Raw genomic sequence first — 72,089 nt, 5'->3', positions numbered from 1 at the left:
TGCCATTCCAGAGCCAAGTTCCAAAGTGTCATGGCTAGGCTGCACAGGGGGTATGAATGTGTTCCTCCTTGCTTATGTACCACATTACTGTGGTGTTGTCTGTCCTTATAAATAATTGTCCTGGATGCAAGAGGTCCTTGAAAGCTGTAATTGCATTTATCACTGCTAGCATTTCTTTTTGATTGATATGAAGGTGCTTTTCCTTTCAGGACCATTTGCCCTGAATGCACCTGTCTGTCATGTGCGCCCCCCATGCGTAATCTGAGGCGTCTGTTGTGATGACTTGCTTTGCTTGAGGCTTGCAGAATGGGAGGCCTTTGTTTGTTTGGCATGCTTGGGCCCACCATAGAAATTCCTTTTGCAAACAGGGAATTATTGGTATTATTGTTTCCAAGCTGTGACTGTGTTGAGACCATAGGTTTTTTAGGTACCACTGAAGTTTCCTCATATGCAACTTTGCACATGGGATTAAAAGGATGCAAGATGCCATGAAGCCCAGAGCCTGCAGGATTTTCCTTGCAGTAAGCCTGGTACAATTTGCTAGTGTTTTGAAGTACTGAGTTAGTTGCCCTTGTATTTCTGGCGTAAGATAGGCCATCTGGGTGTTTGTGTCCAAGTTGGCACCCAGGAAAGTTATTTTCTGAGTTGGTGTTAGTCTGGATTTCTCTTGTGTATCCCAGAGAATTCAGTAACTGTGTTGCATAAGCCAGATGTTCCAGTAGTGTGTGCTTGCTGTCCGCTTGGATCAGGCAGTCGTCCAAATAAGGGTAAATTTGCATCCCTTGAAGTCTGCAGTATGCAATTACTGATGCCAGGCATTTCGTGAATACTCTGGGCGCAGTAGATAAGCTAAAGGGGAATGCAGAGAATTGATAGTGGATTGAACCTGCAAGAAATCTGAGGTATCTTCTGCAGCTTTGTCTGATTGGGACATGCAGATATGCAGGTATGCCTCCTTGAGGTCCAATGCTACCAGCCAAAACCCCTTGCCCAGCATGGGAAGAAGCTGCTGTAATGTGAGCATCTTGAATTTTGGTACGAGTAGAAATGTATTTAGGATGGATAAATCCAAAATGGGTCTCCAGTCGGTTCTTTTTCTTGGCACCAGGAATAGTCTGGAATAAAAACCTTGACCTTGTTCGTAAGTAGGAACCTCTTGAATGGCTTTCATTTCCACGAGTTTTGAAATTTGTATTTGCGCCTCTGCCCTTTGATTGTGTGGCAGGTTTGGCATGCCTCTCATTTTTGGAAGAGTGTGAAAATGAAATCTGTAGCCTCGGTTTATAATATCCAGGATCCATTTGTCTGTTGTGATAATATGCCAATTTCTTGTAAATAGTGCCAGCTTTCCTCCCAGGGGAGCTGCCAGCTGGGAGATGCTGGGCTGAAAAAGAAGGAAGTCATTGGGTTTGCTTTCTGTATTGTTGTGCACTGTCTTCGCCACCTCTTGGGGTTGGAGTTTGCCATTGTCTGCCTAAATATGATCCTTGAGCCTGTCCTCTGCCCCTTGTGCGCCTGTATCTACCTCTTTGGGGCTTGTCAGTGGCTGGAAAGGACCAGTTTTTTGATGGCCAATTTCTGCTAAAACGTGGTGGTTGTACCTGTAGAAAGGCCTTGACAGTTTACATAGATTTAGCTTTTTCTTCCATTTTTCGTAGTATCTCCTCAGCATTAGTGCCAAACAACACATCCTTTTGTAAGGGAGCATCTAGTAGTTTAGCTTTAACATGATCAGGCAAGCTTTGTTCCCTAAGCCAGGCATGTCTACGAATAACTGATCCTGTAATAGCAGCTCTACTTGAGGCCTCTAAGGCATCATAGCCACATTGCAAGGTGTGTTTACCCACTTCTTCTGCACTATGCATCATATCCGGCAATTCCTTCAAATCTGGTTGTTCAGGCTGAGACATTTTGTTTCTTAATTGTGATAACAGAAACTGCTGATATTTAAGCATATGGAACTGACAATTTAAGGCTCTCATGGCTAGGGTGGCCGAGGTGTATACCTTTTTACCCCACCTTTCTAAGGATCTAGATTCTCATTCAGAAGGAAGTGGGTTCTTGGCAGTAGAGGCCTTCATTCCCTTGGGGCCTTGAGAAATGGTTTCAGGGTCAGCATTATGGCTTTTGTAAAGAAATTGGTGAGAATTAGGAACTCTGTAGTACCTATCAGGCTTGACTGGTGGAGGAGGCAGGAATCCAGATTAAGACAAGCCTCCGAGTAAACATCATCAAGTATGTCCAGGACCGGAGGTATAGCCAGAGGTCTATGTTGAGGTAACAAAAGAAATTCCCTAAGCCTTTTCTTGGAATCAGAAAAGTCTTGGCCTTCCCAATGGAAGTGCTCCCTCAAGGTGTGCAAGGTTTCCCCAAAGGAGAAATCCTCAGGGGGAGATACAGAAGGAATGGACTGTTCTGCATCTGAATCTTCATAAGGGGAGTACGAGTGTTCCTCTACATCAGAATGTTCTGAGATAATGGAGCCCTGTTCAGAGGAGGGGGAATCTTCCTCCACTCTGGGTCTCTTGTCTGGAGGGGGCTGGGAGCCCCTGATAAGAGTAATTAAATCCTCAGCCATTTTAAGCATCTGCTTTTTAGGCATGGGGCCTGAGGATGGGCCCTGTGCAACGGGCCTCTTGGGATGCATGGCTGATTTGGACTTAGTAAAGGCCTTAATGGAAAAGAAAGAAGAGGGTCTAAATACACCCTGGGTGGAAGAGGACCTATCCCCGGTAGGAGTTTCAACACTAACAATGGCTTCGGAGGTTGTAGTCTGAGTAAGGGCCGAGGTACCTGCGGTCTCGGGTACAGAAGACACCGCCAAGGAAGTGTCGTCGGTAGTCAGGGACTGCATAGGCGTCTCGCTGAGAACCGGACCACGTGTAGCCGATTTTGGCGTTGTGTCGGTGGAGACTGCGGGCCTCGCATGTCGGTCTTTGTCCTTGCATTTTTTGGACAAAACGGTAGTCGGAGTATCCAACGACATTTTATAATCAAAGGCTTTACCAAAATAATGTTGGGCGAACTCCGCCCAACGCTTAATAGTGCGTTTGTTGAAAGTCACGCAAAAGCGACAGCCCGAGACGTTGTGGTCTGGGCCTAAACAAGGTATGCAGAGGGAATGGAAATCCTTATGCGGTATTTGCTTCCCACAAGAAATACAATTGTTAACTTTGTCTGACATCGGTCTGAGGCAAGAAAAGTTTCAACGGGTACTTAGCTTTAAAGAAGACTTGGTTTCCAATTTTCATAATTCAGGAGCTGGCCGACCGGCACTTGCGAACTGCTTCTGCTTCGGGCACCGTGCGGCAAAAAAGACTGAAGAATATGGCATCGGCTGTAACTTATATACCCCTGTCGCACTGACGTCAGGGAAGAAGGCAACAACAACCGACGCCGGACCAAGACTTTGGAATTCGGCCAATCGAGGACCCGCCTGACGGCAGAGAACCCATATGTGATTACTGCAGCTGTATGCACGATGAACATCATCCACAGTGCAAGGTGTGTTTAGTTACTTGACTTGCAGAATGCATTAACTCTTGTAAATCTTTAGATTCTGCCCAAGCAGGAAAAAAAGACATTTTTTTTTAAGGAGCTCAAAGGTATGTTGCTGAAATTTCAGCATATGTAACTGAAAGTTTAGTGCCCTGACAGCAAGAGTAGCTGAGGTGTATAATTTTTTACCCCATCTGTCCAATGTTCGGGAATCCCTGTCTGATGGGGTGGAATTCTTAGCAGAGGCTGCTTTAATCCCTTTTGACCCTTGAGAAATGACCTTTTTAAAAGGATATTTGTGTGAGTCAGGGACTCTCTATAGTACCGGTCTGGTTTTCTGGGAGCAGGAGGAAGGGAGTCAGGAGTCAAGCTGGATTAGAGGAAAACATCCTCCACAACATCCAGGACTGGGGGGATGGCCAAGGAAATACAAAGTCTCTGGTATTCAGGCCAGCAGAGGGCTACCCTGACAGGGATAACCCAAATGTGATGACTGCAACAGTAAAACACAAAGAACATTTGATGTGGTGATGTCTGCGAAGCTAGTCTCCTGGGGCACTTCACTAACATTGCAGGTGAAGGCAAGACTGACAAACATTCAGATGTCATCTCCTGTCTGTGTGGCATCCTCCCCTTCTTGGGAGAAGCTGAATGTTATAGCAGAGGAAAAATTAGCTAATGAAAGGCTATACGTATTCATTATAACCAAAAGCACCTCTTTCCTCCTCTGACTACATTTACTGAAAAGGCTCAACAAAGATAACATTCTTGACAGCCTGCAGAAACTTAACATGGAAAATAAACGGTTTGGTCTCTCACTCTGATGCAGACATTCATCAGTGGCAACAACCTCGGCTATATCATCAGCATTTCCAAATGTACAGGAGCAAATAAAATTATTCAAAGGCAACATCAAAGACTGTACTTTACAAATAAAATGTTCAGCCCACAGTTGTGAAAATCAGAAATCTTCTTCAGTATCTGACCTACCAGCTAAGACTGGAATTTGGACAGAATGATCAAACAGCTAAGCATCTTCAGACCAGCAAAAGGAAAATAAAACTTTTCTTGTCAAACCCACCCAATTTTCTTTTCCTTATTTAACATAACAAAGGCCAACTGCTGCTGTCTAAAAGCTATGCTGGACAATGGAAATTGCACAGCTGAGCACGGCATGACAACTGGTCACCTTTAGAGACAGTCAGCAATTTCAGAGACAGATGGATCAATGTCTATGTGCTTCTAGGTTGCACAAACTTCATCCCTAAGAGTTTGTTCCTAAGAAGGGGAGCCAGAGCTCCCTCTTTCAAAGGTACTCAGTCAGCTTTTCTGAGAAACAAAAGATGGGCTACTTCCATGTCCATAAAAGAACTGTCTAGAATTCACCAGTTCAAGAGACCCCCCCCCCAAAAAAAATGGGTCATCTGGAGAGGTGCTAGTGGTTACAAAAGAATTATCCCCATTTTTTTCAAAGGCAGGGACCTTAGCCCTTTCACATTTTTCAGCTCTGGAGAACTCCATTCCAAGTAGCAGGAGGAATGTCTACCACCATCTAATGCGAGTGACCTGCAAGCACTTCTTCATTATGCTCAAAGAAGAGGCGATGGTCACATGTTCAAGGATAGGCAGGCAAAAAATGCACAGAGAACAGCAATTACTGAGGTGGGCTCTTGGAATGGAGTGTCCAGACTTCGGTTTGGAGTGTGAAATCACCAGCTGAAATGTGATCTGCGAGCTTTACAGGATAAGTACCAGTAAACTTGAGTCTGTTGAAAAGCATGGACAGAATACCTTGCAAATCATCAATGCCATCAATCTCAAGGCTCTCAGATATGAAAGCTGCTACTGACAGACTTAAATTTATGAGATGAGGTTTGTAATGGAAGGATCCTGTCCATGTGAGGACTAGCCCTGCGTGGGTTGGGAGGGTGGCCTAATGGTTAAGGTGTTTGCCTTACAAACACAAGGTGCAGGGTTTGAGTCTCACAAGGGATAACTGGCTAGGCTTAAAATGTCTCACAAGGGCAGTTAGCCTAGTACTGACCTATGAATCTATGACAATATGCCTGCTGCAAAACCTACATATGTTAGTACTTGAGAAAGCTCCAAGTGGGCAGGCAGTTATCACTATAATTCTCAAGAACTGAAAAAGGACTCCAAAGGTAAAGCCATGTCCCATGACACAGCAGCTAGGGGCCAGTTGTTCAGCAGGTACAGAAACACTTTTACACCTTGCAGTCTCAGGTTCACTGCAACCACATACATGCATTTCATTAAAAGCAAAAACTGGGGAAAGAGACAACACTGAATTACACAGTCCTGATATATTAATGGCTGGCTCCTAACCAAAAGCATACTAACTTTCTGAATTCCTTGATAATCCTGATGTGGTGGTCAAGTGCCTTGAAGGTCTAAGAAGCACATCTAGTCCCCTTCTGAGACAAAGATGGACTGCACTATGACCACCTAAAATATGATTTTTAGGATATATTTGTTTGTTTAGCGGTGGTGGTGCTGCGGTAGTGTTGTCGCCTCACAGTAAGATGCTGTCCGGTTCGATTCTCAGCTAGAGTGTCTTCTGCGTGGAGATATGTGTGAATGGGCGTGCCTTCATCAAAGGTTGTGTGTTTTTGCTGGTAACTCGACACATAAAAATCAACTACCAATCATTAGCGGACCGGAGTTCCGCAGTGGCGACCCCTAACCGGGAAAAGCCGAAAGACACAAACAAGGATATATTTGTTTAGGCCACTCAAACATAACATTAGCCTGAGGTTTTCTTTCTTCTTAGGTAATAAAAGAACCTGGAGTAATCCTTTCTGGAGTGGTGGGACCTCCTGGATGGCTCATTTCTAAATGAGGGTTAATACCAGTTTTTTGCCAGTCTTTTGATGAGGCAGGACATCTTGACAAGAGGAGAGAATGGAGCCAGGGCAGTGTTGGAAGGGAATTATGCAGCCTCTAAATATTGCTGTCCTGATCCAACTGTTCTGCATGATAGCCAGTCACATCTACTAACGGAGGAACAGACAATCTATTATTGCCCTAAGAGTGGGAGGGTTTGGCAAGGCCTCAGGGTTTCTGCTGTTTTTCTCCAGAGGGAGGGCAGCAGCTCTCCTGTTAAGCCATTATTCCTGTCTCTAGGCTGGTGACCACTCTGAAAAGTTACCACAATACCTTTGGTTCCTTCAAGCCCTTAGGATATTTTGATGTCACTGGCCATGTCTAACCCAGAGTTGACAGACTCTAGTGCATCCCAGAAAAAAGTGAATTATGGAGTCTAAACCTTTACTCCAACCGATGAAAGGTTCTTGCCTTTTATTCCATATCTACAGGTACATCTTAACACATGATCCAAAAACAGCAAACCTGGCAAAGGAGGCAGTGGTACAGATCACATTGGTACCCTCAGCAAAATCTGCCAAGAGGAGCCAGATGTGGCAGCATAATGAAATGCTGGTACCAGATGCTCTAGCCAAGCCCTCAGCTGATAGGATAACCTGTTAGGCTGACTATATGGAAGAAAGTTGCCAGTTGTGACTACAGTTTGTTTTAGTTGTCCATCAAATCAAATCTAAAAAGTGACGCATCTTATCTGATAGCACCCACTAGAATCTTACCGTATGTAAAAGGTTATTTACAACCCTTGCATAAAAAAATGAGGGATGCACAAACACTTCCAATATCATAACCAATGACATTTTACATGAGGGAATTACACCAGAGCTCTGAGAATCTCAGCCTTTTTAAGAGAAACTACAGTCATGATGGACTCATGTTTTAGCATCCCAGCCCAATACAACCAGCCATAGGGGAGGCTGAGCAATCACATCAGGCTTCCTCAACAGAAGTGCCTCAACAATTTTTAGGGTACTCCCCAGCAGTACTAGCTGCCAGTTCAACTATTCTGTCTATGGGTGGAACCACCCAGGAATTTGATACAGGCATCCAGAATGCCTCCAACAGTGTCTTTTGAGGAAAGGTCGTTGGGTCTGGGTGCTACCCACTCTGTCTTGTCATTTCAAGAAGTCAATGGTGAATATTCCACCCTCTTCATCTTTGATATCTTGAGTTTGCAGACTCTAAACAGAGTCAACATGCTTCAAATTGCAAATAATTTACTGCCATTTCTTGGAGGTGACTGGACAGAGGATTATGAGGAAATTAGTTTGCATACAAAAAAATACCACAGCAAAACCCTACCATAGTAAAACACTGTACAAGGCCTCTTGCCTCTCTGACCTGCTGACTAACAAGATGGATGGTTACAGGCTCATGCAATGAAGCATCCAAGTTGAGTCCAATTTCCAAAAGGATACAAGTACTGTCTGCAGTGATGGTGTCCAAATACATAGACACATCACTTAAGGCTGAGTGCAACAGTCTACCAATGATTGGAGTTCGCAGAGGCAGACACTGACAGGCTTTGCACTGAGTTCAAACTTAATGGTTCAGCCTCTAACACTGAGGCAGAAAACTCCAACGACTTCTGGTCTGACATGGAAGGTGTTAATTTAAAAGGCCTGAAGACTGACCCTGTCAACATCAGCATCAACAACAATAAAAGTGACATCAAGTTTAACCCCTGAGCACCCAACCTCTAACCTAGAGACAAAAAGATCCAAGCAACATCAGAAACACTGACATCAAGGCCACTGACACAAAAGGTCAGTCAGGATCCATCGGTTAAAGTTGAGCTTTGCATCTACGGGACTCTCTGACATTACTGGGAATGCTGCTAGAAAGGGGCCTTGTGAGAAAAATCAGGAAGAACGTGAAAAGAATGCAGTGACTGGACAGCTGCCATTATCTCCCAAAAAGTAGTGTGGGGAATACCAGCAGCAAACATTTTTGCTGGGCTTTAATAAAGGCCAGCGAGCATCAGCAGGATTCAAATCAGAAAAGATTTTATTGTATATACATGTAGGAATGAAAAATCACCCTACACACACATCAAGTTTAGAGGAGACTGGCCTTCTTCAGTGACATACAAAAAATACAAATGAAAATCAAAGTATCAAAATGCAGCCATATAAATACAGATGGGCTATCCATTTTAACCAATCACAGCACCACATAAATAATCATTATTATAATTGATCATTGAGGCCAGGTGGAAACAAAGCCCCAAGTTTTATAATCCTCTAGGCCTTTCCGGCTTAGAATTTGTGAGCATTTGAGTGACATTAAAAATAAACGTATTAACAATGCATTATATAAACATTGCCTAAAACATGCCTCAGCTTCTTTTAAATTTGCCACTATTGATTGTATCAAGGGTAGATGTTTGAATAAACAGCACTGGCTTGAATTACTAAGCTCCAAGGAAAGGAAATGGATTATAAAACTTGGGGCTTTGTTTCCACCTGGCCTCAATGATCAATTGTAATAATGATTATTTATGTGGTGCTGTGATTGGTTAAAATGGATAGCCCATCTGTATTTATATGGCTGCATTTTGATACTTTTTTTTCATTTGTATTTTGTTTCAAGAAGGCCCTGAAGAAGGCTCCGAAAACCGTAACCGATGTAGGTGTATTCACATGTATATTTCATATACACATTGATAAATCTTTTCTGATTTGAATCCTGCTGATGCTTTTTTTTTTTTTTTTTGATTTTGACTGTTTGGCCGTGCGAGGGTCTCCCGGGCATCTGTTTTTTGGTTGGACTACTTTAATAAAGGCCGTCACAAACATGTCAGAGTCAACTTATGGAGGAGAAACAGAAAAAAACTAGACCTTGCTGACAGTGCTCCTGAGCCCATGCAACAAGATACCATTCTGCCAAACAGACAGAGAGAGAGAAGTTAAGCAAGTAGTCCTGACCACTTTAACAGGCAACATTTCAGAAACAACTTTAACAAGCAATTTAGAAAAGCCTTCAAAACAGAATTCAGAATGCACACAATCTTCCTATACCTTTTTGGCTGATGGCCTGGAAAGGTTTGCTTGTGTTTACCAACAGTACTATTTTTCCCTTATGCTCAGAAAGATTTCCCCATAGCTCTCAGCTTTCCCCGATACTGCAGAACATCCAAGAATTTGCCTCACATTTCTGTCCCACCTCTCGTAAAACATCTGATTTTCTGGTTCCTCACTGAAGACTGGTCATTCAGTAATGCCAGGCCTTACAGTTTCATATTCTTACTGTTTGGAAAATACATGTTGATGCAAAATCAGTTTCCCTATTAACTTTTAAAATGAATTAGGAGTAGTGCATAAAATGGAATCTGATTTGGTGCCTGTTTACCTTTTTTTTTTTTGGCTTTGTCCCCAGTTCTTGAGTAAAGCACTTGAGAGCTATAAATACCTTTCAACAAACATTGACCCAGCTCTCAAGATTGAGGTAGATGACTACTAAACAGGTCCTTGAAGATGAAACTCTGTCAAGGACAGATTCAAGTCCTTGCTTTAACTTACTTCTAAGTATTTGGGGTGAAATGCTTGCAAATCTCACAAACCGCATCAAAATGCTCCTCTCCTAAACAGCAACACACACATTAAATGATGCCATACTTGTATTTCTTAAACTCTGCTATTTATACAGAACCAACCAAGAAACAACTGCAAACCAATAAAGTAAATTAATAACAGTATTAACGATGAAGCAAATAACTTCATACAGCAACAAAAATGTTTGAGGAAAACAAAAGGGCAAAGTGACAAAAACTAGTTTTGTACCTACCATAAATGTAGATGTCCGATAGGTATGCATCTGCAGTCCTTACATATGGGTTGTCCTGCCTCAGGCAGCCTTTCGGTCGGCCGGATTCCAAATTCTGGGTCCGGCGTCGGCTGAAGTCGCCCTTTCCCCAACGTCAGAGCGCCTGGGGTATAAAAGCGTCAGCCGACGCCATCTTCCTCAGTTTTTCTTGCCCCAGATGCCAGGTGCCCTCTAAGGAAGGCTAAATTTGGAGAAATGCAATAAAATCCAAACATGCACAGAAATATAAAACAAATACACCATAACAGATAACCCCAGCTAGCTATGAGAGGGATAAGTACCCAAGGAATACCACAGAGGGGAAGGAGGGAGGGTAAACCTGACTGCAGATGCATACCTATCGGACATCTACATTTATGGTAGGTACAAAACTGTATTATGTCCTTCAAGGATGCATCTGCAGTCCTTACATATGGGCAGAATACCATAGCCAATGTGGGGGTGGTAGGTCTAAGAACAGGATGGTGTAGCTAAAATGCCCAGCAGGACTGCTGTAGCAAAGCCTGCTCTGGATCTGGAATATAAGGGTAAGTTGTAATGCTTGGAAAATGTATGCACGGAGCTCCATGTAGCAGCTTCTAAAATGTCCTTGGTAGCCACCCCTCTTAAGAAGGCTGTGGAGGTGGCTGTGGCTCTGGTGGAATGAGGTCTAATGTTAGCTGGCACAGTTTTGCCATGAAAGGAGTAACAAAATCGAATGCAATTCCCTATCCATTTTGAAATTGTCTGTTTGGAAATTGCCTTTCCTTGTGCACCAGCAGCATATGCTACAAACAGCTGGTCAGTTTTTCTGTTAGTTTTAGTTCTGTCCAAGTAGTAGCGCAACTGTCTGTGAATGTCCAGGGTATGCAGAAGTTTCTCCCCTTTGTTTTGTGGATTTGGAAAGAAGGTAGGCAGGCAAATAGCTTGGTTCAATGAGACCCTGGATACCACCTTTGGCATGAATGAAGGATTGGTTCTCAATGAGACTCTGTCCTGATGAAAAATAAGAAATGGTTCTACTGCCATGAGGGCCTGCAACTCAGATACTCTTCTTGCTGAGGTTATGGCCAGAAGGAAGGCAGTTTTCCAAGACAGGAACTGTAGTTCTGAAGATGCTGCTGGTTCAAAGGGAGGCAGTGTTAGTTTTTCCAACACGAAGTTAAGGTCCCATGTAGGCACTGGTGATTTCCTTGGAGGATTGATGTTTTTAATTCCTCTTAGAAACTGTCTTAGGAGAGGATGAGAGAAAACAGGTGGATCAGTATTGTATTCTGCTAAAATTGCTGAAGCATGAATTTTTATGGAAGAGTAAGACAGGCCATTGTGGAGCATTTCTGCCAAGTATTCCAGGATATGTGCCATGTTCATCACTGTCGCATCTAGGCCCTTTGTGGTGCTCCAAGTGCGAAATCTTTTCCATTTTGCTGAATATGCCTTTCTTGTGGAAGGCCGTCGAGCTTCCATGATGATATCCTTCACTCTCTTGGATAGCTTATCCTGGGGAGGAGTCAAGGTATTCTCCAGGCTGTTAGCTGCAAGGTTTTCAGGTTGGAATGCAGAGTTTTGTAATTGTGCTGTGTCAGAAGAAGTGGCCATTGAGGAAGAGGCCACGGTTTCGTGCGAGACATGCTCTTTAACAGTGGGTACCAGTGCTGTCTTGGCCAGTCTGGCGCTATCAGAATCACTTTTGGCTGCTCTGTCCTGATCTTCAGTAAGACCTTGGTCATTAATGGGAGAGGTGGAAATGCATACACTGTTAGAGTTCTCCAGCTGAAAGAGAGGGCGTCCACTTTCCATGCTTGTGGGTGGTATGTCCTTGAGCAGAATTTCTTCAGCTGATGATTGTGGTGGGAGGCAAAAAGATCTATGTCCAGCCTCCCCCATGATTGTGTTTTCTGAAGGAAGATGTCTGGGTGCTGCATCCATTCGTGTGCATCCATGATATTTCTGCTTAGGCTGTCCGCCAGTATGTTGTCTTTTCCTGGCACAAACTGGGATTGCAGCTCTATATTGAATTTCAGGGAAAGTTCCCAAAGATTCATTGCCAGTCTGCAAAGAGGGTAGGAATGGGTACCTCCTTGCTTGTTTATGTACCACATAACTGTGGTATTGTCTGTCTTTATTAGCAGGTGGCCTTGATACAGAAAGAGTCTGAAGGCCTCGATTGCATGTATCACTGCCAGCATTTCTTTTTGGTTTATGTGCATGCGTAGCTCTTTTTGTGACCATAATCCTTGAATGCATCTGCCCTCCATGTGCGCTCCCCATCCATGGTCTGAAGCGTTCGTTGTAATGGTTTGGCTGGGTATTGGTTTGCTGAAGGGCAGACCCCTGTTTGACTGGCTTGCTTGAGCCCACCACAGAAATTCCTTTTGAAGGCATGGAATGAGTGGTATCATAGTTTCTAAGCTGTGACTGTGCTGAGTCCATAAACTCCTTAGGTACCATTGTAGTTTCCTCATATGCAGCCTTGCTTGTGGAATCAGAAGAATGCAGGATGCCATGTAACCCAGGGCCTGCAGGATTTTCCTTACAGTCAGCTGAGTTTGTCTTGTCAGATTTTTGAAGTAATCCGGTAGTTGTCTTTGTTTTTCTTCCGTGAGAAAAGCCATTTGGGTGGTTGTATCTAGATCTGCACCCAGAAAAGTTATTCTTTGGGATGGAATAAGTCTTGATTTGTGAATGTTGACTGTATATCCCAAGGCCTGAAGTAGGCGGATGGCATAATTCAACTGTTTTACCAAAGTTTGTTGGCTGTCCACTTGTATAAGGCAGTCGTCCAGATATGGGTATATTTGAATCCCCTGAAGTCTGCAGTGTGCAATTACTGATGCCAGGCATTTCGTGAATACTCTGGGTGCAGTAGATAAGCCAAAGGGCAATGCTGAGAATTGATAATGCTCTGAACCTGCAAGAAATCTGAGGTGTCTTCTGCAACTTTGTCTGATAGGGACATGCAGGTATGCCTCCTTGAGGTCTAGAGTTACCAGCCAAGACCCCTTGCCCAGCATGGGAAGGAGTTGCTGTAGAGTCAGCATTTTGAATTTTGGCACAATGAGATAAGTATTCAGTGCGGACAAGTCGAGAATAGGCCTCCATTGTTTTTCTTTTCTTGGAACAAGGAATAGTCTGGAATAAAATCCTTGGCCTTGTTCTGAAAGAGAAACCTTTTCTATAGCTTTCATTTGAATTAAGTTGGAGATTTGTTTCAAAGCCTCTGCCCTTTGATTCGGTGGCAGGTCTGGCATGCCTTTTCTTTTTGGTAATGTGTGAAAATGGAACCTGTATCCTTTGTCTATTATTTGCAGTGTCCATTTGTCCCTTGTAATACTGTGCCAATTTTTTGAGAATAAAGAAAGCTTTCTGCCCAAAGGTGCTTCCAATTGAGCCCTGATTGGCGGGGTCAAAGTAAAGTCATTGAGTCTGTCCTTGTGCAGCAGTTGTAGTTCCTGCACTACCTCTCTGGTTAGGAGGCTGCCATTGACGTCCCCCTGTAGGAGCCTCTAGCTTGCCCTCTAACTCTGGCACGCCTGTTCTTGCCCCTTTGAAATCTCTCTGTGTCTGGAAAGGACCAATTCTTGGAAGGCCAATTTCTGCTGAATCTTGGTGGTTGGACTTGGAGAAAATCTTTGACTGTTTGTACAGATTTTGCCTTTTCCTCAAATTTCTTTAAGACCTCCTGAGCAGTGGAGCCAAATAACTTTTGCTTTTCCAGTGGAGCATCCAGAAGCTTTGCTTTAACATGGTCTGGCAGAGATTGTTCCTTCAGCCAAGCATGCCTCGATAACTGCACCTGTCATAGCTGACCTACATGAAGCTTCCAATGCATCATAACCACACTGCAAGAAATGGTTGCTAACCTGTTAAGAGTTATGTACCAGATCCTGAAGTGATTTGCGATCTAGGGGTTCAGGTGAAGACAGTTTTTTATGCAATTCATCTCACAAATACTCTTGGTACTGTATCATATGAAATTGACAATTTAATGCCCTCATAGAAAGAGTAGCAGAGGTATACACTTTTTTACCCCATCTCTCTAAAGCCCTGGACTCCCTTTCAGAGGGCCGTGGATTTTTAGTAGTGGCAGCTGCAACCCCTTTAGGGCCCTGGGAAATAGTTTCTGGATCAGCAGAGTGGGCCTTGTAAAGGAAAAGATGAGAGTCCGGGACCCTGTAGTACCTATCGGGTTTGACAGGAGCCGGAGGAAGAGTGTCAGGGGTTATGCTAGACTCAGAGTACACATCATCAATGACATTTAAAACAGAAGGAATAGCCAAAGGTCTATGCTGAGGTAAATGCAAAAAAGTCCTTAATCTCTTCCTGGAATCAGAGAAATCCTGGCCCTGCCATTTGAAATGCTCTCTCATGGAGTGAGGGGTCTCCCCAAAGGACAGCTCTTCAGGAGGGGAGGCCGAGGGGATAGATTCCTCTGCATCAGAATCCTGGAAGGCCGAAAAAGCCTCCTCCTGGTAATCCGAGAGAGCAGAGCCATCAGAGGCCTCATCTGAGGAGTGGGGATCAGAGGGCTCAACCCTGGGCCTTTTGTCTAGAGGATATTGAGAGCCCCTGTCCGGATGTGGCTGAGAGCCCCTAATTAAGGAAATATGGTCCTCAGCTAAACTTAGAATCTGTGAACCTGTAGTGGGTCCCTGAGGAATAGCCCTGGGAGGCACAGCTTTTGGATGTTTAGCAGCTTTAGCCCTGGTGAATGCCTTTATGGACATGGATGCAGGAGGCCTGGCTGCACCACGTGCTGGTGTAGTTTTGTCTAGAGGAATGGTGTCGGAAGTTTCCAGGACACCAGTTTCTGAAGGAAATTCTATAACCGACTCAGTAGGGGCCTCCGGGGCCGGGGTTGTCGGTTGAGTGGTTTTGGCGGTCGGAAGTACTAAGGACTCTGTTTCAGCCGAGACAGAGACACTCGCGGTAGGCCTAGCCGTGGTTTCAGCCGAAACCACGGTCCGCGTTTGTCGGTCCTTGTCCTTCCGTTTCTTGGTTAAATGGGGAGTCGGAGTCTCCGACGGCATATTATAAGAGAAACTAGCCCCAAAAAATTCCTCTGCAAACTTCGCCCGACGCCTAAGAGTGCGTCGATTGAAGGAAGCACAGGCTGAACAGGCCGAGACGTCGTGGTCTGGGCCTAGGCAGGGGAGGCAGTAAGACTGGAAATCCTTATGAGGTATTTGTTTCCCACAAGTTAAGCAATTATTAACTTTATCTGACATCGGCTGAGGCAAGAAAGAGTCCCCAACGGGGTACCTAGCTTTTGAAGTCTTCGGTAGCTGAATTAAAGGAGCTGGCCGACCGGCACTTGCGAACTGCTTCTGCTTCGGGCACCACGCGGCAAGAAAGACTTAGGAAGATGGCGTTGACTGACACTTTTATACCCCAGGCGCTCTGACGTCGGGGAAAGGGCGACTTCAGCCGACGCCAGACCCAGACTTTGGAATCCGGCCGACCGAAGGGCTGCCTGAGGCAGGACAACCCATATGTAAGGACTGCAGATGCATCCTTGAAGGACATCAACTTTAGGTACTGGGAAGGGAATGCAGACGTCAGTTAAGTGTCCAAAAGAGAAAAATGTAATTATCTGACCTGAAACATTAATAAGACAGAAGGAAAAACAAAAATTAATGAATTAATGCAATTAAGTGAACTAATGTGAAAAAAAACTATAATAATGCTACATTCGAAAATCAGCCTGGGGTTGTTTCTCAAATGTGGCTAGCTTCAAAGCACAGCACATGAGATTTTGGGGAAGAAAGTCGGTTTGCAAAGCACTGTGAGCAAAAGGGACATGGAGAGATTCAGCAGTGTGAGAAAATTTCAGATGCTGAACTTTATAATAGCATCAGTCCAGCTGTTGAAGAGGATACACCTCCTCATTAAAGATCCTTATCTCTAGTCTCTCAATGTATTATTGGAGTGAAGGCCTGACAAATTTCACAACTTTGAACATTACACACCATCTGTTTATGTTTGTTTACCAGGGTAGTGCACTGATCTCAATGGACCAATTTTTCAAGCACAGCCCAGGTGAATAGGATCACATAAGAAATGAACAAAACATTCACAGATACAGGGATATCCTAAAAACATGCGTACACACACACACACACACACACACACACACACACACACACACGGGTCTACTTCAGTTTATCGAAGTTTCACGCAACCAAAATGAGATGAAAACATTGGAAATGCATATGAACGTACGTTTACAAAGACAAAAGTCATAAGCACGAAAAACCAGCTGTGGATGTCACACAACACTCTGAGCTTCAGAATGGAGATTGCAGTACAGTGAGGACTGGGAAATTTGCTCTTTTCCCTACTGTAGTGCAGTCTCGGAGTCGGTATATACAATTTGCAGGGAGTGTGCAAGGGGGCTTGCCTCCCTGCAAAAACATACAAAAGTTAGATTTTTGTTTTGAAATGATGTGTTTAAATGTAGTAGCTGTTTTTTCATTCTTATGACTTTCGGCATCATCAACATTTGTTCATGTGAGATTGCGATGTTTTCGGCCACTTTTAAATTTCAGTTATATGAAAATTTGATAGACTAAAGAAGATATATACATACACATACATACAGGTGGAGATCCATGGGACCCTTCCCCCTTTGAAGTCAATGTCCTCTATCAGTGACTCCAAGGGGGAGTCTATGTGCTTAGTCTCACACAGACGCTTCCGGGGACATCATCCGCGAGATACTTGGGGAAGGACTCTGAAGACATGGGAACCCTTTGGTGAGGGGAAGGCTGGAGGCTCTTTGGAGGGGCTGACCATGGATCGGATGGATAGGAGCAAATTTATGATCCACAAGAGATTGGGTAGGGCCTGGCAGAAGAGGGACTGTGTCTCAAGGCATAGCACAGTTGTGGACACTTACCATAAATGTAGATGTTCAAGTGTATTCCCTGTTGCAGTCATTACATTTGGGTTATCTGCCTGCAGGTAGCCCTCAGCCGGCCTGAATATCAAAGTCTTGGATCCCTGCGTCGGATGCCGTCTCTTCTTCCATGACGTCAGGTCGTCAGGGGTATAAAACATGCAGCCGATGCCATTACATCAGTTTTTCTTGCCCCAGATGTCAGGTGCCCCCATAATGGGAAGCAATTATATGTTAGGTTACACCTCCAAAAGCAAATACACCAGAAAGCTGAAATACACTAAACAAGAAGAAAAGTATAGCTAAGAGAAGTCAGGGGGCTGGAGAGAGGGTAACCAGGACTACAACACTGAATACACTTGAACATCTACATTTATGGTAAGTGTACACAACTGTACTATGTTCTTCGTGTTTCACTGTTGTAGTCATTACATTTGGGTTGACTCCCAAAGCTAAGGAAGGGAGGAGGAAGTTAGAGAGCATTAGGAACAGCTATTAAGCCCTGCAAGACTGCAGTGGCAAAACCAGCTCTGGATTTAGAAAAAATAGGCATGTGGTAATGCTTGGTGAAGGTATGTACAGAGCTCCAGGTAGCAGCTTCTAGGATGTCCCTGGTAGGGACACCTCTAAGAAAGGCTGTAGAGGTAGATGTAGCCCTGGTGGAATGTGATCTTATCCCCTGTGGGGTAAGTTTTCCATGCTACTTATAGCAGAAATGAATGCAATGGGCTATCCACTTAGAAATGGTTTGCTTTGAAATGGCCTTCCCCTCTGACCCTGCAACAAAGCCAACTAGCAGCTGTTCAGATTTTCTGAGACGCTTAGTCCTGTCCAAATAAAATCTAAGCTGTCTGTGCACATCCAAAGAGTGCAGTATTCGTTCTCCTTTGTTCTGTGGATTAGGGAAAAAAGTAGGCAAATGAATGGACTGATTAAGGGCCACACTAGACACCACCTTGGGCATAAAGGAAGGATTGGTCCTGAGGGACACCCTATCTGCATGGAAGATGATGAAGGCCTCCACTGCCATGAGGGCCTGTAATTCAGACACTCTTCTTGCTGAAGTGATGGCTAGAAGGAAAGCTGTTTTCCAAGAAAGGAATTTCAACTCTGCAGTTGCAGCTGGCTCAAAAGGAGGTAGAGTGAGCTTTTCCAATACAAAGTTAAGGTCCCAGGCTGGAGTAGGGGCTCTCCTGGGTGGTCTTAAATTTTTGGCCCCTCTCAGGAATTGCTTTAGCAGGGGGTGAGAGAAGAGGAGTGGTTCAGTATTACAATGTGCTGAAATGGCCGAGGCATGAATTTTAACTGACGAGAAGGAAAGGCCCTTGTAGAGCATCTCTGTTAAGTACTGAAGAATATGCCGTAAGCTGGACACTGTTGTGCCTATCCCCTGAGTCTGGCTCCAGGAACAGCATCTTTTCCACTTTTCAGCACTGGATTTTCTAGTACTAGACCTCCTTGCCTCCAGAATGACATCTAGTACCTGCTTACTGAGGGATGCTATTGGAGAGCTCAAGGAATTAGCCAGGCTGCAAGGTTCAGGGTTTGAAGGTGAAAGTGCAGAATCTGGCCCTCCTGCTGGGAAAGCAGGGAAGAGGTCTAAGGCAGGCGCCATGGTTTCAGCAATGACATACTGCGCAAGAGGGGGTACCATTGCTGGCACGGCCAGTCTGGTGCAATCAGTATTGTCCTTGGTTTGTCCTGTTTGATCTTTAGCAGAACTTTCGAGAGGAGAGGCAGAGGGGGAAAGGCATAAACTGAGAGGCTTTCCTAGGTGAAAGACAGGGCATCCACATTCCAAGCTTGACTGTGGGACATCCTTGTGCAGAATTTGTCCAATTGGTAGTTCTGAAGGGAGTCAAACAGGTCTATCTCTGGATTTCCCCACTTGTTGCTCAAAATGTTGAATATCTTTGGTTCCAGTTTCCACTCGTGTGGGTCTATGATATTTCTGCTTAGGTCATCTGCCAGGGAATTTAGCTTGCCTGGCAGGAATTGAGCTTGTAGGTGCACTTGGTAGCTCAAGGCTGTGTTTCACAGAGCCATGGCTAGTCTGCAGAGAGGGTACGAGTGGGTTCCCCCCCTACTTTTTATGTTCCACATAACAGTGGTGTTGTCGGTCTTTACCAATAATTGTCCTGGAAGAATGTGGTCCTTGAAGGCTGTCAAGGAATTCTGTACAGCTAACATTTCTTTTTGATTGATATGCATGTGCATCTGACTCGGGTTCCATTTGCCATGAATGCACTGCCCTGCCAAGTGAGCCCCCCATGCATAGTCTGATGAGTCTGTTAGGGTTTGGGCAGCGGGGGGTAGAGTGAATGGGAGCACCTTGTTGTGGTAGCAGGCCTCTGCCCACCAAAGGAACTCTAAATTTATACATGGAATGATAGGAATCATTGATTCCAGGTCGCGAGAATGTTGACACCATAGGCTTTTTAGATACCATTGTAGTTTCCTCATATGCAGTCTTGCATATGGAATTAGTAGAATGCAAGAGGCCATGAACCCCAGGGCTTGCAGGATTTTCCTTGCAGATAGCTGGGTCTTTGTGGCCAGTAGTTTGAAGTAGGCTGTCACACTTGTTTCTCTGGCGTGAGGTAAGCCATCTGGGAAGTTGCGTTCAAGGTTGCTCCCAGGAATACAATTTGTTGGCAGGGTACTAGATGAGATTTCTTTTTGTTTATGGTGTACCCCAGCGAGGTTAGAAGTTTCTTTACAAAAAAGCCAGATGTTTTAGTAGCATGTCCTGGCTTTCTGCTTGAATTAGACAATCGTCCAGATATGGGTATATCTGAATATTTATTTGCCTGCAAAATGCAATGACCAGAGCTAGGCACTTTGTAAATACCCTGGGCGCAGTAGATAAGCCAAAGGGAAGTGCAGAAAACTGCATGGAGCCTGCTCTGAAGCGTATGTATTTCCTGCAAGATTCCCTTATTGAAATGTGCAAGTAAGCTTCCTTTAAGTCTAAGGTTGCCAACCAGGCATCTTTGCCTAGCATAGGAAGCAGCTGCTGAAGTGTTAACATCTTGAATTTTGGGATTACCAAAAAGGTGTTTAGAATAGAGAGGTCTAGGATAGGACGCCAGGAGCTGTCTTTTCTGGGTACCAGGAAAAGTCTTGAGTAAAAACCTTGTCCCCTTTCTTCTGCTGGGACAGGTTGAATAGCCCAGATACGTAGGAGAGAGAGAACTTGCTGTTGAGCCTCTGCCCACTGATTTGGAGGTAGGTTTGACCAACATTTTGGGGTTGGTAAGGTGTGGAAGTGGAATCTGTATCCTTGGAAAACTATATTTAAAACCCATTTACCCTGGGTAATGAGTTCCCAGTTTTTTGCATGCCAGGCGACCATTTCCCCCTAAGGGAGCAGGCAGTTGAGCAGGGCTTGGAAGGTTTAAGGTTACGTCATTGTGATATTTTTTCCATGGGGGGGTGTCTTACTGCTTCCAGGTTTGGAAGTGGGAACCCCCCACTGCTTAGGCTTGTGAGTACCTTGAGACTGTAGCCTAGGTTGTCTGCTGTTCCTGGGTTTGGACTGAGAGGGCCTGGAAGAGACAGGAAAGACCAATTCTTAGAAGGCCAATGCCTACTAAATCTGGGAGGCTGTACTTGCAGGAAATGTTTAACAGTTTGCATAGATTTACCTTTTTCCAGCATCTTTTTAAGGACTTCTGCTTTGTTGCTAAAGAGGCGGTCTTGGTTTAAGGAAGCATCCAGTAATTCAGCTTTAACATGATCTGGCAAACTTTGTTCCTTAAGCCAAGTATGCCTTCTAAGAATAGACCCAGTGACAGCAACCCTGCAAGATGCTTCTAAAGAGTCAAAACCACATTGCAAAGTATGTTTACCAACCTGTTCAACAGAATGCATTAAATCTTGTAATTCTTCATTTTCAGCACAGTCAGGAATCAACATCATTTTCTGTTTAAGTAGTCCCATATAGTCCCATAATATGATGCTGATACTTTAACACATGAAACTGGCAGTTTAAGGCCCTAATGGACAAAGTAGCAGAAGTGTATACCTTCTTACCCCATCTGTCCAAGGCCCTGGAATCTCTATCAGAGGGGGTAGGGTTTTTGGCAGTAGTAGCCTTAATGCCTTTAGGTACTTGGGAAATGGTATCTGGGTCCGCAGTAGGATTTTTGAAGAGGAACTTGAGAGTCATGTACTCTGTAATACTGGTCAGGTTTCCTGGGAGCTGGAGGTAAAGTGTCTGGGGCCAGGCTAGAGTCCAAGTAGGCATCATCTACAATGTTCAGGACAGGAGGGATAGCTAAAGGCCTGTGTTAAGGGAGGAGTAAGAATTCCCCAAGCCTCGTTTTGGAGTCACAGTAATCCTGGCTTTCCCAGCGGAAATGCTTCCTAAGAGTGTGCAAAGTTTCACCAAAAGAAAAATCTTCTGGAGGGGAAGCAGAGGAAATGGAGTCCTCTGCATCAGAATCCTCATAGGTAGATAAGGGTAAATCCTGGTAATCGGAAGAAAAAAATGTCAGAATCCTGATCAAAAGAATCAGAAGGAAAATCAGTTTGAGATCACTTACAGGGTGAAGGCTAGCTTCCCCTAATTAAAGTAATAAAGTATCCAGCCATTCTTATCATTTGTTTTTTAGGCATAGGGGCTTGACCATGCGGTTTGGACGTTGGTTTTCTAGGCATGGGTCGAGTTTCAGGCCTTGAAGAAGATGGCGTCAGTCTGACATGTAAGTCAGTAGGGCCTGAATACACCCTCAGAAGCCGGTGCCTGCACAGCGGCTCCGGACCCATCCACGGTAGAGACATCAGCAGGTTCCATGGTTAAAGAAGCATCTCATGGCATACCGGACTCCGAATGGGTCTCAGTAGAGGCCTGGGAATCTGAAGCAACGGGTATCAGGGGCTGCAAAAGCGCCTGAGTACTGGCGAACTGGCGACTAGCTTAATGGAAGCGTCGTTGGCAGCCTTGGATCTATACGGTCTGTCTCTGTCTTTATCTTTACGTTTTTTCGGAATGTCGGTAGTCAGATGGCTTAACGAAGCCATTTCTGGATAGTTAAACCGAGTACCAAAATAATTTGCTGCAAAAATAAACCGACTACGAATAGTTCGTGGGTTGAATAAGGCACAAAACCGACAGTGAGGGACGTTGTGGTCTGGGCCTAAGCAAGGAATGCAGTACGAATGAAAATCTTTATGAGGTATTTGCTTTCCACAGGTAATACAATTGTTAACTTTTACTGACATTGGTTTAGAACAAAAAAAAGGATCCCCAACGAGGTAATTAGCTTTTTTGAAGACTTTGGTTCTGAAACTCAAAAACGAAAATTTCAGGAGTCGGCTGACCAGCACTTGCGAAATGCTTCTGCTTCGGGCACCACGCGGCAAGAAAGACTGATGTAATGGCGTTGGCTGCATGTTTTATACCCCTGACGTCATGGAAGAAGAGACAGCATCCGATGCAGGGATCCAAGACTTTGACATTCAGGCCGGCTGAGGGTTACCTGCAGGCAGATAACCCAAATATAATGACTGCAACAGAACATCGAGAAAGCCCTCTCTGCCATCTGGAATGCACAGGATGCCCGGAGAACCTGCCTCACCTGCCCCAGAGGTCAAAGCCCCTCAGGGAGAAAGAGACGAGGCCATCCTGGATCCATTATCAACAGAAGGCACCGGACCCCAGCTGTTGAAGGCCAAGGACCCCAGAGGAAGGGATGGATCAAAGAAGATTGGAGCCAACACAAGCCCCAAGGACCCAGCCCAGACACCTTGAATCCAGAACCCACTATGCTCTGACAGAATTGGGTCCAAGCCAATCTGCAACACTGTTAGAGTTGGGGAAAGAGATATCCCATGATCCAAAATTGGTCCACTCCAGAATACTAGACCCTGCAGCTAAAAAGCCGAGGACTGGATTGGAGGAAGACATTGGGGTATTGGGGTCGGAGTTCTCATGGGTCCAGCAAGGGTAGGAGAAGGTAAAATCCCCATCTGGATCTGGGCTTTGAGGAAACCTATCATCATCCGATCCATATCAGAGTGGGAGAGCAGAGAGGATCGAGAAGACAGGGAAGAATGAGTTGACTGAAATGGTCACATGCTCTGCTGGGGGAGGTCTGAGCTGGTGAGGGGGACTTGTTATGGTGAGGTCTGAGCCAGTGAGGAGGACGTGCTCCGGTGAAGAGTCCGCTCCAGAGAAGAGGAGTTGTAGATTCTTATGATTTCAGACGGCACCGATTGACTCTCCTGGATCCGAGGGGCCTCTTGGATCTGGAGAGAAGTAAGGGCAGGAGCGATCTGATGTCAACCGATCCAAAAGCTTCCTGCACTTTTCTGAAGTAGAAAACTATGTCCCCAGGGAAGCAGAGGGGGCACGCTTCTTTTGAATAGGAGTCTGGACTCCAGAAGAAGGAATAAACCCTCTTAAAATAAGCTTATTCCTTCTACTGGAGAGGCCTGAAGGCCGAGCAGATGTTGCATGGCATCTCGGACTCGAGCAATAAACACACCTCTTGTCGGCATCCGATTGGGGAATCTTATGCCCACAACAGGCACACCTCTTAAAGCCAGAGGGTTTTTCTGTCTTGTTTGCCATGCTGGAGAAATGCACTCACACAAGTGCTACTTGCACATTCAATCACAACCAACTACTAAACTTACAACTAGAAAAATATAGGGAAAGCTTTTTTTTTTTTTTTAGAGAAAAAGAGAAGACTGTAAAGAGAGAAAGAAAAACGTAAATGCAGGAAGATCCCTAACGCCAGTGAAAACTACAGGAAAAACTGTCTAACAGGAGGGGAGGTTATATCTACAAGTACACTAACTACTAAAAGGGAGAGTTCTAAACTTAAAGGAAAATTTACAAAAAGAGATAAGAAAATTCCACTTAACTGGCAAGAGACTCGTAATTGTGTCTGTGCTGGAAGGTGGCAAATGAGAATTGAGGGTTTAAAGAGGAGTGAGACATCATGGGAGAGAGAGGAGTTTGAGGCTCAAACCATATGTCTGGAAGAAATGGCAGAGTTGGATCTAAGGACGGATCCAAAGACCCATTTGTGATGCCTAATGAAATGGACAACATTAGATCTGGAATTATGCTTGGCAGAGCATTATGTATACGATATAGCAGTAATGACAGATGGCTTACACAATGGTGACAGCAGTATATACAGAAAGGTATGAAGATATTAGAAGAGGCACTTGAGAAGAGTTGCAAAAAAAGATACCAGCAAGTAGACGGAAGAGGAGTAAAAAGGAGTAGTGTGAGAGGGATGCAAAGAGAAGAGGGAAGTTGGATGAGTGAGAGGCGTAAAGTAAGGTGATCATAAGATGAGATAAGGAAGGATGAAATAGGGATAAAGAGGTATGTAAGAGAGCTGCAGGGTTCATTTAATGTAACCTGAGTGAGTGTAGCTGCACTCTGCTTGAGTTAAGAGGCTTTTCTTGAGCTGTTCTCTGAAGTCTGAGTACTTTTGGACATCTCAGAAAGGAATGAAGTCCCACAGTTTAGATGCTAGAATGAAGAATGCATGGTCAGAACAATAAAGTTTAGTTTTTGGAGTTAGTAGGATGGGTTGAAAATTAAGAGATACACCTGAGATTATATTTAGGGGGGTTTGGTGAAAAGTTTGAGTGACAGAGGACAATGTCTCAAGAAAAACGGCTTTGCGAGCTAGGGATCCTAGTAGGAGGTTGGCTCTCAAATCTATTGTGACCCATTTAGCTTTGGTGAGAGTTAGGCAGTGGTGTTCAGTACTGCGAGAGTTAGTAATGAACTGGCAGTTTTTATTGGAGATGGTGTGTAATGTACTGGCATTTTTCTTTGAGGTTACAGCTATAATGGGTTGTCCACATTCAAGTTGAGCTAAGAGTATTCCTTTACATATGGCAGCTTTGGCTGGCTTGGATAGAAGAGGCCATAACAGCAGTGTTGATCTTTTTGCATATTTGTTAAATTTGTAGCTGAAATTTAACAGACTGGTTTTAATTAAGCATAATTTTGTATTATGCTACTAACACAGCCACAAGCAAAATGAGCATTAGTGACATTTGTCTTTGGGTGGAATCTTGCTTTCACATTTGCATTTCATAACAGCATGCCTCATTTCCAAAACAAAAGTCACGTAAACAATAGCAAACTGGAAGGGAAACCAGCTAATATAGCAGCCACATAAAACCAAAAAAAATGCAAGAACAAGATAAGGGCTATGGAGGGAAAAAGATAAAATAAGAACTGTTCAAGGTATACAATAATTAGCTAAATGACTTAAAAACAGTGCTAAAAGGTACAAGGAGTAAAACAATACTGAAAATGGCAATTTATCAAATATACCTACTGCAACATTATCAAAATATTGAAGCTGCATGTGCTTTCTCATGGTTGCTTGCTTGCAAGCAGCATGAAAAATGAAAGACCCAAAAAGCAGCATTATGAGTAAAGAGAAGAGACTTGAAAGCCTGGAAAAAGTAGTGGTAAAGTAATGTACCTCTTTTATCTTAATTGTATAACTGCGTTAGATAGCATAATAAAGAACTGAGAAAGTTTATATTGGGTAAATGGCTTTGTTTAAAAGTGAATGAAGTGAGGTTTTAAGGTACATAAACTGTATCCATTTAAATGTTTTCCAGTACTTTTCCACTAGACAAGCTGCACTGATATTACATGTTTTAGTGTTGGCCCAGAAAAAATGTTTTTCAAGGTAAAATAGAGTAATGCCCAACAGACTAGTACAGCAACATCTGGTGGTATCTACAAAGCTGGACAAATCCAGTCTATACAAAGTACTGAGTTATGTGTCAAAAGGTGAACAGTTAAATTTCATGAGACTTTTCACATGAAAAAAATGTGGTCTTTGACTTCTGCTCGTTTTATCTTGGTATACAACAATATACAAGTAACCACAGTACAAGTATCCACTGCATTCCTTTTCTCTCCTCTCCTTTACTAATCTAGTTAACCAACACAGAAATGAGAACAATTATGTATCCACTATCTTTTTAAACCTATCCAAAGCTTTTGACATGGTCTCACACCCAATACTATTAGATTCTCTAGCCTCACTATCCTTTGCACTTACTACCATCTCCTGGTTCAAAAACTAGCTGTCAGATAGACAGCAATCTGTCGAATGGCAAGGTATGCTATCTTCCCTACTTTCAACTACCATACACAGGGCGCAATTTTGGGCCCACTTCTTTTCTCTATTTTTACAATCTACACACTTCCACCCAGCATGCCTCACTTATACAGTACGCAGATGACTTGACGCTTATCTGCTCAGCCGAATCTCTTACCACTTTACAAAAGCTTACCCAAGAATCCTTTAGCGCTGTTGAAAGATGGATTACCAACATCCAACTTATTCTAAAGCCCAAAAAGACTAAACCGCTCCTGTTTACCCCTAATAAATGTAAACCCTCCCTCCTCTCCTTCTCTGTTAGTTCTAAAATTGACACTGTCATCTCTGCAACTTCTCATACTAAACTACTCGGTGTAGAAACAGACAAAAATCTTTTCTTCGATGTACATATTTGCTCAAACCATCAAAAAGGTATACAAAAAGATCGGAACTCTCTATAGACACAAAGAATTCCTCAAACTCACCTACTGTCTAGTCTTATGTATGCAGCACCAGTCCTAACCTTTACTAGAAAAGCTGATCTTGACAAACTTGAGTCATGTTACTATAAAACTGCCAGGTTTGCTAATAACTCTGCTTTTAGAACACATCACTGTCAGGAACTGAGAGACTTGCAATGGCTAGAACTTCCACAGTTAGTCAACTACCATCAACTAGTCATTGCGTTTAACAAAACTCCTGCATTAAGTCAGCTACTCTTACTACTCCACCCATTGCCCTCTTCACTCTGCTGACAAAACTCTTCTTACTATCTCTAGGGCTAATAACACTGCAGGGAAAGCTCTTTTCTCTCACACCACAGCTAAAACCTGGAACAATCTTCCCACCTCTATTACATCCTCCTCAAATACCCTGCAGTTCAAAAACTCACTCAAATCATCTTACTAAGAACTGGAAATGTCCATGTATTACACAAATATCTCTGCTCTACACTACTCTCCTTAGCTTCCTTCTAATTTTACCTACTGTAGTTAAGCCAGTTAGTAAGCTAAAACTCAAACTCTAGATTTCCTTGACAATGTATATGTCTGAAAGAATCATTTTTTCTTTTTTTGATATTTTGTATGTCAGTGTGCTAGGTTTCTTGTATGTTTGTAAAACTTTAATATTGCATATGTTAATTAATTTGTGGTGCTTTTCTTCCCAGGCCTCCGCTGTAAACAGCCTTGTCCAGTCGGACTATCCCGGTTAACAAATGTAAAATAAAATAAAAAAATAAATAAATGTAGAGCTCAAATCCTACCTCCCCATTACATATATGTGATATAATTACTTTTTGCCTGTAAAGCCTCAAAAGGGATCTCAGTCTGATTTATGTTGAGCTGCCTAATGCCTGATGGCATTTAGTCTTGCTGTTAAAATGGATGGACCCTCCCCATACCAGATCCAATGTTAAATGGTAAGTACTAACAATTAATGAATCAAGAGTGTATTAGAGGTAATCATTTTTGACAGTAACAAGGAGTATGCACAAATATTTACACAACTATTCATACACAGATAAAAACATAACACAGACATTTCGGGCATTAGCTTTTCATATGCCACCAGTCTTCATCTATATGGCGTTATGAAATCAGTTCTTCTCCTTCAGTTTCATTTCTATTTTGTTAATAACAGCGCAAGGCTACTGCTTTGCAAATTAGTCTTTATTACTTGCTTTCACAATTTTACTCCAAGCACAACTACAGATTTTACAGCACCAGCTACTCCAACTCCTACACGTGCCACTACAATGCAAGACAACATGAAAGTGCAGTTGTGTACACTTACCATAAATTTAGATGTTTGAGTGCATTCACTGTTGCAGTCATCACATTTGGGTTACCCTGCCAGGGTAGCCCTCAGTCAGCCCATATACCAAAGGCTTAGTATTTCTGCATTGGTTGCTGTCGCTCCAGGACTGACATCAAGTCATCAGTGGTATAAAATCAGGCAGTCAACACCATTACATCAGTTTTTCTTGCCCTGTCAGGAGCCCCCAATAGGGAGCTAGGTTATGGTGGAAGAACACCACCAGTAGAAAAGTAAATATCAAAAATTCCTTGTAAGGAGAGAGAGTGAGAGAGAGAGAGAGAAGACAAGGGGGATGAAGAAAGGGCAACCAGGACTGCAACAGTGAATACACACGAACATCTACATTTATGGTAAGTGTACACAACTGTACTATGTTCTTCGTGTTTCATTGTTGCAGTCATCACATTTGGGTTGATTCGAAAAGCTGAAGAAAAGGGTGGAGGCAGTCAAGAAGACTGAGAGCTGGCTAGGATGCTCTGCAAGACTGTGGTGGCAAAGCCTGCCCTGGATTTGGAAAAGACAGGCAGGTGGTAATGCTTGAAGGTATGAACAGATCTCCATGTTGCAGCCTCCTGGATGTCCCTGGTGGGGACCACGCTGAGAAAAGCTGCAGAGGTGAAGGTTGCTCTGGTGGAATGTGTCCTGACCCCCTTGGGGGGAGGTTTCCCATGCTGTTTGCAGCAGAAATGGATGCAGTGTGCTATCCACTTGGAAATTGTTTGTTAGGATATGGCCTTGCCCTCTGCTCCTGCAGCGAAGCTGACTAGCAATTGATCATTTTTTCTAAAAGATTTAGTCCTGTCTAGGTAGAATCTGAGCTGTTTGTGCACATCTAGAGAGTTCAGAACATTTTCCCCCTGGTTTTGTGGGTTAGAGGTGGGCAAATGAATGGGCTGGTTCAGAGCCACACTGGACACCACTTCAGCATGAAGGATGGGTTAATTATGAGGGCGACCCTGTCAGCATGGAAAGTGATGAAGGGCTCTACAGCTATAAGTGTTTGCAGCTCTGATACTCTTCTAGCTGAAGTGATGGCCAGAAGCAAGGCTGTCTTCTGAGAGAATTTTCAACTCTGCTGAAGCTGCAGGTTCAAAGGGGGGCAGGGTGGGCTTTTCCAACACAAAGTTAAGGTCCCAAGCTGGGGTAGGAGCTCTTCTGGGTGGCCATAAGTTGTTAGCCTCTCTTAGGAAATGTTTGATGATAGGGTGTGAGAAGAGAGGTGGCTCTGTGCTGTAATGAGCAGAGATGGCAGAGGCATGAATTTTAACAGAAGAGAAGGATAGACCCCTGTGTAGTAGGGTTTGCCAGGTAATCCAGGATGAGAGGTAGGGAGGGCTGTGCTGTTCCAGCTCCCTTAGCCTGGATCCAGGTGCAAAACCTTTTCCACTTGTCAGCATAAGACTTTCTAGTGCTGGGGTATCTGGCCTCACATACAACATCTAGAACTTGTTTGCTTAGACTTGCAGCTTGAGGAGACGTCAGGGAATAAGCCAAGCTGCTAGACTGAGGGGATGCATGAATTCTCCATCCCTCTGGGCCAGGAGTGTTGGGATTTGAGGTAAGTGCCATGGTGGCAGGGGTGACAGGCTGCGCAGCAGTGGGTATCAGTGCTGGCCTGGCCAGTCTGGGGCAATCAGGATTGTCCTCGGTTTTTCCTCCCTTATTTTGAGCAGTACCCTTGAAATGAGTGGTAGAGGGGAAATGCATAGCCTGAGAAGTTTACCCACTGGAAGGATAGAACATCCACTTTCCAGGCCTTGCTGTGGGGTTCCCTTGTGCAGAATTTGCTGAGCTGATGACTGGAGTCGGAGGCAAAGAGGTCGACCTTCGGGGTGCCCCATTTCTGGGTTACAAGGGTGAAGGTTCTTTGGTCTAGCTACCACTCATGTGAGTCCAGCAGGTTTCTGCTTAAATTGTCTGCTAGAGAGTTTAGAGAGCCTGGCAGGAATTGTGCTAACAGGTGTAGCTGCATGGCTGAGGCTGTGTGCCAAAGGGCCACGGTGAGCCTGCACTGAGGATAAGAGTGAGTCCCTCCCTGCTTGTTTATATACCACATCACCGTGGTGTCTGTTTTGATCAGTAGAGGCCCCGGGGAGAGTAGGGGTCTGAAAGCTGTCAGGGTGTGTTGGACAGCTAACATCTCTTTTTGGTTGATGTGCAGATGTATTTGATTTGGGTTCCATTGGCCCTGAATGCAAATGCCGTCCAGGTGTGCACCCCAGGCATAGTCTGATGCGTCTGTGGTGAGGGTCTGGGTGGCGTGGGGTTGTGAGAAGGGAAGTCCCTTGTTGTGGTAGCATGATGCTGCCCACCAAAGAAAATCTTTCCTTAGACAAGGTATCATTGGTATAAGAGTTTCCAGGTCTTGAGAGTGCTGACACCAAAGGCTTTTTAGGTACCATTGTAGTTTCCTCATATGCAGTCTGGCATATGGAATGAGTAGAATGCAAGAGGCCATGAACCCTAGAGCTTGCAGGATTTTCCTTGTGGATAACTGGGTCCTGGTGGCTATTTGAGAGAAGTAGGCTGTCAGGTAGGATTGTTTTTCTAGTGTAAGGAATGCCATCTAGGATGCTGTGTCCGGGCTTGCTCCCAGGAATACGATTGTTTGTGTGGGTACTAGTTAGGATTTCTTTTCGTTAATAGTATACGCCAGGGAGGTCAGTAGGTCCTTTACAAAGGTCAGGTGCTTTAACAGCTTTTTCTGTCTGCCTGAATCAGGCAGTCATCTAAGTATGTGTAAATTTGAATATTTCTTTGTCTGCAAAAAGCAATGGTGGGAGCCAGACATTTTGTAAAAACTCTGGGAGCAGTGGATAAACCAAAGAGAAGCACTGAGAACTGAAAGTGCAGTGATCCTGCCCTGAAACCTAGGTATTTCCTGCATGATTCCCTGACTGGGATGTATAAGTTGCTTCTTTTAGGTCTAGGGTGGCTAACCAAGCACCCTTGGAAAGCATAGGTAGATGCTGATGAAGGGTGAGCATTTTGAATTTTGGTATCACCAGAAAGGTATTAAGAATGGATAGATCGAGGATGGGGCACCATGTGCCCTCTTTTCCGGGTACCAGGAAGAGTCTGGAGTAGAAACCTTGGCCTATCTGTTCTGCAGGAACATGCTCTATTGCCCTCATAGAGAGCAGGGAAAGGACTTGCTTTTTGGCCTCTGCCTACTGGTTTTGGGGAAGATCTGAAAACCCTTTTGGGGTTGTCAGAGTGTGGAAATAAAATTCATATCCCTGGGACACTGTGTTGAGGACCCAGCAGTCGTTGGTAATGGTGGCCCAGTTGCTTGCGTGGAAGGAGAGTTTTCCTTCTAGGGGCAAGAACAGGTGGGCAGAGGAAGGGTTGGAAGTGTGAAGTCATTGTGAGTTCCTACCATAAGGGGGTGGCTTTGCACTCCCTGGTTTTGAAGAGAAGGAACTCCATTGCTTAGATCTCTGCATTTCCTGGGGCTGTTGTCTGGGGGGCCTGCTTCCCCTGAGTCTAGACTGAGCTGACCTGGAGGGGGCAGGAAAGGACTAGTGCTTGGAAGGACAATGCTTACTGAACATCGGTGACTGGACCTGTAAGAAGTCTTTAACTGTCTGCATAGATTTAGCTTTTTCTTCCATCTTTTTTAAGACCTCTTCTGCCTTGTTGCCAAATAAGTTGTCTTTGTGCAAGGGTGCATCCAATAATTTGGATTTGACATGGTCTGGCAAGGTCTGTTTCTTAAGCCATGCATGCCTTCCAAGGACAGAACTGTGACTGCTGCCCTGCAAGATGCTTCTAGTGCGTCAAAACCACACTGTAAAGTGTGCTTAGTTACTTGACTTGCAGAATGCATTAACTCTTGTAATTCTATTTTTTGCACAAGCAGGAAATTAAGATATTTTCTGTTTGAGGAGTTCCATGGTATGTTGCTGATATTTCAGCATACAGAACTGACCATTTAATACTCCAATAGCAAGAGTAGCAGAGGTGTATACTTTTTTACCCCATCTGTCTAATGCTCGGGAATCCCTATCTGAGGTGGTGGGATTCTTAGCTGAAGTTGCTTTGATTCCTTTAGGTCCTTGAGAGATTACCTCGGGGTCAGCAGTAGGATTTCTGAAAATAAATTTGAGAGAGTCAGTGACTCTATAGTACCTGTCAGGTTTCGTGAGAGCAGGAGGGAGGGTGTCAGGGGTCAGACTGGATTCCACAAAAACATCATTCACAACATCCAGGACAGGAGAAATGGCCAGAGGTTTGTGCTGTGGAAGATCTAAGAATCCCAGAGTCTCTTTTTTTGACTGAGGATAGTTCGGACATTCTCATTGGAAATGCTCCATTAAAGTATGTAGGGTTTCCCCAAAGGAAAAGTCCTCGGGTGGAGAGGCTGAAGGGATGGATTCCTCTGCATCAGAATCCTCATAAGCAGAGAGGGGTTGCATACCTTCATATTCAGATGCATCAGAGTCATTGGACTCCTGTTCAGATAAAACTACTGGAGACAAGTCTTTTTCTTTTGGAAGGGGTAGGTAGCCTGGCTTCTCCTGATAAGCATTATAAGGTCTTCCGCCATTTTAAGCATTTGAGACTGAGGCAAGGAAGCAGGTGCCTGGGCTTGGGTCGTCAGTTTTTTGGGTATGGTTCGTACCCTGGGCCTTAGAAATTCAGTTGTTTTAGAAAGAACTGTAGACGCGAAAGAAGTCGTTGGTCTGTGTCGAGTATCGATAGTGCAAAGTACTTCCTCAGAAACTGGTGCCTGCTCAGCAGCTCCGGACCCATCCAAGGTAGAGACATCTCCAGGATACCTAGTCGAAGAAGAATCTTGCGGCATACTGGACTCCGAAAGGGTCTCTGTTTTGGCCTGCAAATCCACAGAAGCAGGCATCAGGGGCTGTAAAAGCTCCTCACTCAGGACCGGAGAACTGACGACTAGCTTAACAGAAACATTGTCGGCAGTCTTGGATTTTTGCGGTCTATCTCTGTATTTATCCTTACGTTTTTTCGGAAGATCTGTTGTCGGATGGCTTACTGAAGCCATATTGGAATTTGAGAACTGAGAGCGAAAATATCTACCTACAATAAGGGCCTGACAACATATAGTTCTGGCGTTGAACAAAGCACAAAAGCAACAGCTGGGGACGTCATGGTCTGGGTCTAAACAAGTGATGCAGTAAGAATGAAAGTCTCGGTGTGGAATTTGCTTTCCACAGGCGAGACAATTGTTAATTTTTTCTGACATCAGTTAGAGCAAGAAAAAAGGATCCCCAATGGGGTACTTGGCTTTAGAAGACTTAAACTTCAATTTGGAAATGAAAAACTCAGGTAGCGGCCGATCGGCACTCGTGCGAACTGCATCTGCTTCAGGCTCTTCGGCAAGAAAGATGGATGTAATGCACTGAGAACCTGACGTCAGTCCTGGAGTGACAGCAACGAACGCAGAAATACTAAGCCTCTGGTATTCGGGCCAACAGAGGGCTAACCTAGCAGGGATAACCCGAATGTGATGACTGCAACAGTGAAACACAAAGAACATTTGCTTAGCCATACTCAAAAGCAAAGTCTACTCCCTAATTCTTAAATGAAAAGCACTGGCATCTTCACACTGATTTGTGAGAGTAATCTCTAGACCCACAGAAAATTAAGGCTTTTCTCTAGAACCCAGCAAGCCATCAATATCCAAAAGCTTTAGACTAACACTCTGTTAATCATCTATGTAAAATTAGAGGAAAAAAATGGAAATCAAGGCACAGATAGAAGCAACTGTGTTTGACCAAAACCAGAAGAAGATGACCCTGCCTCCCATTTGATGGATTACTTTAAACTCTTTTTTTTTTTTTCTTTTCTGAAAGACTGAATTACTAATCAGCAATGGGATCATGAAAGAGAACATCACAAACACACACACAAGTTAAAAGTCAAAATCCTACTAAACCAACTTTCACCTTCTAATGCAAAATCACTAATGACCAAGTTTCAGAATACATTTAAGATCCAATAACAGAAATAATGATAACAGATCTCAAAACACACCCACAAAACAAATGCATTAGGTGGGAAAGGGGTTATATAATTTGACTATTCTCACTACATCACTCTACTAACCTCTGGGTGCAAATAAACACAACAAAACACATTTAAGACATGGAACTGTCGCAATGTTGGCCAGTGGCCACAACTGAACAGAGAAACCATTCTCCACGATCCTGAACAGCCCAAAGCCTAAAGCTGGAAAAGTCTTATGTTACTGACTAGACATAGAAAGACAAATGTTTCAGATGGATGCAACACTCATCAGCTTCCAGTCATGATCTTTTGTTTACACTCTGCAAACTTTAACTGAGAAGGCTGCAGAAAAAGAACCAACAATAAACGTTGGTTCAGATACAGCTGCCTGTTGACCTGGGAAGTGATACCCTACTAATGAAACAGAATGGACAAATTACATTGGTGCTACTGCATTAGAAATTTGGACCACAAAAGCTGAACTAGAACCTGTAATTTAACAGTATGCCAATTTTGTAGAAAATATAGTACTAAGTGAACACTGTGCAGGTGGAGAAGTACAATGAAGTCTGAAAACACAAGCAATGTAAACATTCAGTGGACTTAATACAGCTCGTGTAAACACAAAATGTATTAGGAACGTTACCATTCAGAAGGCAAAGTGATGGATTAGATAAGCTCTCAGGCATCATTTTCAGCTATGGTCTAGAAGCTACTCTCATCTCAGGCTCCTGAAGTTAAAAGATTTTCACCTTTTGTGCATGAAACTTTAATGCTCAACAAAAATCTTAGGAGGAATGTCTTGATTTTGAGTAAAGTGACCTTTTAGACTTATGACTTTGTGTACACTTCCAAGAGACGCATTGCTTTAACTTTAAGGGAAAACAGACCAGAGAGTACCCGTTCAAATCCAAAGGAAGGTAGGGGCCAAATGACACAACCAAGAAGTCCCACAAGCTGCCCACTTTCTTAGGAAAACCACTAATAGCATGCTCTTCCTCTAGAAATTTTTATCAGTATCCATAGAAAAATAAGCCAAAGCCACATGCAGACCTCCCATGCAGCTCAAATGCTACAAATTATACACAACTGTATTTCTTCCCTTAAATGTACACAGAGTAGGGGCCTATCTAAGATTAATATATGGGCACATTAACTAAAACTACTGATAACATTCATGCAAAGATTATAGGCTCATAGGATCACAGGTGTATATTAGTCTAACAACCACTAGGGCCCAAGCCTAGCTGTGCAACCCAAATGTGACGCACAAAATGTGACACACAAATTTGATATTTGTATAGGTGGTGATCTACTGACTGCCTCTGTTTGGAGACATAAAAGCCAAACCAGGGTGAATTCCTGATGATTCATCAATTGGTCCAAATTGTTCTTAAAAAGGGCTAGGGAGGAAATCTGCTTCACAAGGATGGGGAGCTTATTCCAGAGAATGGGAATTCTCTGAGAAATTTACCTGCCTCCCAACATGTCATATTTATGTTGCAAGCAACATTTAGCTCTTTTAATCCAGTAGTTCTGATGTGGTTTGTTTTGCGGATGTGCAAAAGGTTCATCAAAACTGGGTCCAGTGATGTCCTGTATGCCATGCCAAGATCATCTCTCAGAAGTCTGTATGATAAAAAAGAGACAGGAGGATCAGTTTAGGACATTGTGTTTACTTCCCTGTATTCTTTTTGTAAAGAATCTTTGTGGATTTTCTAGTTGTTGCATGTGTCTGGTCAGGTACTTACCAAAGGGGGCATTATACTCTATATAGGTCTGATGCGGGCTGAGTGCAGCGGTATGATGACCTCTCTGGACCTAGATGTCATGCCCTTGCTTATAAAAGTTAAGCAATGTAGAAGGATTTTCTTATTACCTTGGACATTTTTGCCGAAGGCTAGGTTATCATCTACATAAGTTTCCTAGATCACCGACTACTAAATTAACTTTTACTGGTATTTTATTGAGGAAATAGTTACCTGGCGTGGCAGACTTCCTAAAATGTACAATAAAGCATTTCTTGGAATTGCCATGGCTTTGGCATCAAATGTTTGTCGGTATTAGACCTTCATGAAGGGTGTTCTCATCTTGGGGGATTCAGTGACTGCTCCCAGTTTGCAATCATCTGAGATCTTTGTGTACCAAAGGCTTTTGACATTGGCTTTGACATCCGAGAAATACATGTCAAATAGGAGTAGGCCCAGGACACAGCACTGGGAGAACCCACTGGTGAACAGCCTCTTTGTGGACCTAGGTGGATTCACAGATTCTAACTTCCTGGGTCCTATCAGTGAGCCAGCTAGCTATCCGTGTTATTAAGGGTTTTATACCTAGTTCCACAAGCCAGATTTATGTAGGCAGTATGCACCATTTTCCCCTCATCCACTGCCTTAGTGACCTTTTCAAAGTCATCCACCAGATTCAGTACGCATGACCTTTCTTTGACAAACCCACACTGGGATGTTTCCAGTGTCTGGAGTTCTATGTTCTTGTTGATAATTTCCATGATAATTCTTTTCATTGCTTTGCAAATTAAACTAGTCAGATAAATGGGTTTGCAGTTTCCAGGATCTGTTGAACGTCCTCCCTTATGAAGAGAGGTGACTGCTGCAGTCCGCTACTCACTTACTACAAAACCTGTTTTAAGACTATAGTTAAATAATGACTCCAGGGGTCCCGATGAGTCATACTTTAGACTATTCAAGAGACATCTTGGGATGTTATCAGGGCCCACTGAGGCCGTGTTCTTGGCTTTAGTTAGTGCAGCCAGTACATGCTCTCTAGCTGTAGTTGGAAGGGTTATGTTTGAGGAGATGGTTGAAGGTGGGGTGGGGGGTAAAGTTGAAACTAAATTTGTCTGCTAAGAGGTTCGCTATATCACCAGACTCAGTGAATGTGGCACCATTAACCACCAGTTCAGCACACTGCCGTGTGGTGCCCTGGAGGTTTCTGATATAGCTGTAGAAGGCATTCTGGGAGGCTGTATTAACCTCAAAGCTGGCTTTGCTTGACCTAATTATCCCTCTTAGTTGCCTATTTATTTTAATGGCAGAGTTCCTATCTTCATGGAAATTACCCTTCCTGATTTTTGCCATGTTTTTTCTTTTGTTGTACATCCCATTTAATTACTTTGTTACTTACTTTACTTAATTGTTACTGGTTTTAACAGGATTACAAAGTTGATTTTGATTTCAAAGAAGACAGCTTTATGGTTGGACTTTACCGGGGGGACGAGACATTGGGGAGTACAGCATTCTCCCATTTTTGTAAGCAAGAGGTCCAGGATGTTGTAGCCTCTAGTAAGTGTATTCACTATTTGGTCAAGGGTAGGTGTATTCACTAATTGTATTAGACTGCTTGTATTTACAAAGTCCAGAAATCTCAATCCCTGTAGTTTGAGGTCATGTAGGATTCCCAGTCTATAGAGTGGTAATTAAAGTTACTCATGAGTAGGGTGTTAGGTTGGATAGTGTCTCCAGTAGGTTTAAGTATGCATTCTGAGCTTCTTGGGACATGAAGAATGAGCTATAGCTGGCTTGGATATGGTACTGGATTTTGTCTATGGTAATCTGCATGTGGAGGAACTCTAGCATGTCATCCTGTTTGATTACCCTACAGATATACTTGTTACTGAAGTATATTGAGACACCTCCTCCTTTAGCCCTTGTCTGTGCAGCTACTGGTCTAAAAGTGTGGAAGACACCAAAAGCTTGCACAGCCGGGTTACTCCCTCTGCCACTTAAAACCATGTCTCAGTAACTGTGCAGATACCTATATTCTCGAGTGTGAGGAGGTCCTGGAGGGACTGCAGGTTTTCTTTTGTTAGTTTAGGCTCCTGGCATTGAGCAGTAACACCCTGAGATCCAGTTGAGCTGATTTTTGCTATGTTGGTAGGCTTATCAATGTGGCATTGCTTAAAAAAGGCACTATGGGGTGGATAAAATTTTAGCCAGTATGCAAAAGCTTAAGACGGAAGAGGTGCAGACCATCCCTGGAAAAGCAACGTGGTCTGTTAACCATGTCCTCCCAGGCTGACCAATACTGGAGCCCCTAAGAATGACACCAGAAAGGCAGCCAGTTGTTGGGAGGTAGATCTCAGGTCATTTACACCTATATGAACTATGACGGAATCATACTGATACCTGTGGTGTAATGAGTTGAGTGCATGTGTGATTTGGTGGATACTGGCTCCAGATAAACAAAGTACAGTTGTGTACACTTACCATAAATGTAGATGTTAGAGTGTATTCACTGTTGCAGTCATTACATTTGGGTAATCCTGCTGGCAGGTTGCCCTCAGTCGGCCTGAATTCCAAAGTATTGGGTCCTGCGTCGGTTGCTGGCGCCTCTTCCCTGACGTCAGGCCGTCAGGGGTATAAAACATGCAGCCAAGGCCATTTTCTTTAGTTTTTCTTGCCCCAGATAAATACATGCATCAATATATATATATATATATATATATATATACACATACATGCATCAAAATAAACTTACCTTCATCTACAAGCAAATATACCACATAGGTTGTATGAATCAGAGAAGGAAAGATAAGTTCCAGCAGAAAGAAGGGGGATGGCGGGAGCGTAACCTGGACTGCAACAGTGAATACACTCGAATATCTACATTTATGGTAAGTGTGCACAACTGTACTATGTTCTTCATGTTTCACTGTTGCAGTCATTACATTTGGGTTGAGTCCCAAAGCTATGGTTGGGAGGCTGGAGCTAAATAGCATTAGGAGCGGCTATGAGACCCTGCAAAACTGCAGTGGCAAAGCCTGTCCTGGATTTAGAGTAGAGTGGCAGATGATAGTGCTTTGTAAAGGTGTGCACTGAACTCCAAGTAGCAGCCTCTAAAATGTCCTTGGTTGGTACTCCTCTGAGAAAGGCTGCTGAAGTGGCTGCAGCTCTGGTTGAATGTGGCCTAATGACCTCAGGCACTGGCTTGCCATGGTGAAAATAGCAGAAATTAATGCAGTGGCCTATCCACTTTGAAATAGTCTGCTTTCAGATAGCCTTTCCTTGTGTTCCTGCAGCATATGTCACTAGCAATTGCTCTGTTTTTCTGAAGGCTTTGGTTCTGTCCAACTAGAATCTAAGCTAATTATGCACGTCCAAAGAATGCAGAATTCTCTCCCCCTTGTTCTGTGGATTTGGATAAAAGGTTGGCAGATGAATAGTTTGGTTAAGAGCCGCACTGGACACCACCTTAGGCATAAATGTAGGGTTTGTCCTCAGAGAGACCCTGTCTGGATAAAAAATGATAAAAGTTTCCACAGCAATGAGTGCCTGTAGCTCTGAAACTTGTCTTGCAGAAGTTATTGCTAGGAGCAAAGCTGTTTTCCAAGATAAAAACTTCACATCAGCGGTAGCAGCTGGCTCAAAAGGAGGCAAGGTGAGTTTTTCCAAGACATAGTTGAGGTCTCATGCAGCCATTGGTGCTCTCCTTGGAGGCCTTAAGTTTTTTGCTCCTCTCTCTTTAACAAGGGATGAGAAAAGATTGGTGGCTCTGTATCGTAATGAGCCGAAATGGCAGAGGCATGAATTTTAATAGATGAAAAAGATAGACCTTTGTCCAGCATCTCAGTTAAGTATTGCAAAATCTGAGGAATATTTGGTACAGCTGTATCAGTTCCCTGTGCCTGATTCCAAGCACAGAATCTTTTCCATTTTCCAGCATAAAACTTTCTAGTACTAGGCCTTCTAGCTTCCAAAATGACATCTATCACAGCTTTACTGAGAGGTGTGTTTTGTATGACTACATTATTCTCCATGCTGCCAGGTTTAAAGTCCTGAGTTGGCTGCGCAGGATCTGATTGTTTTGTTGGGACAATAGATGAGGTATTTGAGGTAAGGTCCAAGCTGGGCATTGAGACAAGCTCCTTAGTATTGAATACCAGTACTGGCGGGGCCAGTCTGGGACAATCGGTATCATCTTTGGCTTCTCCTGTCTGACCTTTAGGAGTACCTTGGGGAGGCGAGGCAGTGGGGGAAAGGCATATACTGATAGGTTTTTCCAGCTGAAAGATAGGGCGTCCACTTTCCATGCTTGTCTGTGATAATTCCTTGTGCAGAATTTTGTTAGTTGGTAGTTGTGAGGGGAGGCAAACAGATCTATGTCCGGGCAGCCCCATTTCTTTATCATGCTGAAGATGTGTGGATCCAGCTGCCACTCGTGAGGATCCATGAGGTTTCTGCTTAGTTAGTATGCCAGAGTATTTTTCCTTCCTGACAGGAATTGTGCCTGCAGATGCACTTGGTAAGTCAATGCTGTGTCCCACAAAGTCATGGCTAGTCTGCAAAGGGGGTAAGAATGTGTGCACCCCTGCTTGTTTATATACCACATGACCGTGGTGTTGTCTGTCTTTCAGTAGTTGTCCCGGATGAATTAGGTCCTTGAAGGCTGTCAGGGCATTTCGAACAGCTAACATCTCTTTTTGATTGATATGTAGATGCATTTGGTTTGAGGACCATGTGCCCTGAATGCATCTTTCTGCCATGTGGGCCCCCCAGGCATAATCTGATGCATCCGTTGTTAGTGTCTGCCTGGCTGGAGGTAATGTGAATGGCTGTCCCTTGTTTTGGTGACAAGCCTTTGCCCACCATCAAAACTCCTGTTGCAGGCAAGGAATGAGAGTAATCATAATTTCCAAGCTGTGGCAGTGTTGAGACCAAACACTTTTTAGGTACCATTGACGTTTCCTCATATACAGTCTTGCATATGGAATTAGTAGGAAGCCTGCAGAATTTTTCTTGCAGATAACTGGGCCTTTGTTGCCAGCATTTTGAAACAGGTAGTCAGTTGCCTTTGTCTGGCGTGAGATAAACCATCTGGGCAGTTGTGTTTAAGCTTGCACCCAGGAATATCATCTCTTGAGAGGGTACTAGTTTTGATTTCTTTTCGTTGACTGTGCACCCTAGGCACATTAGAAGTCTTTTCACAAATGCCAGATGAAGTAGAAGAACGTCCCTGTTTTCTGCTTGAATTAGGCAGTCGTCCAAGTAAGGATATAATTGTATTCCTCTTTGTCTGCAGAATGCAATTACTGGTGCCAGGCACTTTGTAAAGACCCTGGGCACAGTAGATAAGCCAAAGGGCAGTGCAGAGAACTGGTAATGCATTGAGCCAGCCGTGAATCTGAGGTATCTTCTGCATAATTATCTGATTGGGACATGCAGGTATACCCCTTTTAGGTCTAAAGTCACAAGCCAAGCATTCTTGCCCAGCATGGGCAGAAGCTGCTGCAAAGTCAACATCTTGAATTTTGGTATATCCAGGAATGTGTTAAATATCGATAGGTCCAGTATTGGTCTCCAGGCCTTGTCCTTTCTGGGTACCAAGAACAGTCTTGAGTAAAATACTTGTCCCTGCTTTTGCTGAGGTACTTGTTGAATAGCCCCCATGTCCATGAGGAATGAGACTTGTCTTTGTGCCTCTGCCCATTGGTTTTTGGTCAGATCTGGCCAATAATTTGCCTTTGGCAGAGTATGGAAGTGAAACTTGTAGCCTTCTGATACAATGTTTAGAACCCACTTGTCTTGGGTTATAATGTGCCAATTTTGAGAAGAAAGTGCTATTTCTCCCCCTAAGGGTGCTGCCAGGAGATAAGTGCTTGGTGCAGGCAGGGGGAAGTCATTGGGACTGTTTCCTGTAAGGTGGTGATTTGTCCTCTACACTTTTGGAGGTAGAAGTACCCCATTGCTTTGACCTGTATGAACCTTGCGCCTGGGATCTGCCCCTAGGGCATCTGGCTCTGCCCCTTTGGGGTCTGTCTGACACTGCAAAGGAACAATTCTTGGTAGGCCAGTGTCTACTAAAGCTAGGTGGCTGTACTTGTAGGAAACCTTTGACAGTTTGCATAGATTTAGCTTCGTCCTCCATTTTCTTTAACACCTCTTCCGCCTTAACACAAAACAAAGTATCATGCTGTACAGGAGCATCTAATAATTTCACTTTGACATGATCAGGCAGACTTTGTTCCTTTAACCAAGCATGCCTTCTAATCACAGAGCCAGTAACTGCAGCCCTGCATGAGGCCTCTAGAGAATCAAAACCACAATGCAAAGTATGCTTTCCAACTTTTTCAGCTGCATGCAATAAATCCTGCATTTCCGTATTTTCTGCACATTCAGAATTTGACATCATTTTTTGTTTAAGCAATGTCATAACATGTTGCTGATATTTGAGCATATGAAACTGACAGTTTAAGGCCCTTATAGCCAAAGTAGCAGATGTGTAAACCTTTTTTCCCCATCTATCCAGTGCCTTAAAATTTCTGTCAGATGGGGTAGGGTTTTTTGCAGCGGAAGCCTTAATCCCTTTGGGACCCTGTGAAATAGTCTCTGGGTCTGCAGTAGGATTTTTGAAAAGGAATTTGTGAGAGTCAGGAACCCTGTAATATCTGTCTGGCTTAGCTGGAGCTGGAGGTAAGGAGGCAGGGGTTAGACTAGACTCTGAAAACACATCTACAATGTCTAACACAGGGGGAATAGCTAGAGGCCTGTGTTGAGGTAGTAAAAGGAAGTCCCTGAGCCTCTTTTTAGATTCAGAAAAATCTTGGCTCTCCCAATGGAAATGCTCCCTCATGGTGTGCAAGGTTTCCCAAAAAGAATAGTCCTCAGGAGAAGAAGCTGAAGGAATGGATTCCTCAGCATCAGAATCCTCATAGGGGGGGGAAGTGAATATTCCTGATCAGAGGAGGAATCAGAAGAAATAGAAACCTGATCTGAAGATTCATAGTCTGTCTCTTGCCTAGGTCTCTTATCAGGAGGGGGATGGGAACCCCTGATCAAAGTAATCAAGTCTTCGGCCATTTTGAGCATCTGTTTTTTGGGCATGGAGGCCTATCCATGTGGCTCTTGAGTTTCTTTGTCTTTAAAGGTGCTTTAGTCTTTGCCTTTGAAGCTGTAGTCGGTTTAATGTATAATTGTTTAGGTTTGAATACACCTTCAGAAGCCGGTGCCTGTTCAGCGGCTCTGAACCCATCTGAGGGAATAGTGACCGAGGCTCCAATACCTTGAGTTTCCAGCGGCATGGCCAACTCCATGTGGGAGTCAGTAGCGGCCTGCTATTCTAAAGTAGCGGGTGTCAGGGGCTGCAAAAGTGGCTCACTGAGAACCGGCGACTGGCTTAGGAGAAGCTTCGTCATCGGTTTTGGACTTCAGCAATCTATCCTTTTCTTTTTCTTTGCATTTTTTGTGAACTCTGGTAGTCAGATGGCTATCTGACGACATTTTATAATTAAATCGGCACCCAAAATAGTTTAATGCAAAGTCATACCGACGCTTAATAGTGCGTTTGTTAAATCTAGCACAAAACCGACAACCTGAAACGTCGTGGTCAGGGCCTAGGCAAGGAATACAATAGGAATGAAAGTCCTTATGAGGTATTTGCTTTCCACAAGAAATACAATTATTAACTTTTTCTGACATCGGTCTGGAGCAAGAAAAAAGTTTCCCCAATGGGGTACTTAGCTTTAATGAAGACTTCGGATCTGAAACTCGAACACGAAAATCTCAGGAGTCGGCTGACCGGCACTTGCGAACTGCTTCTGCTTCGGGCACCGCACGGCAAGAAAGACTAAAGAAAATGGCGTCTGCTGCATATTTTATACCCCTGACGGCCTGACGTCAGGGAAGAGGTGCCAGCAACCGATGCAGGACCCAAGACTTTGGAATTCAGGCCGACTGAGGGCAACCTGCCAGTAGGATTACCCAAATATAATGACTGCAACAGTGAAACACGAAGAACATCTAACAGTTATCGTCTCCTTGTTCAGCCTGGTTAGAGGGGCATCAGTATAGCTTACAAATAAGTCCCCTATGACAAGAGTCAGGGGAAGATTGTTTGTTTGCCTTAGGGACTTAATGTTTGTGGTTCCACTGTGAGTGACAGTATGTGTGGTGTTAGGTGTTGTTTCTGAGTGCCTTTGGGCTTGCTGAGGCACAGCTTTGACAACAGGTGGTCTAGGCGACTTCTGTTGTTTAGGAAAATTGCTTTTAAGTGCCTCAGCATACGTTAGTCTATGTATGTTTTGTGTACTAAGTGAGGTGAATGCCAACTGCGTGGTTTCTACAACCTGAGGTGCACTTGTATATGACAGTTTAGCATTCAGTGTCATTGTGTAAATACACCTCTCGCATGATGCGTATGCCTCTTAAAAGGTAGTCAGTAAATATGAGACAACTGCTACATTACCTCAAGATGCTCACAGCCACCAAGCTGGCTACTGAGAAGTTAGGAAATTGTCTTTCCTTACTGTCCCAGTCCTTTCATTTATGAACTACAACGGGTGGTGTATTGGGATTAGAAGGCTATTAAGTGTGCTTTGCTGGAGAAGATTATGCTACACAGTACTAAATTCTACTAACTTTAATGTTTACACAATACTAAATTCAACAAAATCTGTAGGTATTGCCACTTGACTCCCAACTATCTGCTCTAAGCTTGTTGGCGCACAAGGTATTTGCTCTATATTGCTGCTTTACAGGGTACAGTTTTATAACCGCTCTTTCTGGGTGTTTGCTAATGTACAGGGTACTGCTAACCCATTCAAATGCGCAAAATTTACTGCGGCACAGAAAAAAAAAATTAACGAGTCTGTTGTCCAGTGAAATGACTACTATACAAGTCCTTTTGTATACTTTCCAACTCAGACAAACCAGACAAATACCTCCTGCCACAAGATGAATAAAGCCAGTCCTCGTAATGAAAAAACACAGTAGAAGACAAAAAAAATGAAATGCACACAAAATCAAGAAACAGTAGAAATCACTCAATATAACTTAAGTGCGATTTAGCAATCAAAGGTACTTAACTTTACCTGGATGGCACTGGATAAAAGTAAAACACTTCTGAAATGCGGGCTACTATGCCAAGCTTTGCTGACCTTCTGGAAAATGAGTAGAAGACAATATGTAGCAAAGGAGATTTACTCAAGAGCAACACTGGTTTGCTGGGTGGGCACTCTGTATCATGGCTCTACAGAAAACAATGGGTGGGAAGAGTACATAAATAGCTTACACAACAGTCAATATCAATGAAAGATGAGAGGAAGGAACTTTGGAAAACAGATAATCATAAGTGGTGGAGGTCAGAGCAACTGCCTTATTATAAAACAGCAGCAAAAGGATGGGAGGGTTGAGAAGAACAAGCAGGCTAGCTAGAGAGCCATACAATCAAATAAAGGCAAGATTGGAGCTCTTTCGGAAAGTTTAGCTTAATGTGTTAGTGGGGGATAGATATGGCAGAGACAGAATGCAACATTAAGCAGGTAAAAGATAAGCAGAATATAAAAGCACTGAAGCACAAACTGGGGCAGAGAGAATTCTCTCACTACTGACCTCCTTCTACAGTTTAAGGCACCAGACTATGCAGAAATTTACCAGTTAACACTGTTTATGGAAAAATGCAATTATAAATGACTAAGGCTCAAAAATCTTGCAAACGAACACAGTTCTGCCACAACTGTGAATTAAACTACAAGACTCTGAGCCAGTAGGCTTTGGAATACAAATGGATAGCTTTTACAAGTAAGCCTACTTGTGGAAGACGAAGTGCAGGACAATGCAGAAGTGCAGAACAATGCAGAAACACAATCTGCCCACAACTGCTATTAAAAATACAAGACTAAGGTCCGAGAACAAAACTTAAAATGCAAACAGGTGGAACAGAGCAGAAAGTACATAGTAACAACCACAGAGGTCACTAAGTGCAACTGAAACATTTAAGCGGGATTGAAATAAATATAATTATGTAATTCTCTTTCTTGTTTTTTTTTTTTTTTTGAAAAGCTAATTACTCACAGTTCCACATCTCACCAAGTCTTGGATAAAAGGTCCCAGTTAAAACATTGGGATTGTCCGGGATTAGAACCAGGGACCTCTTGTACCCAAACTTAGAATCATACCTGTAGACCATACAGGGTACAGTACTCATAGATGCAATACTCTGTAGAATAAAGTCAATGTCCCTTTATTTGGTCTCTCTGGTACTTTATCCCATTATCTGATGCCAGGGCCGATGCTGGTGTGCCTTTATTTTGGCTCTTCAGTCATATTTTTTCCCTATCTGGTTCAAAGGCTGATACTAGCCTACGGAAAAATGATTTAAAAATACTATATTTTGCTGTCTTTAATTCCTACTAGTAATACACTAGATCTGCAAAATATATGTAACCTTGGGAACTTCTCTCTTTTATATGTAAAAGGAAATAAAATTTTCCTCATAAGATAGTCCTAGCAATTATCAATAGTGCTTCAAATAATTGCCAGTGGTTCCTCTATTATTCTGTCATTTTTAACCCCTCAACACTCTTAGAGAATCCCTGGATTACTAATCTCTCAGGACAATACTGATAAGCCATGTAATCAATTAATTAGCTAGCTAGCTAGCCAAAACTATTACTGGAAATATTCAAACTACTCAACCCTAACACCCGGCCAATATAAACTGCTTGCACTCCTTCTGTCGCCAGTCTCATACCACTAAGTTTTCTAGGACATTGCAGGAACTATCACATACTCGCAGAAAAACTTGCATACAACTCAAGTCTACAAGAGGTGCAAATATTTAATCTGGAAGTGTTCGTCTTGCACAACTATCTGTGAGCATCCACGAGTTCCATCTATACCACAAGTCAGTCATACCAAATTATCATATCCAGAGGCTAGGAAATCACTCCCAAAGCCCAGATTTCAGTGACAAACATGAAGATACCTGCACAGATCCCACACACACACTGCAAAGAGTCCCCAGTCATACTGACAGTAAACCATATTCTTCTACTAATTACATACAGTAAAACAGAAATGTCCATGTAATGAGTGATGCCAATGTCAGGCAAACAGATTCCAAACTGACAAAGCTGAGCAAGGATAGGGGTATCGTCAGTTATCTTTCTGGTGCAAGGACTTGTGGTGTCATAACAGCCAGCAATCCCTCTCATTAGATAAATATAACTACAACCTTATAGTAGCTCATGTGGGTGTGAGCAATTTCAGACACTCAACTCTATGCAACATGAAGACATGTTGATTCTCAGTGTGTGTCAAATGCAGAGAAGACAATGTTCCTTAGAAAAATCTTACCCTCACCAAGAATGACGACACAATACAAAGAAAAAATATGCTTTAACAACTGGCTACGCAGTGATACTCGGGGGTGGGGGTGGAGGGTGGGGGGTCCAGATGGGATTCTGCTAATCCACTTTGTTTTGCTAGAGATGACCTGCATCTTTAATTCCAAAGCCTCTGCACACTGACTAAAGCACCTGCTGCCCCCATAGTGTCTTTTTTAATTAGAAACCAGCTAATGGGTATTCCAACCTAGCTGAAAATAATGCAAAACCCAATACAAATCCAAATTAGAAAAAGGCTGTTCCTATTCAATGCCAGAAGTCTTACTAACAAATTGCTTGACCTAAAGGTTCTACTGCACCTTCATCACTTTGATGTCTGTATAATAACTAAGACTTGTTTTTAGTGTAAAGATAACTCTCTGTACCTAGATTCTAGACCTTTCACACAATCAGACCAGAGGTAAAACTGCAGTGGCATATTCATATTTATCAGTGACAATATTGTGTCTCAGTAGATACCCAAAGACCCACTAAATAAACTCAATGGAGCTCCAACTTAGTCTGAGCAAACAGAAATTCCTAACCAACAGCCTGCTATATCCCTAGACATTCACAACAGATTCTTTAAAATTGTCTGTAACTAAAAAAAGCCTTGTAATGGGTGAGTTTTAACTCCCCTTCAATTAATTGAGACGTATACCTCAAAAGGCAGTTACACCAGCGAATTTTACACCTAACAAACAAAAATTCCCTAGAACAAATACACTAACCAGAAATCAAAATATCCTTGATAAGGTACATGTACTAGGATCTATTTTAGTTGGTCAAAATTCATATGGTCAAAACTATATGACTGAAAACTTAAAATATTGAAATTCAACTGAAAAAGAAACCATGTTTTTTTACTATCTCACTACAGTGGAGAGAAAAGGGCACATTCCCCAACCCCACTGTAGCACAATCTCCACGCAACAGTTTCTTTTTCGTAACTGGCTTTCGATATTTTCAACTGTTGACCACACTGTCTCAATCATATGAATTTCGGTAATTTTAAAATTCAAACAAGTAAAATAGACCCATGTGCTATCCCTCTAATTGCTCAGACCATAAACTTGCAACCTTCTCCATCAAAATCACAAACTTTGCAGCCAATAACGCTGAATTAAGGATTTCAAATGGATGAACCTGCTTAAACTTTATGATGAATTGTAAAATTTATTTCACTAGCAATATCATCAGTCCCAACTATGAGACAGTTGCTAACCATATCAATGAGTTCTGTTCCTACTAGAAAAAAATATAGTGGGAAGTTAAAGAATAAAACCACCCTGGTGGTTCACAGCTATAAATAAACTGCATGGTAAATAAAATAAAAAATAGTCTTAAATCAAACAATAGATCTAAAACTACTCATGCTAAAGATCACATCAAAAATATCAGCAAGAAGCTAAAGTCTATAATCAAGGCTAGCAGGGCTAATCACAAATTCAAATTAGCCTCTGAAGCAAAGGATACTCATTTATTCATCAGTTACAGCTACAAAACCCCCAATAATGTTTGGAACCAATTCATAATCGCATCATCCACTCTGAACCAACTGACATAGCAAATATACTAGACGACAAATTTATTGCTAACTTGCCGAAGAGATAATAATCCCCTCTCTGCCAGTTCCTGCATCTCTAATGCCTCACAATATTACAAAGGAGCATGTGCAAAAGGTGCATTTAAGACCAAAACCACTGCTTCCACATGGCCACAGAATTTGTTTGGATACCTTATAAACAGCACTGAACAAGCCCTTGTCCACCCCTCCTTAAACTGTTAAGTCTACATTACAGGGCATGTCCCTGATGTTTGGCCAACAGCAGTGGTGATGCCCCTGCATAAAAGTCATAGACCCTGGGAAAACACAGACCCAATAAGCCTGACTAGTAGGAGCTGCAAATCCATAGAATACATCTTAACTGACCTCAAATGATGATATCAAAAACCTTATTAGATTAGACTTAATCCAGCTTGGTTTTGTCAAAGAGAGCTCCTGCCTACTTAATACGGTCACCTGCTTTTAGAAAGCAACTCACTCTGTAGATAGCAGTTATTCTGTCCATACAGCTTACTTTGATCTGGCCAAAACATTCACACTATTCCTCATACTGCTATTATTAACAAGTGACATGTTTTAAAAGTCAGCCCTTACATGGTGAGATAGATAGCAAAGTGCTTAAAGACAGGACACACACACTGACAGTATGAGGGCAACTAGTGGCATACACAGGGCTTAAGATCTTTCCTTTTTACCATCAATATCTTCAATCTATGGAACTTAAATCAGGACCTTTGATTAACCAAGTATGCAGAAAACTACAAACGTGGCTTTACAGTCAAATCTCCCTCTGATACCATCTCAAATACATCAGGAACTTTACCTTCTGGTGTACTAAAAAAGGGATAAAATTAAAAGCAATGTGTACTTTTTTCTCATCTGGGAAACAGCTTTTTCCATCAAAGCAGAGCATAGCTAATACTCCTCTCCAAAATGGAAATGTAGTTAAGGATCTGGGAACCTAGATCAATATTTCCTCTCATCTAAACACTGTGTAGCACACTAGCATCCATCAAATCAAGCCTGGCTGATTGGATGGGTACCCATAAATTCATCTCAGGAATAACCTGTTTTAACCTTCTTGAGAAGGGAGGGCGGAGTGCCACAAGGGAGTGAATGCTGAACATGGTCTTTAGATTAAACTGTCTTGAAATTCTTCTGAACCTATGTAGAGAAATGTAGAAATGCAATATTTGGAATGTAAGATACACCTCTTACATCTCCCATGATGGCAGATCACAAAATGCAACCACAATCTATTTCAAAGTAGCAGCTGAATACAACTGTGAACAGAATGCAGGCATTAAAATGCAAATGGTTAAGAAATGCATACGGAGATCCTGTGTACTGGCAGTTTGTACTGTTCTGGGCAATCCCTGAATTGGCTTGATCTCCCAAACTACCTAGACTATCTCCAACTCACTACTGCACATAGACTCATATTTCACCCAACAAAATGTCCCGCTCTAACATCCTTCCCCCTTATACACCCAACAGAGCTCTCAGATCAGAAAATCAGAACTTAATTACTATCCATAAACCTAAACGTCCTGCTGGCCAACTTCTCCTATCTTTCTCACTAGGCAAAAAATGGAATTCCCTTCCATCCACACTAAGAACCATACCAAACTCAGAAGACTTCAAAACCCAACTATTCAAACACCTGTTCACTAAATGGGAACGTACCTGCCTTCACCCAACCTAATCCAAGGGGGTTCTCGCTCTGGTTCCCAAGCTCTACAACTCTCATAGTTATCTTCCTATGAGCCTATCTCAACTCTCAACAATTTCTATAGCTTCTCTCTAAGCTCTCAACTCCTACAGCTACCCTCACACAGCCCAACCTTGTAAACATTGTAAATAGCATTCTACTGCTGATGTGTGTATGTAAAGCGTATTCACATTTTCTTAAAAGGTTTGTATGTAAACTGTTTCCACACCTACCCCATATCTGTTTTCCTCAAATGAAACTGTATGATCCCTACCTTCAAAAACTCAAAAAACCAGTGTGAGGAGTGCTGAACACCAATAAATATCCAAAGTCCCAAAATAGTAGGTTCCAAAAGATTTATTAACGAAGGTAAAATCCAAATACGACACGTTTTCGTCCACACTGTGACTTCTTCAAATGAATTAACATTGTATAATCAAGGTCTTTTTATACAAAATAATTGACACAATCATTCAATTATCAATCACTGTGTTTCTAGATTTAAAGAAACAAAGTACAAAAATCCTGAATAAACATAGAAGTGTGGTTTTGAAATCAGTATATACAAATACAAAAATTGTAAATAATAGTATTCCATGAAAATTTAAAACCCTTACTTAAAACAATACAAAGTTGAAAAAGAATAACTTTGTAAAATAAATGATCATAAAATCTTAAATATAATATTTTCTAAAAATATATATTTTTATATACAACATGCCTTTAACTTTAATAAAGGCATAATAGAAGTATATTCATTTAGACCTGGTTCCCTATAAGACTCAAGCAATATTTGCCAGTAAGTCTCTTGATGTTCTAAACGGGTTTCCCATGGTCCACCCCTATGGTCCTTGAACACTGTTTCTAAAACTAGAAACTGATATTTAGCGGTAGGGCATGTATTAAGATGTCTGTAGAGGGCATTTTTAGGATTTTATTTTTGCATCTCATATACATGTTCATATATCCTCCTTTTGAGGGTGCGTTCTGTTTTTCCCACATAGAATGCGGGGCACACCAAACAGACAGCCAAATACAATACCCCCTGTGTGTTACAATTGGAAAACCTGGTAGATCTTATATATCTGTTTCTAGCTACTAGAAAAAATACATCACTACGTAGGACATATTGGCACTGATTGCAAGAGCCACATCTATACGTACCTAGCCGTTTATTAGATTTATAACGTGACTGAAATTGTTGTTCTAACAAGTTTTTCATGTTTCTACCCCGTTTGAAAACTATTCCCACATTCTTGTTTCTAAGTTTTTCCAAATCAGTAATTTCTCTAAAGTTTTCCCATTCGTCCATGATGATATTTCTAATACTTCCTGAATTGGCACTGTATTCAGTAATAAAAGCCTTATTGAAATCAGTTTTGGGTTCAATAATGTCATTAGTGCAACAAACCCCCCCTGTGCTCAGTATGGGTTTATATTTTCCTGTTCTACACTGTAGCACTTCTTCTCTGATATGAGAAAGTAGTTCATATGGATAACCCCTATCTGAAAACATCTGGATGAGTTTGTCACATTCTAAGTGATAATCTTCGTCGTCAGATGTCATGCGGGACAATCTAACTAGTTGTCCCTTTACAATACCCTTCTTTTGATGCAATGGGTGACTACTGTGAAAATGAATATAACTGTTGGAAAAAGTAGGCTTTCTATATATATTAGATCTAAATTTACCCATTTCTATATCGAGGGAAACATCAAGATATTCCACCTTTTTCTCTTGTATGTGATAGTTGAAAGTAAGAAAAGAAGTAGTTGTAGCTAAATATTCCATAAAAGGATCAATAGCCTCATCTGGGCCAGTCCAAAAAATGCAGATATCATCCAGGAACCTGAAATAAGCATTCCAGTGTTCCTGGAAAACACTGTTAAAAACAAATTTCTTTTCCCACACCGATAGAATGATATCTGCATATGTGGGGGCACAATTAGCCCCCATAGCGACCCCTTTAGTCTGTTTGAAATATTCTCCTGAAAAATATATAAAATTATTTTTCAAAACTAATTCCATAAGATGCAGTATTAGAGCAATTTCGTTAACATTGGCATTGGGGCACGTGGCTAAGGCTTCCTCCAGCCATGCAAGTCCAGTGTCATGCGGAATCACTGAGAATAAGTCCACTACATCTATGGTCAAAAATTTTAGATTAGGAACTAATAATTCAGGTGTAATATTTTTCAGAAATTCCCAGGAGTCTTTGAGTAAATGGTTGGCCCTAGGCCAAAGCTTTTTAAACTTCCAATCGAGAAATTTGGAAAGGGGTGAAATTTTGGAGCCCTGTGCTGAGACAATAGGCCTGAGGGGGGGGGGGGGTTGAATATCCTTATGTACCTTAGGTACCCCAAAAATAGATGGCACTCTTGGGTATGGATTGTTCAAAAAGGTGCCAAAGTCCCTACCTTCAAGCTTAATGAATGCGTTACCTATGCATGATACTGAAAACATTTATGAATAACTATTCTACACAAGATATTTAATATTAACTATCAATTGTATCTAAATTGTATAATGCATTTTGGAGCTTTTCTCCTCAGGCCTCCACTGAAAATGGGTTAATTTGGCCCAGTGGACTTCCCAGTAATCAAATTGCAAATAAATAAAAATAAATGTAATTAAGCCCTTGCCTTTTACAAGTGGCAGAAAGTACAGTTGTGTACACTTACCATAAATGTAGACGTTTGAGTGTATTCACTGGTGCAGTCATCACACTTGGGTTATCTGCCTGCAGGTAGCCCTCTGTCGGCTCAAATACCAGAGTCTTAGTATTTCTGCGTCGGATGCTGTCGCTTCTTCCATGACGTCATGTAGTCAGGGGTATAAAACAGGCAGCCGACACCGTTACATCAGTTTTTCTTGCCCCAAATGTCAGGAGCCCCTAAATAGAGAGCTGGTAAATACCAATGCCATTAGGAATGGTCATAGAGAGGAGAGGTAGAAAGCCAGGTGGGCTGGAGGGAGGGAAACCAGGACTGCAACAGTGAATACACTCGAACATCTATATTTATGGTAAGTGTACATAACTGTACTATGTTCTTTGTGTTTCACTGTTGCAGTCATCACACTTGGGTTGATTCCCAAAGCTGAGGAAGGGTAGGGGCAGTCGAGAAGTGTTAGGGCTGGCTAGTAGGCCTAGCAAGACTGCTGTAGCAAATCCAGCCCTGGATTTAGAAAAGATAGGCAAGTGGTAATACTATGTGAAGGTGTGTAAGAACTCCAGGTTGCAGCTTCCAGAATGTCCCTGGCAGGGACTCCCCTGAAAAATGCTGTAGAGGTGGAAATAGCCCTAGTGGAATGTGGTCTGATCCTCTGTGGGGTAGGTGTTCCATGGTGCTTGCAGCAGAAATGGATGCAGTGTGCTATCCATTTGGAAATGGTTTGTTTTGACATGACCTTACCCTCTGCCCCTGTAGCAAAGCTGACTAGCAGCTGGTCAGATTTTCTGAAAGGTTTAGTCCTGTCAAAGTAGAACTGGAGCGGTTTGTGCATGTCCAAGGAGTGCAGGATCCTTTCCCCTTTATTCTGAGGACTAGAGAAGAAGGTTGACAAATGGATGGATTGGTTTAGAGCCACACTGGACACCACCTTAGGCATAAAGTACGGGTTCATCCTGAGGGAAACCCTGGCAGCATGGAAAATAATGAAGGGTTACACAGCCATTAGTGCCTGTAACTCAGACACTCTTCTTGCTGACGTTATGGCTAACAGCAAGGTTGTTTTCCAAGAGAGGAATTTTAACTCTACTGAGGCAGCAAGTTCAAAAGGGGGAAGTGTGAGCTTTCCCAGTACAAAGTTAAGGTCCCAGGCAGGGGTGGGTGCTCTCCTAGGGTAGCCTCAAGTTGTTAGCCCCTCTCAGGAACTGTCTAATTAGAGGGTGAGAAAATAGAGGTGGCTCAGTATTATAATGAGCTGAGATGGCAAAGGCTTGAATCTTAATGGAGGAGAAGGATAGGCCTCTGTGGAGTAGCTCTGCTAGGTAATCCAGGATTAGAGGCAAGGAGTGCACTGCTGTGTCCTTCCCTTGAGACTGATTCCAAGAGCAATATCTTTTCCACTTTTCAGCATAGGATTTCCTAGTACTAGGCCTTCTGACTTCAAGAATGAAGTCCAGCACCTGTTTGCTGAGGGATGCTGGTGGGGTATTCAAGGGATAAGCCAAGCTGCAAGGTTTAGGGTTTGCAATTATGGATGCAAAATCTGTCCCTCCTGCTGAGACAGCAGGGTAGGAGTCTGGTGAAGGTGCCAGGGTGGCACTTGTCAGGCTGCGTAAGAGTGGATATCAGTTCTGGCGTGGCCAGTCTGGGGCAATAAGAACTGCCCTGGGCCTGTCCTGTTTTATCTTGAGTAGTACTCTTAAGAGAATGGGCAGAGGGGGGAAGGCATAAACTGAGAGTTTTTCCCATTGAAAGGATAGGGCATCCACCTTCCAAGCCCTGCTGTGAGGGTTCCTGGTGCAGTATTTGCTCAACTGGTGGTTCTCGGGGGAGGCAAAGAGGTCCAGCTCCAGTGTCCCCCACCTCTGGATCAGAAGGTTGAAGGTGTTGGGCTCCAATTTCCACACGTGTGAGTCTAGGAGATTTCTGCTTAAGTCATCCGCCAGTGAATTTTGTTTGCCTGGCATGAAATGAGCTTGTAGATGCACTTGGTTGCTCAATGCTGTATTCCACAGGGCCATGGCTAACCTGCAGAGTGGGTAAGAATGCCCCCCCCCCGCTTGTTTATGGAACACATAACAGTGGTGTTGTCTATTTTTATAAGCAGTTGTCCTGGAATGATTAGGTATTTGAAGGCTGTCAGAGCATTCTGTATAGCTCGCATCTCTTTTTGACTGATGTGCAGGAGAATCTGGCCTGGGTTCCAGTGGCCCTGAATGCATTTGCCTGCCATGTGAGCCCCCCATGCATAGTCTGATGCGCCTGCTGTCAGGGTTTGGGCGGCGAGGGGTTGAGTGAAAAATAGTCCCTTGTTGTGGTTGCATGCTTCTGCCCACCAAAGGGACTTTGACCTTAGACACGGTATGACAGGAATGACTGTTTCCAGGTCCTGAGAATGTTGGTACCAAAGAATTTTTAAGTACCATTGAAGATTCCTCATATGCAGTCTTGCATATGGAATTAGCAGAATACATGAGGCCATGAACCCTAGGGCTTGCAGTATTTTTTTTGCAGAAAGCTGGGTTCTGGTGGCCATTTGTTTGAAGTAGTTTGTCAGATAGACCTGTTTCTCTGAAGTGAGAAATGCCATCTGGGAAGTTGTGTCCAAGCTTACTCCCAGGAACACAGTCTTTTGACTGGGTACCAGTTGTGATTTCTTTTTGTTGATGGTGTACCCCCAATGAAGTGAGAAGGCTTTTTACAAATGGCAGATGCTGAAGTAGCAATTCCTGACTGTCTGCCTGAATCAGGCAGTCATCCAAGTATGGGAAAAGTTGGATATTTCTCTGCCTGCAGTAAGCAATGGCTGGAGCCAGGCACTTTGTGAATACTCTGGGCACAGTAGATATGGCAAATGGAAGTGCATAGAGCCTGCCCTGAAACGTAGATATTTCCTGCATGACTCCTTATGGGGATGCGCAGATAAGCTTCTTTTAAGTCTAGGAGTGACTAAACAGGCATCCTTGGCTAGCATAGGGAAAAGCTGTTGCAGGGTAAGCATCTTGAATTTTGGGATCACCAGAAAGGTGTTGAGAATTGAAAGATCCAGGATTGGGCACCAAGAGCCCTCTTTTCTGGGCAACAGGAAAAGTGTGGAATACAAACCCTGCCCTCTTTATTCTACTGAAACAGGTTGAATAGCTCTGATATCGAGCAGGAAAGTACTTGCTTTTGAGCCTCTGCCCACTGGTTTGGAGGAAGGTCTGGAAACCCTCTTGGGGTTGGCAATGAATGGAAGTAGAAGTTGTACCCCTGGGATACAATGTTTAGGACCCATCGGTCCTGAATAATGGACATCCAGTTTTTTGCATAAAGGGCAAGTTTTCCTCCTAAGGGCACAAGTAATTGGGCAGGGCTGGGAAGGATAACTGAAAAGTCATTGTGAACTTTTTCCATAAGGGGGTGGCTTACACTCCCTGTTTTTGGGGTGGGGGTACTCCATTGTTTAGATCTCTGCATACCCTGGGACTGTAGTCTGGGTGGCCTGTTTCCCCTGGGTCTGGTCTGGGAAGGGACTGGAAAGGACCAGTTTTTAGAAGCTCAATGCCTACTGAATCTAGGTAGCTGCACTTGTAAGAATTCTTTGACAGTTTGCATAGACTTAGCTTTTTCTTCCATCTTAAGAACAACTTCTGCTTTGGTGCCAAACAGTCCTTATCTAGTAATTTGGATTTGACTTGATCTGGTAAGGTTGGTTCCTTCATCCAAGCATGCCTTCTCAGTACAGACCCAGTGACTGCAGCCCTGTAAGATGCTTCTAGGGCATCAAAGCCACACTGCAAAGTATGCTTACTAACTTGGTTTGCAGAATGCATTAACTCTTGTAAGTCTTTATTTTCTGCACAATCTGGAAATAATAGCATTTTTTGCTTAATTAGTTTCATAATATGTTGCTGGTACTTCAAGATGTGAAACTGGCAATTCAATGCCCTGATGGCCAGAATTGCAGAGGTATATACCTTCTTACCCCATATGTCTAAAGCTCTGGAATCCCTGTCCAAAGGGGTAGGGTTTTTGGCTGTAGTAGCCTTAATACCTTTAGGTCTCTGAGAAACTGTCTCTGGATCCGCAGTACGATTCTTGGAGAAATTTGTAGGAATCATGTACTCTGTAGTACCTGTCAGGTTTCCTAGGGGTCGGGGGTAATGTATCTGGAGTAAGACTGGATTCCATAAAAACATCATCTACAACATCCAGGACAGGGGGTATAGCTAGAGGCCTGTGCTGAGGCAACTCTAAAAATTCTCTGAGTCTCTTTTTGGACCGAGTGTAGTCCTGGCATTCCCAGTGGAAATGTTCTCTTAAAGTATGCAAGGTTTCACCAAAAGAAAAATCCTCTGGAGGGGAGGCAGAGGGAATGGATTCTTCTGCATCTGAATCCTCATAAGCTGATAAAGGCATGTCCTGATAATCAGTAGGGTCAGAGTCATCGGACTCCTGGTCTGTAGAATCAGAAGGAAACTCAATTCTTTGTCTCTTAGCAGGGGAAGGTCGGCTTCCCCTAATTAAGGTAATAAGGTCTTCAGCCATTTAAGCATTTGTTTTTCTGGTATGGGAGCTTGAGCATGCGCTTTGCTCATCGGTTTTCTAGGCATAATGTGTACTCTGGGTCTAAGAAACTCTGTCATTTTGGCTAAAAACAAAGTAGTCGGTTTGATTTGAACACCAGTAGGATGGAATACACCATAAGAAGCTGGTGCTTGCACAGCGGCTCTCGACCCATCCAAGGTACAGACATCTGCAGGTTCCATAGTCAAAGAAGCATCTCATGACATACTGGACTCCGAATGGGTCTCGGCAGAGGCCTGCAAATCCACAGAAGCGGTCATTAGGGGTTGCAAAGGCGCCTCACTGAGTACCGGTGAACTGGCGACTAGCTTAACGGAAGCGTCGTCATCAGTTTTGGACCTATGCGGACCATTCTGTCTTTATCTTTACGTTTTATCGGAAGATCGGTAGTCGGATGGCTTATCGAAGCCATTTCGGAATACGGAGAACGAGAGCGAAAGAAATTAGTGACATAGATAGCCCGACGATGAACAGTTTGGGCGTTAAACAAGGCACAAAAGCAACAGCGAGGGATGTCGTGGTCTGGGCCTGAACAGGTGATGCACTAAGAATGAAAATCTCTGTGAGGTATTTGCTTCCCACAGACAAGACAATTGTTAACTTTTTCTGACATCGGTTAGATCAAGAAAAAAGGATCCCCAATGGGGTACTTAGCTTTAGAAGACTTCAGGATTATAAACTCGAAAATGAAATTTTCAGGTAGCGGCCAACCGGCACTTGCGAACTGCTTCTGCTTTGGGCTCTTCCTCTGCAAGAAAGACTGATGTAATGGCATCAGCTGCCTGTTTTATACCCCTGACAACCTGACATTATGAAAGAAGCAACAGCATCCGACACAGAAATACTAAGACGCTGGTATTCGGGCCGACTGAGGGCTACCTGCAGGCAGATAACCCAAGTGTAAGGACTGCAACAGTGAAACACAAAGAAAGTACAGTTTTGTACCTACCATAAATGTAGATGTCCGATAGATATGCAACTGCAGTCATAACATATGGGTTGTCCTGCCTCAGGCAGCCCTCGGTCGGCCGAATTCCAAAGTCTGGGTCCGGCGTCGGCTGGTGTCGCCTCCTCTCCGACGTCAGAACGGCTGGAGTATAAAGGCATCAGCCGACGCCATCTTCTTCAGTGTTTCTTGCCCCAGATGCCAGATGCCCTCCTAGGAAGGCTAAATTTGGTGAATGGATAAACAATTCCAGACATGCACAACAGTAATAAACAGATACACCATAGGGGGTACCCTCAGCTAATAGGAATAGGGGTAGTGGACCCATAAAGAAGGTTGCAGAGGGGTAGGAGGGTGGGAAAATCCGACTGCAGTTGCATATCTATCGGACATCTACATTTATGGTAGGTACAAAACTGTACTATGTCCTTCAAGAATGCAACTGCAGTCATAACATATGGGTTGAATACCATAGCCAATCTGGGGGTGGATGGAACTAAGAAAGTGATGGTGTAGCTAAAATGCCCTGCAGGACTGCCGAAGCAAAGCCTGCTCGGGATCTGGAGCATAAAGGCAGGTTGTGGTGCTTGGTAAATGTATGCACGGAGCTCCATGTAGCAGCCTCTAGAATGTCCTTTGTAGTCACTCCTCTTAGGAAAGCTGTGGATGTGGCTGTAGCTCTGGTGGAGTGTGGCCTAATATTGGCTGGCACACCTTTTCCATGAAAAGAATAGCAGAATCTGATGCAGTGTCCAATCCATTTGGAAATTGTTTGTTTGGAGATTGCTTTTCCTTGTACTCCAGCAGCATAGGCTACAAACAGTTGGTCAGACTTTCTGGTGGCCTTAGTTCTGTCCAAGTAGTAGCGTAGTTGTCTGTGTATGTCCAAAGTATGCAGCAGTGCTTTCCCCCTGTTTTGAGGATTGGGGAAGAAAGTAGGCAGGTGAATGGCTTGATTTAGAGACACCCTGGAAATTACTTTTGGCATGAATGAAGGATTGGTTCTTAGAGAGACTCTGTCCTGATGAAAAATGAGGAAAGGAGGTACTGCCATGAGTGCCTGTATCTCCAAGACTCTTCTTGCTGATGTGATAGCCAATAGGAAAACCATTTTCCATGAGAGAAATTGCATTTCTGAAGTTGCTGCTGGTTCCAAGGGAGGAAGAGTTAATTTTTCCAAGACGAAATTGAGGTCCCATGCAGGTACTGGCGGTTTCCTGGGGGGTCTGATATTCTTTATCCCTGTTAGGAACTGTCTTAACAAAGGATGTGAAAACACAGGTGGATCACAATTGTATTTTGCTGAGATTGCTGAGGCATGAATCTTTATGGAAGAATATGAGAGACCAGTATGAAACATTTCTGCCAAGTATTCCAATATCTAAGGTATACTCAAGACTGTTGTATCCTGACCCCTGTTAGCATTCCAGATGATGAATCTCTTCCACTTGGCTGAATAGGTTTTTCTGGTGGAAGGTCTGCGTGCTTCCAGTAAGATCTCTTGAACTTTTTTGGAAAGAGAGATATTGGAAGGAGTTATGGTAACCTCCAGGCTGTCAGATGCAATGTTTTCAGGTTTTGATGAACAGTCCTGTAATTGTGCTGTGTTAGAAGCAGAGGCCATAGGGGCAGAGGCCACGGCTTGGTCCGAGTTATGCTCAACAGCAATTGGTACCGTGCTGCCTTGGCCAGTCTGGAGCTATCAAAATGCCTGTTGGTTGCTCTGCTCTGATCTTCAGTATCACCTTGGTCAGCAGTGGTAGAGGAGGGAATGCATAAATTGTTAGGGAATTCCAGCTGAAGGAAAGAGCATCCGTTTTCCAGGCTAGATGATGGTGGGTCCTTGTACAGAACTTTTCCAGGTGATGATTCATGTGAGAAGCAAAGAGATCTATGTCCGGTCTTCCCCATGTCCTTGTTATTTGTGAGAAAATGTGAGGATGCAGCATCCATTCGTGTGGATCCAAGAAATTCCTGCTCAGCTTGTCCGCCAGAACACTGTCCTTGCCTGGCACAAACTGGGATTGCAAATGTATCTTCAGACTTAGGGATTTTTCCCAGAGAATCATTGTCAGTCTGCAGAGGGGATAAGAATAAGTGCCTCCCTGCTTGTTTATATACCACATCGCAGTGGTGTTGTCTGTCCTTATTAACAAATGTCCTTGTTGAAGTGATTTTTCGAAATTCTCGATTGCATGTATCACTGCCAACATCTCTTTTTGGTTTATGTGCAGATGCCTTTCCCTTGGTGTCCACTGACCTTGAATGCATCTACCTTCCATGTGCGCCCCCCCATCCATGGTCTGAGGCATCTGTTGTAATCATTTGACCTGCTTGAGGTTTGTTGAAAGACATGCCTTTGTTTAACTGACTTGCTTGAGCCCACCACAAAAATTCTCTTTGTAGACATGGAATGAGTGGGATTACGTCCTCTAGGCTTTGGCTGTGTTGGGACCATAAGTTTTTTAAGTACCATTGCAGCTTTCTCGTATGAAGTCTTGCCAAAGGTATCAGAAAAATGCAAGATACCATGAACCCCAGGGCCTGCAGGATTTTCCTTGCAGTCAGCTGGGAGAACTTTGCTAGGCCTTTGAAGTATTCTGGTAACAGCTGTTGTTTTTCCTCTGTGAGATAAGCCATTTGTGTTTTTGTGTCCAGCTTGGCTCCTAGGAAAATAATTTGTTGGGATGGCAGGAGTCTTGATTTCTAAATGCTGACTGTGTATTCCAAGGCCTGTAGTAATTGAATGACATAGTCCAAGTTTGCAATCAAGGTTTGTTTGTTGTCTGCTTGTATGAGGCAGTCGTCCAGGTAGGGGTATATTTGAATCCCCTGGAGTCTGCAGTGTGCCACTACTGATGCCAGGCATTTCGTGAACACTCTGGGCGCAGTAGATAAGCCAAACGGCAATGCTGAGAATTGATAATGCTCTGTCCCTGCAAGAAATCTGAGGTATCTTCTGCAGCTTTGTCTGACTGGGACATGCAGGTATGCCTCCTTGAGGTCCAGAGTGACCAGCCAAGACCCCTTGCCCAGCATGGGAAGGAGTTGCTGCAACGTCAGCATTTTGAATTTTGGCACAATGAGATAAGTATTTAGAGTAGACAAGTCCAGTATAGGCCTCCATTTGTTTTCCTTTCTTGGAACAAGGACCAGTCTTGAATAAAATCCCTGGCCTTGTTCCTGTGGAGGAACCTTTTCTATTGCATTTATGTTTAACAGCTTTGAAACTTGAATGAGTGCCTCTGCCCTTTGATGATGTGGCAGGTTTGGCATGCTTTTCTTATTGGTAAAGCATGGAAGTGGAATCTGTAACCTTTGTCTATTAAATCCAGAATCCAGTTGTCCTTGGTTAATATATGCCAGTTTTTTGAGAATAAGGATAATTTTCCACCCAAGGGTGCTTCTGCTTGAGCCTTTGTAGGCGGTATGAAAGTCAAGTCATTGTGGTTGTACTTGTGGTGCAGCAGGGCTGCCTGTGCTATTGATCTTTGATTTGGTGGTTGCCACTGGTGGCCCCTGTAGGAGCCTCGGTATTGCCCTCTACCTCGGCCACGCCTGTTTTTTCCCCTTTGAAACTTGTCAGTGTCTGGAAAGGACCAATTCTTTGAAGGCCAATTCCTGCTGAATCTGGGAGGCTGAACCTGGAGGAAATCTTTGACTGTCTGTACTGATTTAGCTTTTTTCTCAATGGACTTCAACACATCTTGTGCATTAGCACCAAAAAGCTTCTGTTTTTCGAAAGGTACATCAAGTAACTTTACTTTAACATGGTCTGGCAGTGGCTGTTCTTTTAACCAAGCATGTCTACGTATCACAGCCCCAGTCATAGCTGCCCTACATGAAGCCTCCAATGCATCATAACCACACTGAAGAAAATAATTGTCAACCTGCTGAGTGTTATGTACTAGATCCTGCAATGCCTTAAAATCAGTAGACTCAGGGGAGGCTAGCTTTTTCTGTAAGTCATCCAGTAAAAATCCTGGTACTGAAACATATGAAAAAGGCAGTTAAGTGACCTCATAGCCAGGGTGGTGGAGGTATAAACTTTTTACCCCATCTCTCCAGGGATCTAGCTTCCTTATCCGCTGGCAGTGGATTCTTAGCAGTGGAAGTAGCCACTCCCTTGGGGCCCTGTGAAATTGTTTCTAGATCCACAGAATGGGCCTTAAAGAGATGCTTGTGTGTGTCAGGGACCCTATAATATCTGTCAGGCTTGACAGGAGCAGGAGGGAGAGAATCAGGGTTAGCACTGGAGTCGGAGAAAACATCATCCAGGACATCCATAACTGGAGGGATAGCTAAAGGCCTGTGCTGGGGAAGCTTGAGGAAGGTACGTAGCCTTTTCCTGGAGTCAGAGAATTCCTGGCCCTGCCATTTAAAATGCTCCCTCATGGAGTGTAGGACTTCACCGAAAGAAAAATCCTCTGGAGGAGAGGCAGAGGGAATTGATTCCTCAGCATCAGAGTCCTCATAGGCCTGGAAGGATTCTTCTTGGGTATCAGAATGCTCCGAATCCCCAGAGGCTTCATCTGAAGAGAGGTTGTCGGCCTGCTCAGTTCTGGGTCTTTTCTCTGCAGGCGGCTAAGAACCTCTGTCTGGATGAGGCTGAGACCCCCTGATAAGAGAAATTAGATCTGCAGCAAGAGACATGATCTGTTTATCAGAAGAGGGGGCCTGAGCAGTAGGTTTAGGATGGGCCTTGGCCTGGCTGGCGGCCTTAGCACGTGCAAAGGCCTTGATGGACATGGATACAGGAGGCCTAGCCGCCCCATGTGCTGGTGTAACCTTGTCCACAGGAAAGGTGTCGGGTAGATCCAGAACCTCGGTTTCTGGAGGAAAGTCAACAACCGGCACCGGAGTGGACTCTGAGACCGAAGGACGAGTTACCGCTGTGTCGTCGGCCTGGAGCGGTTGGATTACCATTTCCGAAGGGACCGAAGCACTCGCGGAGGGTTTAGGAGGAGTATCGGTGGATGACGCGGGCCGAGGATGTTGGTCCCGGTCCTTACGTTTTTGGAAGATTGAGTTGTCGGTTGATCCGACGGCATGATATAAGCAAAAGAATCACCGAAAAAGTCTTCGGCAAATTCTGCCCGGCGCCTGAGAGTGCGCTTATTAAAGCAAGCACAGGCAGCACAGGCCGAGACGTCGTGGTCTGGGCCCAGGCAAGGCAGGCAAAGAGAATGGAAGTCCTTATGAGGTATTTGTTTACCACAAGACAAACAATTATTAACTTTCTCAATTTGTTCTGACATCAGCTGAGGCAAGAAAAAATGTTCCCCAATGGGGTACTTAGCTTTTAGATGACTTCGGTACTGAAAACACAGGAGCTGACCGACCGGCACTTGCGAAATGCTTCTGCTTCGGGCACCGCAGCAAGAAAGACTGAAGAGGATGGCGTCGGCCGATGCCTTTATACTCCAGCCGTTCTGACGTCGGAGAGGAGGCGACACCAGCCGACGGCGGACCCAGACTTTGGAATTCGGCCGACCGAGGGCTGCCTGAGGCAGGACAACCCATATGTTATGACTGCAGTTGCATTCTTGAAGGACATCATCTGGTTTAGTTATTTTGCTGTGGAAAAGCAAAAGTACAGTCGTGTACACTTACCATAAATGTAGATGTTCGAGTGCATTCACTATTGCAGTCATTACATTTGGGTAATCTGCTGACAGGTTGCCCTCAGTCGGCCTGAATAACAAAGTCTTGGGTCCTGCATCGGTTGCTGTCTCCTCTTCCATGACGTCAGTTCGTCAGGGGTATAAGACATGTAGCCGATGCTATTTTATTCAGTTTTTCTTGCCCCATATGTCAGATGCTCCCCCAAATGGGGGGGGGGGGGAATATATATATATATATATATATATATATATATATATTTATATTTATATATATATATATATATATATATATATAAATAAATAAAAATAAACAGAAATACATGTAAATGCACTTTTAGCAACATAAACTATACCTTCATCTAAAACCAAATACACCACAAAGGCTTTAGAATATAGTGAAGGAAAGAGAAGTTATAGAAAGGGGGGATGGCGGGGGGGGGTTTATCCGGACTGCAACAGTGAATACACTCGAACATCTACATTTATGGTAAGTGTACACAACTGTACTATGTTCTTCGTGTTTCACTGTTGCAGTCATTACATTTGGGTAGAATCCCAAAGTTATGGATGGGAGGATGGAACTAAATAGCATTAGAAGCGGCTGTAAGACCCTGCAGAACTACAGTGGCAAAGCCTGCCCTGGATTTGGAGAAGAGAGGCAAATGATAATTTTTGTGAAGGTGTGAACAGAGCTCCAAGTAGCAACTTCTAGAATGTCTTTGGTTGGAACTCCTCTGAGAAAAGCTGCTGAGGTAGAGGCAGCCCTGGTGAAATGTGACCTGATCCCCTTGGGCACAGGTTTACCATGGTGCAAGTAGCAGAAATGAATACAGTGGCTTATCCACTTAGAAACAGTCTGCTTTGATATAGCTTTCCCCTCTGATCCTGCGGCAAATGCCACCAGTAGTTGCTCAGACTTTCTTAGAGATTTGGTCCTGTTTAAGTAGAATCTTAGTTGTCTGTGTACATCCAATGAATGCAGAATCCGCTCCCCCTTGTTCTGCAGATTTGGGTAAAATGTTGGCAGGTGAATTGTTTGGTTAAGAGCCACAATGGATACCACCTTAGGCATAAAAGAAGGATTGGTCCTGAGGGACACCATGTCTGGGTAAAATGTAATAAAAGGCTCCACAGCCATGAGAGCCTGTAGTTCTGAAACCCTTCTTGCTAAAATGATTGCCAAGAGGAAAGCTGTTTTCTAAGATAAAAAATATTATATCCGCAGTAGCTGCTGGTTCAAAAGGAGGCAGAGTGAGTTTTTCCAGCACAAAATTGAGGTCCCATGCAGGAGTTGGTGATCTTCTGGGAGGCCTTAAATTTCTTCCCCCTCTAAGACACTGTTTAAGCAGAGGATGAGAAAAGAGGGGAGGCCCCGTGTTGTAATGAGCCGAGATGGCAGAGGCATGGATTTTTATTGAAGAAAAAGATATGCCCTTGTCAAGCATCTCAGCCAAATATTGTAAAATCTGAGGGATGTTGGGCTTTGCTGTGTCCATTCCTTGTGCTTGGTTCCAAGCACAGAATCTCTTCCATTTATCAGCATAAGATTTTCTAGTACTAGGCCTTCTGGCTTCCAAAAATGACATCCATCACAGATTTACTGAGAGGTGTTGTTTGAATAATTAAATGATCAGCCATGCTGCAAGGTTCAGAGTTTGGAGTGGAGTGTGCAGAATTTGATTGTTCTGCCGAGAAAGTAGATGAGGTATTTGAGGCAAGTACCAAGGAGGGAGTTGAGATATATTCCTTAGAATTGGGTACCAGTGCTGGTGAGGCCAGTCCGGAGCAATTAGAATCATTTTTGTTTTTTTCCTGTCTGACCTTTAGTAAGACCTTGGAGAGAAGAGGCAGAGGGGGAAAGGCATAGACTGATAGGTTTTTCCAACTGAAGGATAAGGCATCCACTTTCCATTCTTGTCTGTGAGAAGTCCTTGTGCAGAATTTGTCCAGTTGATAATTTTGGGGAGAGGCAAATAGATCTACGTCCGGGCTCCCCCATTTCTGTGTTAACATGCTGAAGATTTGTGGATCCAGTTTCCACTCGTGTGGGTTCATAAGATTTCTGCTTAGGTCATCTGCTAGAGTATTTTGTTTTTTTGGCAGGAATTGAGCTTGAAGATGTATTTGGTAATTCAAAGTTGTGTTCCACAATGCCATGGCTAGTCTGCAAAGGGGGTAGGAATGTGTACTCCCCCCTACTTGTTTATGTATCACATAACCCTGGTGTTGTCCGTCCTTATCAGTAGTTATCCTGGATGAAGTAAGTCCTTGAAGGCTGTCAGAGCATTCTGAACAGCTAGCATCTCTTTCTGGTTGATATGCAGATGCATTTGTTTTGGACTCCATTTGCCCTGAATGCATCTCCCCACCAGGTGGGCCCCCATGCATAGTCTGATGCGTCTGTAGTTAGGGTTTGGGTGGCAGGGGGTAGAGTGAATGACAGTCCCTTGTTTTGGTGACATGTCTCTACCCACCAAAGAAACTCCTGTTGTAGGCAAGGAATGAGAGGAATCATTGTTTTCAGACTGTGACAATGTTGGCTCCATAAAACTTTTTAGGTACCATTGAAGTTTCCTCATATGCAGTCACACATATGGAATTAGTAGAATGCAGGATGCCATAAACCCCAAAGCCTGCAGAATTTGTCTTGCAGATAACTAGGTTTTTGTTGCCATTAAGTATGTTGTCAGTTGCCTTTGTTTGTCTGGCGTAAGGTAAGCCATCTGGGCAGTTGTATTCAAGCTTGCATCCAGGAATGTAATTATTTGAGAGGGTACCAGTTGGGATTTCTTTTCGTTTATTGTGTACCCTAGGCATGTTAGAAGCCTTTTTACAAATTCCAGATGTTGAAGAAGAGTGTCTTATCCTCTGCTTGAATGAGACAGTCATCCAGATAAGGATAAATTTGTATGCTTCTTTGTCTACAGAATACAATTACTGGTGCCAGGCACTTTGTAAAGACCCTGGGTGCAGTAGATACGCCAAAGGGCAGTGCAGAGAATTGGTAATGCAAAAATCCTGCCTTGAAGTGGAGGTATCTTCTGCATGATTCCCTTATTGGGATAGGCAGGTATGCCTCTTAAGTCTAGAGTCACTAACCAAGCGTTCCTAACCAGCATTGGCAGTAGCTGTTGTAAAGTCAGCATTCTGAATTTTGGAATGTCCAGGAATGTGTTCAAAATCAATAAATCCAGTACTGGACGCCAGGCATTGTCTTTTCTGGGTACCAGGAAAAGTCTTGAATAAAAACCTTGTCCTTTTTCCTTTTCTGGTACTGGTTGAATAGCCCCCATGAGGGACATAACTTGTTTCTAAGCCTCTGCCCACTGATTTTGTGGCAGATCTGGCCAACCGTTTGGAAAGTACAGTTTTGTACCTACCATAAATGTAGATGTTCGAGTGCTAATACAGCTGCAGTAATCACAGATGGGTTCTCTGCCGACACAGCCGACGCCATTTTCTTCAGTCTTTCTTCCCCAGATGTCAGGTGCCCCCAGAAGGAAGGCAATACATAAATTATATATATATATATAAATATTCAAGCAATACAATATAATCAAAAATCAGTAGTTGCAAGCAAATATACCATAGAAGGATAACCCAGTCAGGTTGTATGAGGAGGTGTTAGCCCCTGGGCCTTTACCAAGAGGGGAAGGAGGGAGGGTAACCTGTACTGCAGCTGTATTAGCACTCGAACATCTACATTTATGGTAGGTACAAAACTGTACTATGTTCATCGTGCATACAGCTGCAGTAATCACAGATGGGTAGAATCCCAAAGCTACGCACAGGGTGGTAGGCACTAGGTGGAACTGGGATGAGCCAGAATGCCCTGCAACACAGCAGTGGCAAAGCCAGCTCTAGTTTTGGAGTATAAAGGCAGGTGGTAGTGTTTGGTGAAGGTATGCACAGAATTCCAAGTGGCTGCCTCCAAAATATCTTTGGTAGGAACTCCTCTGAGGAAGGCTGTAGAGGTAGCTGTGGCCCTGGTGGAGTGGGATCTGATGCCTGAAGGGACAGATTTTCCATGAAAGGAGTAACAAAACCGTATGCAGTGGCCTATCCATTTTGAAATTGTCTGTTTGGGAACTGGCTTCCCTTGAGCTCCTACAGCATAGGACACAAAAAGTTGTTCTGATTTTCTGAAAGGCTTTGTTCTGTCCAAATAACGTAGCTGTCTATGGATGTCTAAGGAGTGTAGCAGTCTTTCCCCTTTATCTTGAGGATTGGGGTAAAAGGTAGGTAAGTGTATGGCTTGATTTAAAGCTACCCTAGATACCACTTTAGGCATAAAAGATGGATTGGTTCGAAGTGAAACCCTGTCCTGATGGAAGATGAGAAAGGGCTGCACAGCCATGAGGGCTTGCAGTTCCGAAACCCTACGAGCTGAGGTAATGGCCAGAAGGAAAGCTGTTTTCCAGGACAAATATTACAAATCTGTTGAGGCAGCTGGTTCAAAAGGAGGCAATGTTAATTTTTCTAGAATGTAATTAAGATCCCAGGCTGGTATTGGTTGTTTCCTTGGAGGTCTTATATTCTTAGCCCCTCTGAGGAACTGTCTTAAGAGTGGGTGAGAGAATAAGGGTGGATCAGTGTTGAATTCTGCAGAAATGGCTGAGGCATGAATTTTTATGGAGGAAAAAGAAAGTCCACTGCTCAACAGCTCAGCTAGGTACTGTAATATCGGAGGCAAATTCATTTTTCTAGGATCCTGGCCTTTTTTTCTCATTCCAAGAACAAAACCGTTTCCATTTTGCGGAGTAAGCCTTTCTAGTAGATGGCCTTCTGGCCTCCAAAATGACATCCTGCACCTCTTTGGAGAGCAGGGACTGTTGTGGTGTTAAGGAATTTTCCATGCAGCGAGCTTGAGTGTTTTCAGCTGACTGTGAAGAGTTTTGTAGTTGTGTTGAGTCAGTAGAAGAGGCATTAGAGGTAGAGACCAGGGAGGAGTATGCGTTAAGGCTCCTCAGGAGTGGGTACCAGTGTTGTCTTGGCCAGTCTGGGGCAATCAGTATCATCTTCGGTCTTTCTGCTCTTGCTTTCAAGAGCACCTTGGGCAGAAGAGGCAAAGGTGGGAAAGCGTAAACTGTCCATGCTGCCCAACTGAAAGAAAGGGCGTCCACTCTCCAGGCCTTTGGATGAAAGGTCCTTGAACAGAACTTTTCCAATTGATGATTCCTGTGGGAGGCGAAGAGATCTATGTCTGGCCTTCCCCACGCTTGGATTATCTTTGTAAACACTTGAGGATGCAACTTCCATTCGTGTGGATCTGTCATAATTCTGCTTAGATTGTCTGCCAGCGTGTTTTCCAAACCTGGCAAGTACTGTGCTTGAAGTTCGATTTGCCATTCCACAGCCAAGTTCCATTGTGACATGGCTAGTCTGCAAAGGGGGTATGAATGTGTTCCTCCTTGTTTGTTTATGTACCACATTACTGTGGTGTTGTCTGTTCTTATCAATAATTGCCCTGGATGCAGGAGGTCCTTGAAAGCTGTGATTGCATTTATAACTGCTAGCATTTCTTTTTGATTGATGTGAAGGTGCTTTTCCTTTTGGGACCATTTGCCCTGAATGCACCTGTCTGTCATGTGCGCCCCCCAGGCGTAATCTGAGACGTCTGTTGTGATAACTTGATTTGCTTGAGGCTTGCAGAATGGAAGACCTGTGTTTGTTTGACATGCTTGGGCCCACCATAGAAATTCCTTTTGCAAACATGGAATTATTGGTATTATTGTTTCCAAACTGTGAATGTGTTGAGACCATAGGTTTTTTAGGTACCATTGAAGTTTCCTCATGTGCAACTTTGCACATGGGATTAAAAGAATGCAAGATGCCATGAAGCCCAGAGCCTGCAGGATTTTCCTTGCAGTGAGCCTGGTACAATTTGCTAGTATTTTGAAGTACTGAGTTAGTTGCCCCTGTTTTTCTGGCGTGAGATAGGCCATCTGGGTGTTTGTGTCCAAGTTGGCACCCATGAAAGTTATTTTCTGAGATGGTGTTAGTCTGGATTTCTCTTTGTTGACTGTGTATCCCAGAGAATTCAATAACCGTGTTACATAAGCCAAATGTTCCAGAAGTATGTGCTTGCTGTCCGCTTGGATCAGGCAGTCATCCAAATAAGGGTAAATTTGTATCCCTTGAAGTCTGCAGTGGGCAATTACTGATGCCAGGCATTTCGTGAATACTCTGGGCACAGTAGATAAGCCAAAGGGCAATGCAGATAATTGATAGTGGATTGAACCTGCAAGAAATCTGAGGTATTTTCTGCAGCTTTGTCTGATTGGGACATGCAGGTATGCCTCCTTGAGGTCCAATGTTACCAGCCAAAACTCCTTGCCCAGCATGGGAATAAGCTGCTGTAATGTGAGCATCTTGAATTTTGGTACGAGTAGAAATGTGTTTAGGATGGATAAGTCCAAAATGGGTCTCCAGTCGGTTCCTTTCCTTGGTACCAGAAATAGTCTGGAATAAAAACCTTGGCCTTGTTCGTGAGTAGGTACCTCTTGAATAGCTTTCATGTCCATGAGCTTTGAAATTTGGATTTGTGCCTCTGCCCTTTGATTGTGTGGCAGGTTTGGCATGCCTCTCATTTTTGGAAGAGTGTGAAAATGAAATCTGTAGCCTCTGTTTATAATGTCCAGGATCCATTTGTCTGTTGTGATAATATGCCAATTTCTTGTAAATAATGCCAGCTTTCCTCCCAAGGGTGCTGCCAGCTGAGACTTGCTTGGCATGAAAAGGAGGGAGTCATTGAGTTTGTTTTCTGTATTGTTGTGCACTGTCTTCTCCACCTTCTTGGTGCTGGAGTTTGCCATTGTCTGCCTCTATATGATCCTTGAGATTGTCCTCTGCCCCTTGTGTGCCTGTATCTACCTCTTTGGGGCTTGTCCGTTGCTGGAAAGGACCAGTTTTTTGAAGGCGAATTTCTGCTAAAACGTGGTGGTTGAACCTGTAGAAAAGCTTTGACAGTTTGCATAGATTTAGCTTTTTCTTCCATTTTCTGTAGTATCTCCTCAGCATTAGTACATCCTTTTGTAAAGGAGCATCTAGTAGTTTAGCTTTAACATGATCAGGCAAGATTTGTTCCCTAAGCCAGGCATGTCTACAAATGACTGATCCTGTAACAGCAGCTCTACTTGAGGCTTCTAAGGCATCATATCCACATTATAAGGTGTGTTTACCCACTTGTTCTGCACTATGCATCATATTCTGCAACTCCTTCAAATCCAGTTGTTCAGGTTGAGACATTTTATTTCTTAATTGTGATAACAGAAACTGTTGATATTTAAGCATATGGAACTGACAATTTAAGGCCCTCATGGCTAGGGTGGCCGAGGTATATACCTTTTTTCCCCCACCTTTCTAAGGATCTAGACTCTCTTTCAGAAGGAAGTGGATTCTTGGCAGTAGAGGCCTTCATTCCCTTGGGGCCTTGAGAAATAGTTTCAGGGTCAGCATTATGGCTTTTGTAAAGAAATTGGTGAGAGTTAAGAACTCTGTAGTACCTATCAGGCTTGACTGGGGCAGGAGGCAGGGAATCCGGATTAAGGCAAGCCTCCGAGTAAACATCATCAAGTATGTCCAAGACAGGAGGTATCGCCAGAGGTCTGTGTTGAGGTAACAAAAGAAATTCCCTAAGTCTTTTCTTGGAATCAGAAAAGTCTTGGCCTTCCCAATGGAAGTGTTCCCTCAAAGTGGGTAAGGTTTCCCCAAAAGAAAAATCCTCTGGGGGGAGATAAAGAAGGAATGGACTGCTCTGCATAAGAATCTTCAAAAGGGGAGTACGAGTGTTCCTCTACAACAGAATGTTCTGAAAAAATTGAGCCATGGTCAGAAGAGGGAGAATCTTCCTCCACTCTGGGTCTCTTGTCTGGAGGGGGGTT

Source organism: Protopterus annectens, chromosome 10.part0, assembly GCF_019279795.1.
Source record: "Protopterus annectens isolate FY-2018-M chromosome 10.part0, PAN1.0, whole genome shotgun sequence".
NCBI lineage: Eukaryota > Metazoa > Chordata > Ceratodontiformes > Protopteridae > Protopterus > Protopterus annectens.
This window is presented reverse-complemented; position numbering follows the sequence as displayed.